This window comes from Papaver somniferum, chromosome 8 (assembly GCF_003573695.1).
Source record: "Papaver somniferum cultivar HN1 chromosome 8, ASM357369v1, whole genome shotgun sequence".
NCBI lineage: Eukaryota > Viridiplantae > Streptophyta > Magnoliopsida > Ranunculales > Papaveraceae > Papaver > Papaver somniferum.
Genome location: NC_039365.1, coordinates 89,363,475 through 89,435,563, shown reverse-complemented (window position 1 = coordinate 89,435,563; position 72,089 = coordinate 89,363,475). Strand labels below are relative to the sequence as shown.

Sequence of the window (72,089 nt, the reverse complement as noted above, 5' to 3'; positions counted from 1 at the left end):
TGCCACTCCATTCTAAACAGAAAAAAATTTCCTATCTCCTTACGCGGGAATATTTAGTTTTTGAGCTCGTTCGGGAGGTGAAAAAAGCTCGACAATAAAATTCAGGAAGAACTCAAGAGGGATGTTGCGGGCCTGAGGTGGAATAGTCGCGCCCAGTCATCCGTTTCATGGAGCAAGAAGGAATCTTTATTTTGTTCAAAATCTAGAAACTCCGTCCGCATGAAAAGAGATATTGACCTTCTTCTGTTTTTTGTTGCTCGTTCGGATCCGTGCTTTCGTCTGCAGTGTCTCTCCAGAGGATTCTAAAATTTATCAAACTCCATTTCATTCTTGGGACGGATGGATGTGGTTTCGTTTTCGGTCCATCCTTGATTTTAGATTTTTCAGTGCCTAGACCCTCTGATCGCGATGACAATATGTTGTGGATGCTTTTATTGGTCGAAATATTCCGGAGATACTGGATGAAATAGATGAGTTGGGAGACGTTTCGTTGGCGATGTGCTACTATCAAGTCTTCAAGGACTTGGTTCCAAGTGGCATCCTTCGAACCATCTTACGAATCTTGGACTATCGTGTGGAAAGGGATGTGGTGAGAAGTCCCCGGTTATTCTTCTGTTAGATCCGATGGCTTGGCCGAATATGTGAATGTATCTTTGCGACGTGCATTTGGAGTCTTCGGTGCACATGTATGGCTTCATGTTGAGAAATTCCTGCGGCTCGTAAAACTTCGACAGTGATGATATTGAAATCAGAAATAACCTGGTTGAGGGGAGTGAAAGCGTCTCATGTTAGTAGTCCCCATGTGTAGCCTACTTTCATTGCATCGCCTTGAATCCACGTCCACGGTATTTGATATAAGCTTATCGTACTCTTCTGGATGTGACACTGGGGTGATCAGAATATCACATGATGAAATATCCTGGATGGTGAAGTGGTAGGAATGAGAGAGTTATGTTGTTTATCATGGCTCCCTCTGTTTCTTTAAGAAAATGTTTCAGCCGCGTCTCTGGAGTTATCTCATGAGTCTTTGATGGTCGTCGGGATGGACTGCGATGAGCAGTCCCCAGTCGCATTTTTCTTCAGTTTCCGAAATTTTTTTCCTCTGAGCAGGCTTGGGATCTTCCGCGGCCTTGTAAAGTGTTAAAGGCGTCTTCTGGACAGATAGGATGATGATTTTCTTGCGCTGCACCCTTGAAGAGTAGATGACCTTGTTGTGGTTATGACCTTTTGGTTGAACGTGTCTTCTGAGCTTTGACAGTGAAGGAATTCCGTGTATATCCGCAGTCCCCAAGTATGGTTTACATGTTTCCATCTTGTATGGTCAGTGGGTTGACCATGATAAAGACATCACCATCGTGCGTTCGTACTGGTGATTTTGTTACTTCTTCCACATGGAACTTAAAATATGGAGGAGTACAGGTTACTTTTGTAGTGATTACTGCTGTGGTGAAGCTCTGGCTGGTATCAACAAATGAGCGGAAACAGTTCTTAGTAGAAGATGTAATCAGAAGAGACTACATTGTCGTGGTAACAAAGTAGGTTGGCTGGAATTGTATGGGAATCCATGGAAGTAAAAGGAGTGGCTGGACGCGTAAGCGAGCAAACTGTCCATGATCACGAGTTTTGGCGAGATGGATCAAAAGGTGGTCATGACTATGAAGGTTGGCTGGTTGTGATCATGATCCTTGACATGGGGAGCGTGGTGGTACGACCCTTTGCAGGAAGAAACGGCGTTGAAGCAGCTTCGGCTCTTGGAAAGGATGTTGAAACTTAAGGAGCCAAACACTGAAGCTTCGGCTTCGGATTCTGGAGCAGCTTATGGAGAGAACACTGAAGCGGACCCGCTGCTTGAGAGAGCGTTGAAGCGGAGCGGCTGTCGGAGTGAACGTTGAAGCGGAGCCGCTGCTAGAGGACGTTGAAGTGAAGCGGATTTTGGAGCGAACGTTGAAGCGGAGCGGATACGTTAATCAGTATGTTGTCAAACTGGACACCCTTCAAGCGAACAATGGTTAGGAGTCCCCAGTTCCATCTATCAATCGTGCTTTCCAGGAGAGGTTGGGGTTTGGGAACGGCTTCTCTGGTTGGAAACAGCTGCTTCCATGATGCAGTGCGGTTGAGGGCTGCGAATATGTCTTGACGCTGCGCCTACAGAATCTCACATAAGTGTTTCATCATAGACTGCACGATTTTATGGGAGAAGTCCCTGGAAATCATGCAGCTCCTGACAGGAAGAGAGCCTTTGTGAACTCAGGAGGGTTTCTGATTTTCTTTGCTTCGATTTTGGAGAAGTCGTTCCTGATCTTTACGTGTGATGAAATTATATTTCTGATTCCCTTCTACTGGGCGTTCAAAAGGCAACGCTGGAAGGATGCAAGTTGCTAGCGCTGGAAAGATGCAAGTTGTTAGCGCTGGATCGGCTTGGAATAGGCGCTGGCTTGGCGTGGACGCTGGCTTGGATTTGGTATGGTGCGGACTGTTGGATGGGCATAGCGCGGACTGTTAGCTTGGCACGGCGTTGGCTTGGCACGGCGTTGGCTTGGACGGCGTTGGCTTGGCACGGCGTTGGCTTGGCACGGCACTGGCTTGGCGTGGCGTGGACTTGTTCTTGCGGGCCCAGTTTCCTCTTTCCATACGTAGCTCAAATAGGAAATCATTTCCTTATTCAAATTCCAAAAGTGTTATGCGTATGAAAGGGGTTGGCTCTCCTTTTTATCTCGTATCTTTGTTCTCACGTCCTGGTGTTAGCGGTAGCGCGGTAGCAATAAAGTTGGCAAGCGTATTCCGACTATGTACTCCAGCGTTTCTCTTTCAATTTGTTTTCTTGTTTTGGGGAAAATCCTAGCCATAGGTATGCCTTCCATGAATTTGTAGAAATATTGTTCTTCTCTTCGAATATCATTGTAGTAGCGTCGGCTACCTTATGAATAGTGACTGGTAATTGTTATTATGCAAAGTAGGTACTACGGATAGGTGACTGATTCCACGAGGAACTGGGCGTTAGGGTTTCTCTGAGATCCAAAATTTGCAGGCCAAGGTGACCGAAGGTCCTTCTACGGACGTGGTCAAACAACAAGAAGCGGAGGTCGAAAGGATGTCCAAAGAGTTGGAGCTGAAACAGGCGGTCCACCAAATGACGAAGGACGCCTTCTTCAAGAAGAGCAAAACACCATTGAATGGCTTCCTTTGAATGCACTTCTGTCTTCTGAAATTCTTCTGTTTCATTTTTTTTTTTGAAAGGCAAATGAAACACCTGGCTTTATGGTTTTGATTTTTTGGATTTTGGGTTGATAGACAAGTGTTACCTATAAGGGTTTTGGATTATTATTCGGGATAAACCGTTTTAGGATGATGCCGTTTTTGGTTATGATTGTAAGTGATACAAACATCCCAGGGAAGATATGGAACCGTGAACGTTGCGTGTCGGTAGATGACATGGGATGAAACATAACATGGATATCGGTTTTATCATTCCCGTGAAAACTTGAAATAGTAAACCATGTATTTTTTCTAGGCAAGACTTTCTCGGTTTTTTGGATCTGCTAACGAAAAATGAGTCAGGTGCAAGTCTGAGTTTTGTGAGAAGCACCGCAGTTGTGGAAAGTCCCCAGTCGTCCCCGAGTCACTTGATAATCGAGTCATCAATCCCAGGGAGGATCGTTTGCTTTTAAAATGTGGGAAGTCCCCAGTCGCCCCTTGCCGTGTCATGACTGGTAATCGGGTCGTCTGGTAACTGAATTGTCGATCCTGAGCGAATCGTATCGGGTCGTCTGGTAGCTGAGTCGTCGATCCCTGAGCGGATCGTTTGCCTCTACCATCCTGACGTCTGGGTCGAAGTATGAGATCGAGGATCGAAAATTGACATTGTAATTGAAAGACCAACCTCCCACTGTGGTCGCCAATTGTTTGAGGGTGAAAACAGTTTCTGCTGGTTTAGGTAATTTCGTGTGATGTGGGTGAGAAACAAGTCTAAACCCTAAATAATGTACTGCAAGGGAGTACTTTAGATTCGAGAGATCGATCTGTACAAGTGCGGCCTAAACCAAGAAATGGCCGTTCCAGAATTACTTCGGTCATAAAGTGGAGGAGAAGGGTTGGTTTTGGGGAGGGAAGCGAAGAGAGTGTTGAGACCAGAATAGTTGATTCTGGAAGAGTAGTTGTTTTGACTTGTATCAGAAAGTGGAAAGCTAAAAAATGGGAAGCTAGCAAATGTTTTCTGAGTGTTGTATGCTCCTGACCAGAACTTGTTGTTTGGTGGAAATAGGTAATGCCTATTTATACAAGTCGAAGTGAAACGTACTCTGGTCTCATTAAGAAATGGAAAACGGGTGAGTAAATGGGAGGAGGTGGTAACCGGTAATGCTTGGAATTGATGTTCCATAAAAGAAAGTGTTTCACCATTACTCCCTGTATTTACTAACCGCCTCATCCTTATGACACTTTCTAATAACGAGCGTAGTGTACTCCGCACGTTGTAAACCGCCAAACCAATACCCAATGAGCATCCTCCAATTTTGTGACGTGTGTTGATGTCTCGAGTGTTTTCGTGGAAAACATGTAGCATGTTGTTGTTTTCTGGCAAGTTGAGCTTGGGAGACTTGCCAACTCGGGGGTGACCTTCAACGCTCGAGATTTTTCATCTTAAGAGGAAGGTAGCCGTTGATTATTGAAACCTTTCGTTTGGTAGCCAGTGGCATGAAAGTATGATCAGTATGGCTTTAATATGGCCCAGTTTAGGTGTGGCCAAAAGTTAGGGTTTTGGCTTTGTTTAGGCGCGACCAAACGAGGGCCAAAGGTTGCCATGCGTTAGCTGGTAGCCTTGGACGGCTAAGATCTACATCTTAGATGAAAAAGTGGCCATTGATTGTTGCAGGACTTCGTTTCGGTAGCCGCATAAGGAAGGCCGGCATGGTATGGCGCAGCAAGGTGGTTGGCATGCCATTGTCACATATGTCATGGCATGCCTTGGCGCGGTTTGGCGTGGCCAAAACTAGGGTTTTGGGCCAAAGGTTACCATGCTTTGTTTGGCGACCTTGGACGGCTAGGATTTGCATCTAGGATGGAAGGGTGGCCGTTGATCGTCGCACGTCTTCGTTTTGGTAGTCGCATGGGGAAGGCCGGCATGGTATGGTGCGAAAAGGTGGTTAGCATGCCATTGGCACATGTGACATGGCATGCCTTGGCGTGGCCAAAACTAGGGTTTTGGGCCAAAGTTTACCATGCGTTGTTTGGCGACCTTGGACGGCTGGGATTTGGATCTAGGATGGAAGGGTGGTCGTTGATCGTCGCACGCCTTCATTTTGGTAGCCGCATAGGGAAGGCCGGCATGGTGTGGCGCGGCAAGGTGGTTGGCATGCCATTGGCACATGTGGCATGGCATGCCTTCGCGCGGTTTGGCGTGGCCAAAACTAGGGTTTTGGGCCAAAGGTTACCATGCATTGTTTGGTGACCTTGGACGGCTAGGATTTGCATCCAGGATGGAAGGGTGTCCGTTGATCGTCGCACGCCTTCGTTTTGGTAGCCGCATAGGGAAGGCAGGCATAGTGTGGCGCGGCAAGGTGGTCGGCATGCCATTGGCACATATGGCATGGCATGCCTTGGCGCGGTTTGGCGTGGCCAAAACTAGGGTTTTGGGCCACAGGTTACCATGCTTGCTTGGAGACCTTGGACGGCTAGGATTTGCATCCAGAATGTAAGGGTGGTCGTTGATCGTCGCACGCCTTTTGTTTTGGTAGCCGTATAGGGAAGGTCGGCATGGTGGGGCCAAGGCCAATGGCGCGGGTGGCTTGGCATAGTGGGGCCAAGGGTTTGGTACGGACGGCTTGGCATGGTGGGTCCAAGGTAAGGTGCGGTTGTCTTGGCATGGTGGGGCCGAGGGTTTGGCATGTTATTGGCGCATGGTGCGGCTATCATGGTTGGGGCCAAGGGTTTGGCATGCCACTGGCGCATGGTGCAGATAGCATTGTTGGGGCCAAGGCAAGGCGCGGTTGGCTTGGAATGGTGGGGCCAAGGGTTTGGCATGCCATTGGCGCATGGTGCGTCTAGCATGGTTGGGGCCAATGCAAGGTGAGGTCGGCTTGGCATGCCATTGGCGCATGGTGCGGCTAGCATGGTTGGCATGCCTTGGAGCGGTAGATGTGGCTGGCATGGTTTGCCATTAACACCGTGGTGCGGATGGCATGGTTTGCCATTAGCACCGTGGTGCGGATGGCATGGTTTGCCATTAGCACCGTGGTGCGGCTGGCATGGTTGGCATGCCTTGGCACGCAGATGTGGTTGGCATGGTTGGCATGCCTTGGCGCGGAGATGTGGCTGGCATTGTTTTCCATTGGCACAGTGGTGCGGCTGGCATGCCTTGGCGCGGATATGTGGCTGGCATGGTTTGCCATTGGCAAAGTGGTGCGGCTGGCATGGTTGGCATCCCTTGGCGCGGAGATGTGGCTGGCATGGTTTGCTATTGGCACAGTGGTGCGGCTGGCATGGTTGGCATGCCTTGTCGCGGAGATGTGGCTGGCGTGGTTGGCATGCCTTGGCGCGGTAGCATGAGAATTAGGGTTTGGTATGTACGAAGATGATGTCGGTCAATACTAAGGGTTCTGCCGTGGAACATGACACATGTATAAAAAAAAAGGTATCATGGTAATTCTTACGTAGTTATGTTGAATGATTCAATAAATGCGCTAGTGGTTGTAGTGACGTCATGTCAGATGTAAGGTTTTACGATTTTAACCCTAAGCTAAAAACCACCATCAACAAATATGAAATGGGATTTCATTTTAACTTCTCTCTAATGGAAAACTTCAACCGACTATGAAAATCTTTAAACCATGATTGTGTCATTCTACTTGAACTAACACCTTTTTTTAAACTAATATAAAGATAAAGGAAGAATATAATACGAACGTTGCTGCTAGAGATGCAAAAAGAAAGAAAATGATACGAAGAGAAGAGATTAAGCAACAAATAATATTTTATATTCTCTTGTAACTTTATTATATCTTCAAAATATTTTATACAATAATAGCTGATGCGGTTCATTATTGTTATCTTGCATCATGTATTCAAACTCAGCCTCTACAGACCATCATTTTGCTCAATACTCCCATGCTTGGTCCAGATTTGGGTTTGAAGCATGTCATTGATTTATTTTCCAATGTATTCCCTAATTCCAATGTTGATTTATCTGCCTCCCATCCCATAAAGTCTTTGGCAGTTAAATACTTTGACGTTGTCATGAAGGAGATGCCAGAAAAAATTTCTATGTCTACACATGACTGTGCTCTTTAGCAGTGTAACAAGTATGAACATGCTCAGGACTTCCTCAAAGCTTTACCAATTGAGATCCTCAATCAGCGAGTGTGTGCACGACAATTTAGTGTTGTCTTGTGTTATCATTTGAGAATCCCATTATTTTTTGACGACAACCAATGTGTTTTCTGTGATCGAGACTTGGATTGTTATGGGGATCATGCCTTACGTTGTTCACGCGAGGTGGGGATCAAATTTCGGCATGATTTTGTGCATGACATCATAGTGGAAACGTGTTTTAGAGCTGGTGTTCCATCTAGGAAGGAAGTTGCCTTGGGGATTACGGCTAATGATGGTAGCGCCTTACGTCCTGCGGATATTTTTATCTATAACTGGGAAAGTTGTCGGGTTATGTGCTTAGGTGTGACTGGGGTCTCACCTTTTTCTGGTGGGGGGGTCCGGATCTTCGTCCCGGCTTAGCTTTGAGCGATGCTATTACTCGCAAAAAGAAAAAAAATACTTGGATAAGTGTTTGGATCAAGGTTATGGCTTTGGTACCCTGGCTTTCACAATGTTTGGCGAGCTTGTAAGGATACCGTTGGTTTACTTAAGAGGCTGCATAATCATCTGTCTAGGTTTGATGTTTGTGCAAAGAAATGTAAATTTTTTTTACAGATTAGGGATTGTGATTCAGAAAGGTTTTGCAGCCCAGCTCGTCGCTAGGATTCCAACTAGTTTCTTGTCGCCTGATGATGTACTTGATATTTAAATTAGTAATGATTATATTTAGAAATAAAACCCAAATTCCATAAAAGAAAAGAAAAATAAAATAAAATAAGAATTTCATAAAATAATAATATGATGATAACAAACTATCTTGAGACAATCTCATATGCATGTTTATATAAGCTTTTACTAGGTACCTAAAATACTAGGATTTTAAATAAAGAGAATATTAAAGAAGGAAATAATTATAACTTCAAAACTTAGGATAAATGTCATACATCAGTCCTCCTTTCTTGAAAAAAAATCGTCCTTGAGTTGTCATCATAGAACATTGGTCCTTTTTTTCCATGGAAAGTGTGGATTCCATGTTTAACGGTTTACCACGATCAAACACAAAACTCATAGCTTTGGAGATTATATAACAAAGTAGTCAAGAAATGTTGCTCAACACATTATAAGATAGTTGTTTAAATGTCCCCTGGTAAAACATAAATATCACATCACTAATGGTGGTAATAAAGTCAACCATGCAATTATTGACCACGAGCACAAATAATGTTTCTCCAAAATTTGGACGTAAACCTTTAAATGCAAATTCAATTGAGTCTTCCTTTTTCTATCCAAAACATGGATTAGCTTCTGATGCGTGTCGTTTGCGCAACAAATTAATTTATATTTTTCATACTAATACTAACAAATAGTATATAAATAGCAAGGATCTTTCCCACAAAGAGTTGTGTAATTATTATTTGTTGTTGACTTCTTATCTAATCAAAATGGGGTTTTTTTGAATTAGTAAACTAAATTATACTACTAAAACAAAGTAAATAATGATTGAGATCAAGAGAAGAAAATATTGTTTAGAGGTTTCATCTTCCATCACCAAACGTGCTCATCAACTGATTCGAGCTAGCATTCAATCCTTCTCATACCAATAGGCCTACAACACCCCATCGAGAGCATAATCCGGTGAGTTCCTTGTGTCATCACATACCACGATGAATATGCAAATACTACTCAGAAAACAACCTAACGCAACGTGCTATTAAGTTTAATCCTCCAAGATCGTTAGGTTCTTTGAATTAGGCTAATCAATGCAATAGAAGTACTACGAGTAATCTATTTAACATTAGTCAAGCATCTGCATGTGATCACATAAAGGTTTTGAATACAATCAATAATCACATTATGCTACTTATAATCGGGTCTATTGACTATTATGTATCTCCAAACCCTAGTTTAGCTTTAGATATCAACAACTGCTCATCTAATTTGCAACTTAAACGAACAAGTCTTTAATCATACATGGAGATATTAGCAGCAGAACATGAAATTTATCAAGATACTATTAACTTTATCAAGATTTGATAACTCGCCATTAAACACTTGCGAGTCATGTTAAACCTCGTTATGTTGTACGTCCTTGGAAACAATACATTATTCGTCTTTTTGAGAATAAAATTTCATATGTTCCTCACCAACTGATGTAGCGGGAATAACTCAAGTGTTTAGTTGATGAAGGATTTTCTTTATTCTCGTCATGAGATTGTAGTGGTCTGACTATGAAATCTACTAAACCACTAGTCTTCTCATCGTTGTGATCTTGACAAATTGCAGTAGACTTAGAAGGACACGAAATTTTCTTTCTGCCATCCTTGTAGAAGATATATATGTTCCCACAAAAATTATGAATAACACGAATATCATACTGCCAAAGTTTACCAAGAGGTAGATGTATAGTAGTCATGTTAATCACATCATACAATACTAAGTCTTCGTAACCAGTAAAAGAAAACCTAACGAGACATTGATGAGTAATTTCTTGAGAAGAAGAATTATTAATCCAACCAACTGAATAAGGATGATGATGTGGTGTAACTTTCATCCCCAATCCATGCTTCCACTATCTATAATCATATCACAAATTTTCTCTCCAATTAGACACTTTGGTTTGAAAATATTATTTCTCTGAGAATAAGAAGGTTGAATTGGTAATATAAAACGAATCATTCTCATAAAATGGTCATCATAAGCTTCATGTCATTCTCCATATTCAACATTATCCAACTCATATCTTCTTGTCATATTGTCTAAAAACAATAAAACTTTCTGATGATGAAAACTAAACTTAGTTATTCATTTATTTAGATTAGGGTTTTCATTTGCGGAAGCGTAAGGATCGAGTTTTAGATAAGAATATAAAATTCTTTGCTCTGGTACCAATTAATGTAGAATGAAGAAGAATGCGATATAGAGATTATTGGAGATGCGAAGAGAAGAAATTAAGCAAGAAAAATAATAGATGAATAGATTTCTGTTAAAAATTTGGGATATTTTGCGTTTATTCCCCTCCCAAGATTGCTAATTAGCGTTTCCTCACCAAATAGATTAAAATTAGTGTTTCCTTATATCTTCAAGTATTTCATCCATTACTCGGTTAGCCGAGTCAGCAGTTCTGTACGCGTGTCAAAGACATACAATTTTATGACTAACTACCTAAAATACCCTAATCTTCTTCCCTAAAACTTTTGAAGACTGTTCATTTTCTTTGTTATTTCTGTTCCATTTCATTTCCTGTATTCTATTACGGTAGGTACATTAGATATTGCTGTTCTAAAAACCCAATGTTGTTCGATAAAATCAACACCATCTATAACCAATCTAAAATCGATTCATGAATCCAAATTCAGAATTGTGTTTCTATTTGCTCAAATTCATTCAATAATCAATTTATTAATCCATTAAGTCTCTCTTTAATCAAATCAAACACTGTTTGCAATATCTTTAAGTGAAGCTTCTGTTATCGTTCCCAAAAAAAACACGACAACAAGCTTCTTTGAAGCCATTATTAACTTCCATGGTGATCGCTGCACCTGCGATGACAAAACTGATGATGACTTCAATATAAATACATCAATTACACAATTAAATATAAAATAAGATTCTCTATAATCGAATAAGATTTACCATACCTATAAACTTGATCATCATCATAGATCTTGTTCTTTATGTTAATAATGACTTTTTTTTCTTTTTGACGAAATGTTGACGACTTCAATTACCAGCGTATAGGAACTGTAATAGTGAGATAGGATGATATTCCGTGTTTGATTGAACTTCTAGAAACTCCCTAAACCAAACTAATTTCCCCATCGAACCTATGGATGGAACCTTTAGCAGCGACAAGTGAGAATTGGTCGTCCTGGCCTTTTTTCAGACACTTACTGTATCTTATCTTGACAATGGAGATGCAACTTTTCTCTTAATTTCTAACCCCGTCATTTCTTCTTCCCTGCACCAATTTCAAATAAAGAAAAAATCCAGTCCCCGAAAGCTCAACTGAACTCTAAAGGAACTTAGAATCTCCATCATCCATCAAGTATATTAACGGCAGTGAGCTAGTGAGTTCCATTCTTCATATTCATTTCATAGGTTGGAAATTCTGTCTAAACTTATTAAAATTAAAATCCACATCAAACCCATCCTTGATCTCATTAATCTTCACCTTTCAGCTATTATCTAATGTCTCCCGGCCAAAACTCTGCCCACACTTTTTATAACCTATATTACTTGTTCTCGGGATGTCTTGGTTCCAAAATTTTCTCAAACATCAAAACCATGCGATATTGTTCAATTAATGGAAGAAGATAAGGGTATTTGGGGTACTATGATTGCCACCTGTAAAATTTATGCCACGTGTCCATAGGTGATGACTCGGCTAACCGATTAATGGATGGAATACTTGACGATATGAGAAAACACTAATTTTAATCTGTTTGGGGAGGAAATGCTAATTAGCGATCTTGGGAGAGGAAGAAACGCAAAATATCCTTAAGAATTTAATTGAATAATAATATGCTGATAATAAGTTATCTTGAGACAATCTCGTATGTACGTTTATATAGACTTCTACTAGATATCTAAATTACTGTAATTTTAAATAAAGGGAATACTAAACAAGGAAATAATTATAACTTTTAAACTTAGGATAGATGTCCTACATCATAAACAATTTGCAATTTTATTAGATTTTCTAGGCACATAAAAGTGCGTTTTCAAGAATTATTTTTTTTAATAACTCTATACCGTTATCGATGGTGGTTTTTAGTTCAGGGCTAAAACCATAAAATTCCATATTTATGTGCCTTCATTATGTAAAGAAGTATATCCACTAAAAGCCAATGAGCGCCCATGCCTCTTTCTCTACATGTACATGATAATATTTATGAACTTCGCCCGGCTGAATTCAGAATATATATATATGCATGCGCGATTTGTATTTACTGTATGATTCAGTATCTACATCTACGATAATTATTAGAATAATATTGGCGCATGTTGCAATAATCCCAAGCGTTCTATAAATTTATTATATTAAAACTGAGCTCTTAGTTGCATTATTCAGGAATACAGAGCCTGCTGAGTATCCATTTTATGTTGTGTTCCCAACTGAACTCTTAGTACTGACATGACATGACGATTAATGCTCACTCTTAGCTGAGTAGCATGAATCTTCCGAAATATCTGAATTAAGATATGCATGAAGGTACCTGGTTATAAGCGCGCAAGCTGTGCCAACAAGGCCAGAGCTGCGCTAATCGCTGGAGTAAAAATTAGTAATTTTGTGTTGATGTACAAAATTCACTTAAATTGATCAATTTTGTGTCAATTCACAAAACTCAATTTTAACCTAATTTTGTGCCAACTCACAAAAAATTAGATTTTTTGTCCTAAAGTGGAGCATGAACGATATCTTGATTCCTATTGGCCGATACTAAATCTAGGTAAACTAGGAATTGGCCCATCATAGACCTAGTAGGAGTAAAATCCTAACAGAAGTTGAAAAAAATAAGTAAAGAGGGAACTGTGATTGATTAGGTAAGTCACATATGGAGCACGACCACACCACTTGGCCTTCCAGTTTGCCCGAACTCGCGCCCCATGGTTGTCCGGCTTTGCTCCATATTGGCCCCCACGCGCCCCTCTTTCCTATCGGGCAATCACATCACATCATATCAAGCCTACAAGTTCCGCTTTAAATTGATAGCCAAAGTAGGATGGTCGAGCTGCTTGATTTTTTAAGGAATAGATCTTGGCCACCCAAGTTAGTAGCAAATTGATCACGACCACACAACTTGGACGACTCAATTGGCTAACTTAAATCCTTACATGTTCGGTAAATAGCATGTTGTCGTGATGATCGTCCACCCACCTATTTCCTCGACTAATCATATTACTCCTAGCCTACCTTCTCCGCTCCAAATCATTGGATAAATTAGGCTAGTCGAACTGCCTCTTTATATAAAAAATTAAATCTTGGCTGTCGAAGTCGGTGATAGAATGATCACGACCACACAACTTGGACGGTTCATTTAACAATTATGGCTCCCTACTGGCATGACCGAGCAAGCTCCATGATAGCTACATGTGGCACATCTACTATTTCAGCCAATCAGATCGCTCCTAGCCAATGTAGTCGATCTCGGCTGTCTCGACCGAGATTCCGGCGATTTTCCCGGTTTCGCTCATGCAACGAGTGAATTACAAGTTTCGTCTACAAAATTTCATCGAGAAACTCGCCGGAACAGTTCTAATCTTGTTTGGATCGGTCTAATATCGACCGAGATCGTCCCAGTTTACATCACTATTATGGAACTTTTTCAAAGAGAACCGAAAATGGAAACAAGGGTTTAAAAAAATCATATCTTTTAGCTATTATAGATACCAACCAAGGATATCAAGTTCTAATTCAAAATTAGGAAAACCTACGATAATACAGATACCAAATCATTCTAAAACAAGATTAGCTTCATCTTCTTTATCTGTTTCTTCTCACTGTTTTCGACAGTAGCAAGTTGTTTCGTTGATTCAACAGCATCAACTGTTCCAACTTGAATCAAAAAAAAACCCAATTAATCTCCATCTTAGTTAACTACTTCTCAATCAACATCAATCCTTCTCTTGTTCTTTTGGATCGAACTGCTTTCCACAAACCAACCACGCTTGAACCTAGCAGACAAACCTATATCAACCACAAATCCTTAATTCTTCTAGGTAACAATCTGTATTTTTCCATTTCTCAATTTCGAACCGACCCATCACTAATTTCTTCTCCAACAATCTCATAATTTAGTGGCACCAGAAACATCATCTTCTTCTTCTCTATTTTATTGTTGTCAAAATCATCTCAAAACCCATGTACAACCACAACATCGTCCACCATCTTCCTCCACCACTCACCAGAAATAGCAATCCTTTCTTCTCTGCTCAATATTACACAGATCGAACCCAAAATCAATTTGAATTTGAATCCATAAAATACAGTAAAAACTCCATATATTGATACTCCATATATTAATAAAAAATCATGGTCCCAACTTGGGCCAGTTACAAATAGTAATAAACTCCACATTTTAATATTAATAGATTTTTCTAGTCCCACTTTAATGAATTTACCTCCATATATTAATAAAATCAACATAATAGGAAAATTATAGATCTTGTTACATCAAAATTTAAGATGAAGGAAAATATTTATCTATAGTTTGTTGAGAAATGATGTAATTTTTTGGATTGTTCTGGCATCTTTTGATTTACGTATGCGTAAGACCTTGTTGCTATGTGCACCATCTTGTTGAAGCCAAAACATTTCCAACTTGTCGAGCATGTTTAAAGCTTCTTGGCATGAAACTTTTGGTATCTCCGTACTATCATCATTGGGATTATCTGCCTCCGCTTCTTATCTAATTCCATCGATTATTTCTTCTCTGGTTGAAGCATATACGACTTGTTTCTCATTGGGATGATTAAGGAAAACGTCCATATCCACTCGATTAGTGTAGTGCAGCTGTTCAATTTGATTACTCATAAGTATCTTCTAACCATTTCGCAAGATCTTTTTGCGTCCAATTTGGATGTGATTTTTTCTTTTCACACAATTTTATATGAATTTTATCACTCATATGAGTTCTTTTCCTAACATTGGATGACATTTTGATTTGGTTGAGAAGAAGAGAATATTAAAAATAATGAATTATCTTCTAATATATCTAGTACTATTTATAGTGTAGAGAAAACTTTAAAAATTCTTAATAGGATATACTATTCAATATATTAAAGAATATTCAATATATAATAAAGGATATATTTTCAATATATTATTTATTTATCTTTTTGGTAAGGCTCAATATATATTATTCAATATACTATTCATCTTTTTTTTTTTTGGTATACCTCCTTATATTAATAAACTCCATATATTAATAATTTTTTAAAGTCCCAAGGTTATTAATATATGGATTTTTTACTGTATGCATCAAAACCTTTAAAATCCTAAGCCATGCGAGGCCATGCGTCGCGCGGTGGGAATACCTCCCTCCTCCTTCGATGATGACCCTCACCCACTCATAGAATTGCTCCGTTTCACTTTTCCTCAAAGGAGAAAAAAAAGGAATTCCCTCACAAATTTCGCACTCAAAACATAAAACCAAAAAAAAACACATAACAAACACTAAGAACCAATTTTGTGTTTCGCTCACAAAACAAAAAAAAACACAGAAAAAACCCTAAGATATGCTTTGTTCATGAGATAATGATGATACAAAGAAAAGAAAAACAACTGGCCAGGGGACAAAGGCTTTATCTTTTACTGAAGAAGGAGTTCTATGTGCAGATGAGATCGTCCAGACTTCAAACAACTAATGATATGCTTCCAATCCAGAGAACAATCCTGCAATCCAGAAGCTTAAGGCTTTACATTCTACTTACCAAGACATTTTATCTCCATTTGAGGACTATCAGGATACAACATAATAACCAACCAACAAACAATACACGCAATCATGCTTTCAATAACCAGCCAACGAAACCAGAAAACCCCACAGCTGCTGCTGGATGATTTAGGAGACAGCAAATTAGTTCTCGCAAACATCATCTCAAGCATGCTTTAAAACCTAGAATTCCTGCAAAAAAACAAACTGCAGGTAAAACAATGGACCAGAGATGCAGGACACACATGAAAAGGTTGTTGAGAAGATTAAGGAGTAAAAAAAAGCAGAAAAGTTCTAAAAAGAAGAGGAAAAGTATAAACATACATGATTTAGGTTCATATGCAGTTTTATTATTTAGGTCCAAATGTGTTTACTAACATATGCAGTTTCATGCCAGCCTCATTCCAAAACATATCTCAAAGAGCTAGGAAGCAAGTAAAAACATTCGCCGCCAATTATATGAATGGTGACATGTATCAACTAACTATATTAACATAAATTGATGTTGTCAGTTCTGTATAATTCATTAATTTAAATTAATGATGTTTGCAACATTAATTAGGTGGAAAAGAAGGCGGCAATAATGAAGAACAGCCTCTCGATTATGAATCAGAGGAAGAATTCCCATATACATGTAAGTGTATTCAATTGGATCTAAAAAACACGATCAAATGAAACAATATATACTTACCATCCTTTCTGATTGTCTATGTTAACCAGTGATGCCATCCGAGAAGCATTATATTGGAGGACCAACTGCAACATGCCCTCATTGTCAAGCAATGATGTGGGATGAGGAAAGAGTCAATAAAAGCCAAAAGAAACAACCACCAGAATTTGCCATTTGTTGTGGGAAAGGAGCTGTCAAATTACCTCTGCTTAAGGAGGCACCTGAATTTCTAAAAAATCTAATGCAATATGTAGATGGTGGGCCGCAAGCATCAAATTTCAGACTGAACATCAGGGCATATAATTCAATGTTTGCATTTACCTCACAGGGTGCCAAAGTGTCCAAAGAACAGAACAATTGTTCAACGCCATGGGTATTTACAATGTATGGGCTTAATCATCACTTCATGGGGTCTTTGTTGCCACTAGATGGTAGGCCACCTACATTTTTACAATTGTACATTATAGACACTGAAAATGAAGTCAAAAATAGGATGAATGCTATTACCAAGAAGAAAGAAGGTGAAAAACAGGATGGAAATTCAGGCGCTAAATCTTCAATGATGGGCATAGACGAATATGGAAAGAAAAGCACAAGGGAATTGAATGAAAATACTGTTGCTGGCTTAGTTACAATGCTGGACACACACAACTGTCTAAGCCAAAAATTCAGAATGTGGAGGGATAGGTACAAACAAGATGAACTAAGCGATGTTGAATTCCGTCTTATTGGTAAACGAAAAAGGGATGCGAGGCAATACAATCTTCCAACTACATCTGAAATTGCTGGGATTGTAGTTGATGATCCCGATTCAGATGGAAAAAGGGACATAGTCATTCAGCTAAAAAATGGTTTACTGATAGATATATCCGAGTTGCATCCAAGTTATATGGCATTGCAGTATCCACTGTTATTTCCTTATGGTGAAGATGGTTTTCATATTGATATTCCATATGAAAATCAAATTAAAATGGTACGCGACGACGAAATAGATGATGAAATAGGCAATGGAAAGAAGAGAAAAAACATAACTATGAGGGAATACTATGCATTCAGATTACAACAAAGAGCAGGTGAATGTCAAACCCTTCTCCGGGGAGGACGACTATACCAGCAGTATGTGGTTGATGCTTATGCTACAATTGAGCAAAGCAGATTGCAGTGGGTTAAATGCCATCAAAAAGAAATACGTTGTGACTTATACAACGGCATAAAAGAAGCCGTAAGGGCTGGAGACACTAAACCCGGTAGCGCAGGTCGAGTAATCTTACCATCATCTTTCACAGGTGGACCAAGATATATGATTCAGTATTACCAAGATGCAATAGCCTTATGCAGAGAGTTGGGTCCCCCTGAATTATTTATTACGTTCACATGTAATCCAAATTGGCCGGAAATTGCAGAAGCTATCAAAATGTTTCCTGGGAAAAAACCAAGTGAGAGACCAAACATGATCAATCGAGTATTTCACATCAAACTGAAACAGTTAATGTCGGACTTGGTTGGAAGCATACATTTCGGAGAAGTGCAAGGAGGTATATTTCAAAACTGATCATTTGATAAACAAAGAAATATATATACATGACGTTAGCTACATATATTTGGAGACATATTAACATTTTGTTTTAATTACAGCTCTCTATATTGTTGAATTTCAAAAACGAGGATTACCTCATGCTCATATATTGTTGTGGCTTCAACCTAATGATAAGCCAAGATCTGCAGCATATATTGATTCAATTATATCTGCGGAGATTCCAAACCCAAATGAAAACAAGGATGGACACGATGCAGTCTGCCAGTATATGCTCCATGGTCCATGCGGACATGCAAAACATGACTTTCCATGTATGCGCGACAAAAAGTGCACAGAAAAATTCCCAAAGAAATATAGCAACAAAACATATGTTGATGATACGGGATTCTTAATTTATAAGAGACGTCAGGCGGATTGGGGACCGGAAAAGGACGGAATCAAGTTAGATAATAAATGGGTTGTGCCATAAAATCTAGACCTGATAATGAGATATGATGCACACATCAATGTGGAAATCTGCAACTGTAGGGTTATGACAATTAAGTATTTGTTCAAGTACATCCACAAAGGGAAAGACATGATAACTGCAATTGTTGCAGTATTTCCACCTGGTAACAAAAATTCAGACAAACATGGTGCAAATAACAAAAATTCAAACAACCATGGTGTTGTGGAAGAAATACAAAAGACAAGTAAGGACGAGGTCAATACATATCTCGAGGGTCGATACCTATCAGTATGCGAATGTATATGGAGGACGCTTGGTTTCGAGATTCATTATCGAAATCCAAGTGTAGAGAGGTTACCATTACATCTCGAAGGGGAACAGTTAAGTCTACCACAACGACACCGATGATTTAAGAGATGTTCTAGACAAGGCGGATCCAGATGCATCAAAATTCATTCAATGGATGAAAGCTAATAGAGACCATGAAGATGCAAGAAAATGGACATACGTAGAGTTTCCTAAGCATTGGAGATGGGACCAAGGGAAAAAAACATGGACAGTAAGGCAGAGGGGAACCAAAATTGGACTACTATATCCATCCAACTGCAGGTGAGAAATACTACCTGCGTATTTTATTGAATGTGCAAAGAGGCTGCCAAAATTATGACGATATTAAAACAGTGGGTGAGACAATTCATCCTATATTCAAAGCCGCATGTTTGGCACTAGGATTATTGGAATAAGACAGTGAATGGCACCGATCCATTCGGGAAGCAGCAGAAACACATACAGGCAAGAGGTTAGTGAATTGTTTGTGATAATATTGTTGAATTGCAAAGTAACATAACCTAAAAAACTGTGGAATGATAATTGGGATATTTTAGCAGAAGGCATCAAGTACGAACAAATGCAGTTTTATGGAAATTCAGCACGAAACCTAAGGGATGAAGTCTTGCAAAACTATGCACTACAAGCCATTGAAAATATGTTCTGGTTAAAGGAGGATGAGTTTAAGGATATACCATACCCAGACATGTCTAAATTAAAGGTTCCTAACAACACCCTGATTCATCAAGAGCTGGAATATGACAGAAACATTCTAATGGCAGATGCAGAGGAGTTGAAGAAGGGGTTAAACACAAAACAAGCATTGGCGTTTAATGAGATTTCAAAATCAGTTGAAGACAAGGATGGACGGCTATTTTTTGTGTATGGAAGCGGCGGGACAGGTAAGACTTACCTTTGGAGAACCCTTATTTCTTCGCTACGGTCACATGGTAAGATTGTTCTAGCGGTTGCTTCTTAGGTAATAGCGCCACTGCTGCTACCAGGTGGTCGTACAGCTCATTCCAGGTTCAAAATTCCTATGAAACTCAATGAAATATCGTGCTGCAATCTATTTAAGAAAACACCCCTAGAAGAGTTATTATGCAAAGTAGATTTGATTATATGGGATGAAGCACCAATGATACACAGAAATGCACTTGAGGCAGTTCAAAGAGCTCTTGCTGATTTAATGATGGAAGCGAATTGCGAAAAGAAGTTATTATTCGGGAAAAAAAACACTGGTGCTGGGTAGTGATTTCCGACAAATTCTGCCTGTGATTGAGGAAGGAACAAGAGAAGACATAGTAAATGCTTCTATAAGAAAATCTAGATTGTGGAAACACTTTATAGTTTTTGAACTGACAGAAAATATGAGATTATCCACCGGAGATACATCACAGGACAAAAGAGATGAAATAGAGGAGTTCGCAAAATGGATTCTTGGTGTTGGAAATGGTAAAGCACCAGCAATCAGCTTGGATGGATCGGAAGACAAGGATTGGGTACAGATACCATCAGATTTACTGATTCACTGTAAAGAGAATCACATTCGGACAATAGTAGACACCATGTATCCAGATTTTTTGAAGAAAATGCAGGATAAGAATTACCTTGCTGAACGGAGTATACTGGCGCCCACAAATGAGTGTGTTCACAAGATAAATACACATGTCTTATCATCTGTACCAGGTAAGGAATGTTCCTGTTTAACTCATCAGATCAATCTATTATTCTATCTGCATTTATATATCATTATTCACATATTGTATCATGTATGTCAGGAAAAGAGCATACGTATTTAAGTGCAGATTCGATTGGACCAGAATCATCAGAATTTCACTCAAGTGTTGTTTTCTACGACAAATAATTCCTCAACAAGCATGAGGAATCTGGGATGGCAAGCCACAAATTAACTCTAAAGGTTGGAGTACCAATTATGCTTATGCGGAATCTTAGCAACATTGATGGGCTATGCAGTGGAACAAGGTTAATTGTCACCCAATTAGGAGAAACAGTCATTGAAGCTGAAATACTCACATGTCTGGGAACTGGAAATACAGTATTCATACCAAAGATACTTATGACTACACCTGAGACAAGTTTACCATTTATTCTACATAGAAGGCAATTTCCAGTAAGAATTTTCTATGCCATGACAATAAATAAGAGTCAGGGACGGAGCCTACCAAATGTAGGGGTTTACTTGGAAGAACCTATATTTTCGCATGGTCAACTTTATGTGGCGATTTCAAGAACCACTAGAAGACAAGGCTTAAAAATATTAATCAAGAAGAATGGGAAAGAACCCGACGGGTATACACAAAATATTGTGGTTGAAGAGATATTTCAAACTTTCTTAAATTAATGAGATCATTTGATCCTTATTTTTGATTTTGTTGAATATTTGGGGTTCAAATTACAAATTAACTCAGATTATTTAAGGCTTTCAGAGAGCTATCTTTCATGAAATACTACTGTTCAAATACAATTGACATATAATGCATGTTTGCTCAAATTCAAACTGCTAAACCATAGCATATGACTCCAACCAACTAATTTGAAAATTATCAGTTATAGATTTCAGCAAATCAATATATTTGCTATTATATCGATTTTAATATGATAAGTATGATTTTAAATATGATAAGTATATATTTAAGATAACTATGAATATAATAGGAATACAATTACCCTAAATCCATAAAAACAAAACCCTAAAAAAAAAAAACTATATAAACATCTCATTCAGCAGCAGTACAACATAAAAACTCGCCTCCTTAGGTAAGATCTTACAAAACCTCTCTATGAAATTTGTGTTATTCTTTTTTCCTCTATATATTGTGTTAGTTAATATAACAGTTTAGTACTTCGTGCAGGTACAATACAAATCCTGATGGAGAAGAACAAAGAAAGAAACATACCAGCAGTGTGATTTAAGGAGGCTACTCCAAATGAAAATAAAAACATACCATTGGATATGACAACGGAAGGACTGGAGGATGAGCACACCACTACATGGCACACCACTCTTGCTAGAGATGAGGCAGACCATAATATGTTACTGAGACAGTTTCGAGATTGGAAGACCTGTAAAGAAAAGAAAATAGATGATGAAGCAGACTTATTCTTTCAAGAATGGTCTAAAGCAACAAGCACTGAAGAGAAGAACAAGGTTATCATTGAAACAATGAAGCATTATGGAATTTTCGAAGAACAAATGATGCCTTGGTTGGTTGAAATCAGGGAAGCTTACAAATCACAGAAAGATGTAGATGGAGATGAACATGCGAAAGCAAGCTGTGATGCGATGGAAGATGCAGATGGAGATGAACATGTGAAAGCAAGTTGTGATGCGATGGAATCAATGGAGGAATTAGACTAGCTTTAATATATCTTGATATTATATATTTTATCTATTAGTTTCAATTATCGTTTTCTTATTGGGTTTGAGAATTAGTTTAAATTATCCAACCATATGTTAAAACTTTTTCTAGAATTTCATATCAATTAAAATAAAATTACAAAGAAAATTGTAATTGATACCTGATTATCAATTAAAGAATACCTTCGATTCTTAATTCGAAGATTCCTCATTCCAGCAACGATTCCATTGATCGATTAGTGTAAAACCACAAACTAATAAGAAAATAAAATAACGAAATTAGGTTAAAAAATCTTGCAAATTCTACAGATTTAAAAATAATCCAAAACATTCATAAGATGAATTGTAATATTGTAATGGCTATACCTGATTATACAAAAGAGTGCATTCAATTCTTCATTCAAATCATGTATTGTCGACAGATTCAATTGTTAACTCAGTTTTCATTTTCAAAAATGACATAAAGCTTATTCTAACGAAATAGGAACTTCAGAGAGGGATTATTCTACGTAAGTAGGAACCAATACCGAAAAAGGATAGTCCATTTACCAAGCCCGTTTCCATTCCCTACACGTAGACGAAGCCCGTTTCCATTCCCTGTCCGCTCGACGCATGGCCTCGCATGGCTTAGGATTTTAAAGGTTTTGATTCCATAGGCCCATCTTCAACCCATTTACAATTAAATGGGCTTTGCATGGGAATATGCTAAAACCTTAATTTTATATCACTTCCAAAAACTATATATTTTTGATGGCTTCTCAACTGAGTCGACGATATAAAAAAAGAACTCCTAACAAGTCCTTTGCGCATGTATTCCAGAGGTACGACAATAACTTCTTTATCTTTATCGAATTTTTGTTTAAGAATTTTAATCTATTTAGCATGTTAATGTGAGTTACTTTGTGATTTGAACCCAAAATATTCAACAGATGAGCGTGCTCCAATCCGTAGATTTGTTATTTAACATATCTAATCCAAGTATTGATTTCATGAATCCTCAAATAGATAAGAACGAAGAAAGTGATGCCAAAAAATTATTTGTTTGTGATGCTACAGAACTAAAGCCCCATCTTTACAACCCTAAAAAACTATACAATTTTGGACTGCCAACAATAGTTCTCAGAAAAAAATCCTGAGTTTTATCAACTATGAAATTATGCAATTACTAGATCAACAATGCCGCAAATTAGAGCGCACTGAGTATTATCTTATCCAATATTTTCCATTTATGGGATCATTAAGTCAAATCATGATCACATACAATGGGTGCACGAGCGGATTCAGGAATTAGACATGGTCCAAGAAAGAGACTTGAACAAATTAAAAAAAGAGTTAGAGGAGAAGTACAGAACCATCATTAAAAGGATATGGGGCGAAGATAGAATTACGCAGTGCAAATTCAAAAAACCAACCAGAAAAGGTTCCTGGCTTATTAATTATCAAACATTTACATGTTACTTTGTTTTCAAATCCTTACAAGAGGTACGTTTTTCTGACTAAATCTCATGCTGCTTTTAAGAATACTATTTTATTTAAAAATAATTAATTCATGTTGTTGTATCTAATGTGTAGCTTCCTTGCCTACCAAATCTGACACCCACAGTAAAAGATTTAATGCAAACTTGGGAATCAACAGTGCTTCATTGGGAATACAACTACAGAAGGAACTCTTACGTAAAATTTAAGGAACAAACATATTACAGCGAAGACATACTGAAGCTAAAACCTCTCTATAAATTACATGAGGTAGGATTTCCAGTCAAATTCCTTGACAGCCAGCAATTTGAAGGTGTGCCTAAGCGGAAACTTGAATTACGCATTGGATCCAGGGTAGAGATAATACAGGCCAAAGAGTCATATTTAGGTATACCGGATGAACCAGTAGCCAAATTCGGTGATGTACTTACAGTTGTGGAACTGAATAATGTATATCTCGGTGCTAAGAAATTACGTCAAGGTGGTGACTGTTTTTACATAGACAGACAAACATCCTATGCATATTGCGAATAATTGCAATTCGTCTTACACAGGAGGCAGTTTCCTATAAAAGTACATGAACAATGGGAGAAACAGAGGAAAGGAATAAAAAAACTCAAGAGAAGTGCACGTCGCCTAATGGCCAAGATGAGACCTAGTTTACAATCCATTAAAAATGGGAGCAACAGAAACATACTTTCTTTTCTTTTTTAAGCAGTATCAACTATTTTGGAAATGTTTTACTTTCATATTGTTTAGGAATGAAATTTGCCAGTTTATAATGCCAATAAATTTGGTTATGAAATTTCTGAATTGTGAATGTTTGCTATGGGTCTTATTCATTATGAATCAACACGCAAGAGGCTGGTGGAAGCTCAATATGCATATGTCCATTATGAATGTAAAGGGATTATTCTATCGAAAGTTCACCACGCATATGTCCATTATGAATAAGTACATTTCCGAAAATCTGAGTCCATGGGCACAAACCTAAGTCCGTTTCCAAAAATGTATTCAGATTAAAACTATATATACCTCTAATAAACTAAAAGACTGGAACCCTAATCTCATATTACAAAGGTAATAGCATAGCTTCTCTGCTGTTTTTTGTTTTTTTCCTTTTTTTCTTATAGTCGTGGGTAACACCTGCATTAATACTTTATTTTGATACTGATATGCAGAAGGAAGCATAAAATATGGCTGAAGAACAAGAATATGCGAGCATAAACACAATCGATGTAGCTTCTTTTCCGTATGCTACAGAGTTTTTGAACACTTTGGAGTTTGACAATGTCCCATAACATCTTATTAGACTCCAAACAGGCATGATAATAGTTAATATTCGAAGTTTGTCGAACAAAGTGCCCAACAGAAGCACACTTCTGGTGACTCGATTGTCTTCAAAAGTTATTGAAGCTAGGATACTAACCGAAGAAGATGCCGGTGAAATTATTTTCATACGGATAATTGTATTCAAGATATACTATTATGTAATGGGTTGGATGAATATTATTTATCGAAGGCAGTTTCCAATACTTTTATCCTAATAGGGAGGAAATTGTTTTTTACAATTTCGTCAGTTATTATGAAATAAATTTATCCATTTTTACATTTTCTTAAAAATCTTGAAATTGCTCAATATTTCATTACCAATAATTCTTCCATCAAAGTCCTTCCACTCAAATGGGTTGAAATACCATGCGTTTTCTACAATTTTTTGTTAGGGTTTTCTACAAGTTTACCATTTTTATCGAATCCACCAAAAAGTAAAAAAAAGAATCTATATTAACACCTAATTAAACGATTTTTCTACCATACTTATCCGGTTGCGGCAAAATCTTACATACTCTTAGAGTTTTCTACAAGTTTTTAACATAGTTATCAAATATGCCGGCATAAATCTTATACAAATCTTGACTTCCACGTTAGGGTTAAGTCACAAACCAATATTATATATAGATAAATCGAATGTGATTCTCAAACCAAACGCAGACATGGCGGTGAAAAAACTTCAAGAGTATGTTGATGAGGAGATTCTAAGAAGGAATGTTGTTCATAGTGAAAAGGTTGGTGATTACAATGAAATGGATTTGATCATATCAACTGAGGATGAATTACTGAATATGGTTAATGCCATCTCATATGTGAATCTTTTGGAAAACAAATTCCAAAACAAATATTTGGCTCGGACAAGCATCTTGACACTTCAACCTGAAAAAGTCATGGAAATAAACACAAAGATGGTATCATTGTTTAAGGGGCAAGAATATGTATATCTGAGCACGGATTACATATCACTTGCTTCTGAAAATTACAATGCCAGTGTAGAAATGTATCCTCGAGTACTGCTGAATCAACTGGAGCATACACATATGCCAAGTCATAGACTGTTGGTTAAACTTCAACATAGAAGTCACTAACAAGCTGGTTAGGACAAGATTAGGAAATTGATGTAATCCTAAGGGAATTAGAAGTCATCTAGTTCTAAGAAAATGAAAGACATGTAATAAGGTAATAGGACTAGGAAAAGGAATTCGTAGTTCTATATATATATATATGATCACCAAAGTTGTGGTTGATCATATGAGCAAGATTAGAGCTTGTGTTTAGTTTTGAGAGATTTTCTAAACATCAATAAAGAGAGTTGTCTTTATATAAGCTAAGTTTCATCTTGCAGTTGTCATTAATTGGTATCAGAGCTTGTTTCTGAGCCATGGCAAACGAAACCACCATTGTGGGTGCAAAACAGTTCACGCCACCATCAATACAAGTTCCAATCCTCAACGCCACAAGCTACACAGTATGGGCCATGAGAATGAAGGTACTGATGAAAATCTACAAAGTTTGGGAAAAAATTGATCCTGGTACATTGGACCCAGACAAAAACAATGTTGCCATTGGATTACTCTTTCAAGCAATACCAGAATGTCTTGTTCTACAAGTTGGTGAACAGGAAACTTCAAAGAAAATTTGGGATGCAATAAAGGCACGTAATCTCGGAGCTGATCGAGTTAAAGAAGCCCGTCTGCAAACCTTAATGTCTGAATTTGAAAGAGTGAAGATGAAAGACACTGATACTATTGATAGCTTTGCAGGAAATCTATCAGAGATAGCCTCAAAAGCTGCGTCACTTGGACAATCCATTAATGAAGATAAACTGGTAAATAAGTTTCTCAATAGTTTACCAAGATCCAAGTATATTCATATCATAGCTTCTCTAGAACAAGTCTTAGATTTAAAAAAGACTAGCTATGAAGATATAATGGAAGATTGAAAGCATATGAAGAGAGAATCCTTGATGAAGAAAACAATGGAGAAACTCAAGGAAAACTCTTGTACACAAACTCTTACCAACAAAACTCTGCGACAAGAGGAAGAGGTCGTTGAAGAGGTGGTAGAGTAAACAGAGGCCGAGGAAGGGGAGGAAGGTTTAACTCACAAGATAGAACAACAAGTCAGAATGATCAAAACCAAGGGAAAGAAAAGAAGGATAGATCAAACATTATTTGTTACAGATGTGATAAACCAGGACACTTCTCCTCTGTATGCCCTGAAAGAATACAAAAGATGGAAGAAGCAAACAAGAATGAAACAAGGGAAGCAGATACAACTCTTTTCATGCACGAAGTTGTATTCTTAAACGAATGGAACCTAATACCAAAGAACTACGAATCAAAGGATGGAGAAGAAGGAATCTGGTATTTAGATAATGGAGCCAGCAATCACATGACTGGTAAGAGACACTACTTTTCTGAACTCAATGAGAAAATCAAAGGACAAGTGAAGTTTGGGGATGGATCTTATGTAGAAATTGAAGGGAAAGGATCAATTCTATTTCAGAGCAAGACCGGTGAACAAAAGCTTGTCACAAACATCTACTTCATCCCAAACTTACAAAGCAACATTCTAAGTTTAGGACAAGATACAAAAGTTGGATGTGATGTTAGAATGCGACAAGATTATCTAACAGTTCATGACCCAAGTGGAAGACTTTTAGTTAGAGTCTCACGTTCACAGAATAGACTATACAAGATAAGTCGCATGATTGGAAGGCCATTGTGTCTGAATATGAGACTGGAAGATCAGACATGGAAGTGGCATGCAAGATTAGGACACATAAGCTTTAGAACTTTAAAGGCAATGTCTCAGAACAAGATGGTTCGAGGGCTACGACAGATAAACGATGAATCAAGGATCTGTGAATCATGTTTAGTTGGGAAACAAACGCGTCAAGGTTTTCCAAAAGCAACAACATTCAGAGCCTCAAAGCCTTTAGAGCTTCTTCAAGCTGATTTATATGGTCCTATTACACCACAAACCCTTGCAAATAACAAATACATATTTGTTATTATAGATGACCTCTCAAGATATATGTGGTATATTCTTATGAAAGAAAAGAGTGAAGCATTTGACAGATTCAAAGCTTTCAGAAATCTGATAGAAAAAGAGTTAAAAGAGGAAGTCAAAATGCTTAGAACTGATAGAGGAGGAGAGTTCACTTCCTTAGAGTTCAACAAGTTCTGTGAGTCAAATGGAATCAAAAGGCAACTCACAGCACCATATACACCACAACAAAACAGAGTAGTGGAGAGGAGAAACATGACTCTAATGGAGATGACAAGAAGTTCTTTAAAGGATATGCAGGTACCTAATTATCTATGGGGAGAAGTTGTACGACACTCCACATACCTAATAAACAGGATACCTACGAAAGCTCTGAAAGACATGACTTCATATGAAAGTTTGCGAAAGAGAAAACCAAACATAGATCATTTAAGAGTGTTTGGTTGCAAAGCATACGCAAAAGTTGATTCTGCAACTCTTAAGAAACTGGATGATCGATCTCAGACTCTTGTGAATCAAGGAATTGAGCCTGGATCCAAAGCTTACAGATTATTCAATCTAACAACGAAAAGAGTGATAGTGAGTCGAGATGTGGTATTAGATGAAAAAGCAAACTGGAACTGGAAAAAAACTAATGATGGACCAAGTAGGGATCCAGGAATGTTTCACATGAGATAGGGTCAAGTAATTGATGAAGGCAAAGGACCCATAATCATCAATACCAATGGGATTCAGATTAAACAAGAAGCTTATGCAAGAAGAATTCTGAAAGAAGCAGGACTTGAAACTTGTAATCCAACTAAGATACCAATGGAGTTTGGACTTAAAGTTTCAAAGGCACAAGAAGAAACAGAGATTGATTCAACGAGTTATAGAAGAAATGTTGGATGCCTAAGGTACTTATTACACACAAGACCAAATTTGGCTTTCTCTGTGGGAGTAGCAAGCCGTTATATGCAGAGTCCACGCAAGTCTCATGGTGATGTAATGAAGCAGATACTGAGATATCTAAGAGGAACAATCATCTATGGATTGAAGTATGGTCGAGGAGGATCAAAAGGAATTGTTGGGTATAGTGACAGCAGTCATAATATTGACCAAGATGATGGAAAAGGTACAACTGGTCATATATTTTATCTAGGTGAAGCACCTATTACATGGTGTTCACAGAAGCAAGACACTGTAGCTCTCTCATCCTGTGAAGCTGAGTTTATGGCTGCAACAGAAGCAGCTAAACAATCAATATGGCTTCAAGAACTGTTGGGTGAAATCAGAGGAAGAGAACCTGAAAAAGTTCTCATCAAGATTGATAATAAGTCTGCAGTTGCACTTACTAAAAATCCAGTGTTTCATGGGAAGACGAAACACATTCACAAAAGGTATCATTTCATACGAGAATGTATCGAGAAGGAGATCATCAACGTTGAACACATACCAGAAACTGAGCAGAAAGCAGATATATTGACAAAGACATTAGCTCGGATCAAGTTTGAAGAAATGAGACAATTGATTGGAGTACAAGATATGTCACGGGTAAGGTTGAAGCTTAACGGGGAGAATGTTGGTTAAACTTCAACATAGAAGTCACTAACAAGCTGGTTAGGACAAGATTAGGAAATTGATGTAATCCTAAGGGAATTAGAAGTCATCTAGTTCTAAGAAAAGGAAATACATGTAATAAGGTAATAGGACTAGGACTAGGAAAAGGAATTCGTAGTTCTATATATATATGATCACCAAAGTTGTGGTTGATCATATGAGCAAGATTAGAGCTTGTGTTTAGTTTTGAGAGATTTTCTAAACATCAATAAAGAGAGTTGTCTTTATATAAGCTAAGTTTCATCTTGCAGTTGCCATTATAGACTACAATTGAAAGTTGGAGTACCAATTTTTATTCTCAAAAAAATCAACAGGAGAGAAGACGTTGTTGAAGGTACACGTTTGGTTATAACAGAATTAGGGCCAGAGAAAATTATAGAAGAAGTCCTAACTGGTTCTGCTGCTGGTAACATGACAATAATACAACGAAAGCCAATGATATTGGACAAAACACTGCAAATTATCAGGTATCAATTTCCTATTAAAGTTTGCTTCGCAATGACAATCGACTCTGGCAGGGACCAAAACCTGCGAAACGCTGGGTTCTACTTAAACATTGGATCTTATAGTCAGCATCCGAAGTACATGGGTGTTTCGACAAAGGAGGTAATGTACGGGACTTCAAAGTTGGAGGTTACAATTATAAAAAAGGAACATCCAGCAAATCACTACACGATATCCACTGTATACAAGCAAAACTATGAGAATTTACAGTTCATAGATGATGCTATCGACCAGACCATGACTCATGCCAAGACAATGGATGGTTAGGAGACTGGAGGTCAAATAAGATTTAATATTTTGAGCATACTTAGGTTTGATTTTTTTTATTTTTTTTTTATTTTGAGGTCAAATCTTCTATATTAATTTTTAGTGTATTTTCCTTTGAATAATTGTGTAAATTTGTGTGACAATACTGGGTGCTCATAAAGATACTGTCTACAGCTAAACCCTAAATCCTAATAACGTTTCTTGCTCGTAAAGATACGTGGTATGTGGTATAAAATTCCATGCACAATCTGAGATCTTTCGATAGAAAATTGATTTACCTAATTCAGAAAGCTTTCCATGGAGGATCAAAAAAAAAACATACACAAAGATTCCTTGGAAAAGCAATAATAGCATTACATGCGTACTCGAATATATAGGCCAATTTTTCACAAACGTCGATGCCATTAAAGAACAAGGTGAAGTTCATCAAACATGTGAAAAGGAATCTTTAGAAGTTGTTGTCAACACCGCCTATCCAAACATACAAGAACATACAAAAGATCCTGAATATCTAAAAAATATAATTATCGTTGCACATACTGCTGAAAACGTAGACAAAATCAATACCCATGTAATGTCTCTTTTGCCATTAGACGAGCACATATATGTAAGTGAAGATTTACAGGTCTACAAAAGCAAACAAAATTACAACAGAATGGAATATTATAACCACCAGAACATCCTGAACAAATTGGAGTACCCAGGATTCCCATCTCATGTGATCCGATTAAAAGTTGGGGTACCAATAATGCTGTTAGAAGACATGCACGATGAAGAACTTCAAAGAGGTACCAGACTATGTGTGACCTTATTACAAAGTGCAGTAATTCAAGCTCGAGTGCTAACTGGTGGACAATCAGGAAAAATAGTCGACTTATTAAGGGTTCAGACTGCTAAGATGGATGATGCATCTCAAACGAATTTCAGTAGAAGGCAATTCCTAATTCAAATTTGCTTTGCATGTCACATAGAAGATAGCAAAGCACAGGCCCTGCAAAATGTAGAAGACAAGAGCGACATGAAAATGATAATTATAGAAGACAACAACGACAAAGACAAATACAAAAAGGTCATATACACACTTAATGTTCGGAATGCAAAACCGAAAATCAATGGATGATTTTTTTTTGTTACTTTCATATATGTTCTTTATAGATTTTATTTGTTTACTTTGGTTTGATTTTGGCCATAATGAATAATGCTCTTTATATATTTTAATAATTGTCATCATTTAGAGAGTTTACATGTTTGTTCTATATACTCAGCTAATAAGCGCAGATAGTAAACAATTACCATTAAATCCCACAGTGGAAAAGACAATGGCCAACAATGCCATATAATACCCGTCTTAAAGACTCGGCTAGGTGAAGTTTTGTAAAATGATAATTATACAAAACAACCACTTTCATGGACTTACGAATCTAACTAAATTAGTTAAATGAATCTAAGCAAATCTAAATATAGTTATACTATATTAAACAGATTTTATGACCATGATTATCCAATTGTATCCAATCTAAAGAAATTTAAATCGAAATCCAAAATATTTTGTCGTGGTTGAAAAGAAAAAATCTAAATTAACACGGAAAGTTGAAAGCTATATAAACTGGAAACTATGAGATTAAAAAAACACGAAATACAAATTCCGTGAAGAGAAAAAAAGATGTCAAAGCTAATCAATCTTGGGGAAAAAAACATACTTCAAGCCTCTAGGCTTCTAGAGGAAAAAAATCTCCAAAACAAAAAAAAAACGTAAGTTCAGCAGATATTTAATTATTGTATATGTATAAGTAAATATATCTCATAGACTGATGTTTTTTGCTTTTTGTTTTCTAAACAACGTTACTCAATCGCATGCAAAGCTACGATCAAGGGCATCAATAAATCATCAGAGTGGTACTATTCGGCTTGCCAGAAATGCAAAGGAAGGCATCCAATACTGGACAACACACCGTGGTGCTACAACTGCGAAGAGGAAGTCAAGTCCCAGAGACCAGGTAAGTAAATATTAAAGCACAAAGAACTGATTAATACAATATGGCTTAGGGTAAACTAAAAAAAAAACTTTGTATGGTTTGGAAAAATAAAATAAAACAAAATATACTTGCAGGTTGTTATTAAAGCTAAGGGTAGAAGATGAAAATGATGTAGCAATATTTGTTGTGGATGGAGAAACAGCTGAACAACTAACTGCTATCCAGCTGAATGAGATCAAAGCATGCATAGACGAAAAAAATAAAATAAAAACAACGCGACTTAAGACGCGGAATAGCTGAGAAGATTAGAGGATACAAATGTATCTTTGAGCTAGAGGTGACTAAGCTAACATGGGGGGATAAATGTTTCGGTATGGAAAAAATTGTCAAGGTGAATACCCCAAACCATACATCACATCAGATACTAATGCCAATACAAACAGTTCCTTCAAAGGTTACTAACAAGTTGTATTTACAGGTTACTCTTCCTAAGATATCACAGCGAAGACAGGTCTTATCTGATACCGATAGTGACTCGAATGAAATCTCTACCGACTCCAATGTAATTTCTCCGGAGACACTTTCAAAGAAAAAATATCGCAGGAAGCTAATCATGATATCTGACAGTGAATCAGAATAAACCAAACATCCCGAAGTGGTGATCATATCAGACGACGATAGTTAGGATTTTTTTTTACATCATTCTTAGTATGTTCTTTAGTATTTTCTCTCAAGGACCTTGATTGTTTTCTTTGTTTAGCATCCTGAGTTGTGCTACGTTATTTTTTAGTATGTTCTTTAAAGAAGTTTAATTAGGTTCATTAATTTTTGTCTACATTCAAAGTATAAGCATGCAAACCCTAATATCATATACCATATACCAGCTGGCGCCGACAAGCAAACCCTAACCCTCACCCTACTTACGCAGAATACACAATCTTATTCTCTACTTGAAGTTGAAATAATAATTACATCAAATCAAAGGACTAAATTGCAATTGAAGCGAAACAAAATCAAAAAACTTCAAATGACGTAAAACAGCAAGTCTTAATTCATTTCTTGCAATCAAATGCATTTGGAAATAAGTTTAAAAAATCAGTTTTTTGTTCCTTGGCAAACCAAGGAAAAAAGAACTGCCAAACCGAACACAATTACGTACAGATGATTCTGGTGACTTGGCACAAACATATGATGCATTATTCATGGCTCGAATGCTCAGCCATGATGGCCATGCATGATGAAGCTTCATTTGGGTTTGGCATTAGCAAGATTCGGCCAAGGGACATACCGAACACAATTGATGAAAACTACTGACAAACATATCTAACTGATCATATATGAATCTAACTATTTTAGTTACATTCATCCTAAGAAATTAAGAATAGATTTTGTTTAACAAAAATAGATGTACAACTCTAACTGATCATATACGAATCTAACTATTTTAGTTAGATTCATCCTAAGCAATTAAGAATAGATTTTGTTTAACAAAAATAGATGACATTAGTCTACAAATCATTTAGATTATATTCCAAGAAATCTAAGCAAACAATTTATAGATTTTCCTGGCAAAAATAGATTTTCCTAACTAATTTTAGTTAAAATAAAAATCTACCTATTTTAGTTGGATTAATCACCAAGAAAACTAAAAGAGATAAAACCCTAAATCAATAAATGTATATATACATCAAGCACTAAAAGATACATGACATCTAGAACTTCCTAGAACTTGATACAGCAGCGATGGGAAGAAACAAGAGATTGGGTGGTTCAAAGAGAAAAACCAAAGGTATGATATCTCAAACATATTTACTCTCATTTTTTCATAAAAACTTTTTCAGATAAATTAAAAAAATAACAAGACAAAAAAAATATGTATGTGCAGAGATGACTAATGAAACAAGTGACGATTTATCCATGGCTGAAGAAGAAAACTCAATCGTCATCGATCAGATAGTGAGAAATACTATCTGAGTTCAAATACAAATTAAAACTACAAAAATATTTTGATATAGTGCTATGAATCTGTTTGTACCTATTACCTTTCTTTTATTTATCATCATGTTTGTATCCAAGTTTTAGATAATTCCTGTGGTATTTATCCATAAGCTAGATAACTAATGTGTTATACTTATTACATACAGAATCGCCAATGGTTGATGAAACAAGTGAATCATCAAAGCTCATGCCAATCACACCGTCAAAACAGGAAAACAACAAAAAAAAGTAAGTTCATAACATTATTATGTTAATGTTCCGAATATTCCCATACTTGACACTGTTGTTTTTGTTTTATGAAGGAGATGTCAGTTCAAATGAAGACTGAACTATATCAAAAAAACCAAAGAAACAAAAACCGAGTAATATCTATTCATATGAATAAACTTCCAGTCCATTTATTATCAAATATACTAATATATTAATGTCATTATACAGGAAACTTATTTCCAATTAGCCGGCACCTTCCGGATTTATGTCAATGGCCCCATGAGAAATTAAAATCTCCGGAAAACTGAGGATCATGCGTACATGGGAAGAAAAGGATATAAATACTGGAAAGCTTTACCATCATTACATGATTTTAATGGATCCAACTGTAAGTTTTTTGAATGTATTTTCATGGTCATAATCTGCCTGTCACATTTACATAAATGATTTATTTGATAGCAATTACAACAATCAAAATATACACTTTATTAATATATATATATATATATATATATATATATATATGCATAATGATATGTTAATACTTTGTTCCTTTTGGCAATGTACTTTGTTTCAGTACTTCTTTGTTGGATGAGAATATCATATTAACATATCAATATTTATCAGGGAGATCAAATCCTATGCGAGCTCACACCGACCCAGTTTGACATGCACAGAGACAAACTAATAGACCAGGACGTGATATCACTACAGTTTTTCAATCTCATGGCATCATAAAAAGGTTATAGACCACTGCCTTCGGATATAAGGTTGTACTTCAACGCTTTCACAAAAGTGAAACTGGAAACTGAAGAGACTGAGGATATCCCAACCTACAGATTCATCTTCACTGAACTAGATGACATGGATCAATTAAAGAAAATATGTGGGAAAACAACCTACACTACAGGTAACATTATATACACAGATAAAATTACAACATGTATATTAATTAGTCATGGAAGGGGACCAGATCCTTTACCTCTATGGAAGGTAACATGTATATTAATTAGTCATGTATTGTTTTTTTGGCAGATGCCATTGGAAAACTGAGGAGTGTAAAAGCACCAGAGATAATTCGAAAAAGGTCAGATGTATATGCCCTCAAAACTGACATCAAAATAGAAAATGAAAGGGGAGCACGAACAACAATAGCTTTGTGGGGAGACACGGCAAACCCAATTCATAATTCAAAGACAATAACTGAAGGTCATAATATGATGGTGATTGTAACCGGTCTAATAGTGGATAAGTTTTCAGGTAACCAAAACCAAAACATGTAAAAAAATATTTATAATTATTTCAGGATACCTCCTATACTAACGTATAAATTTCCTTAGATAACTATTACTTCAAGACAACAAAGTCGACCTCCGTATATGTGGATGTGGACATACAACAAGTTCATGAAATGAGATCAAAGTAAGTATACGTGAATATAGATACAATTATAAAAACAATGTTAAACCTAATATCATTACTAACCCAATGACAAAACAGATTTGCATATTCAAATCAAGTGGATGTTATTCATAACAACAAAAAGGAAATGGAGTCCATTGATGCATTACTTTTCAGAAACAGAATCACTGTAATGGAAGGGCTTCAACTGCTACAGGATTCAGCCAACAATGTAACATATGTATACATAATTGCAAAAACAATTAGTTATCTATTTAAAACAATATCCCAACCATTAATATATATTCATGACAGGGAACAACTTTCACGATCAAGGTAACAGTGATCGGTATCGTAGAGCGATCGACTTGGTTCTACATGGCGTGTCCAAGATGTACCAAGGTACACCTCATGAAAGATGGATATCCATAGTGCAAAGGTTGCGAGAAAAATGTTAGAAATCCAGTTCTAAGATACAAACTGCAGCTCATAGTGACAGAAAATGCCACACAAGCTGTCATAATAGTTTCTGGACCAGTGGTAGAACCACTACTCGATAATGTAAGAGTATCAAAACTAATGGAAATCAGCAGCATTGACATAAAGGTGTGCAATGCATTCTATCTTAGGTTCTAAGTAAATCGCATATACTAAATTAATCTAACAGTTACATTGTAAAAACAGGAAAATATGGAAGAGTTTGTTCCCGAAATAGTGGATACGCTGGGAAGGTCATTCATATTCGAAGTGCACCTGAATGAGAAATCCTTTGGCTGCAGTAATTTTTCGGTCAGGAAACTGTATTCGATAAATCATGATATGGAAGTTAAATATGAACTCCCCAATATGTGGCAGGTAAAAAAAAAACGAACACAAAATATAATTCTAATCAGATATAAGGGAAAAAAAATAACGGATTAAATTTGGTTGCAGGCATTACCAACCAACAGAACTGCTAATATGGACGGAGATGAAAATATGAAAGAAATCATAGCATTGGCGGACTTGGCAGAAAAGGGATTACAAAACAACGATTCCACAGAGACTGGAAATCATGTTGATACTGAAAAGGGTGAATATATGCCGCAGAGACTGGAAAGGGAGAACTTGCTGGAAACTGCCCAGCATGGTGACAATGAAAACTTGGAGGATGAGGCGGCATTGGCCGAATTGGAATCCGCGGAAAAATCATGCCAGAATGGTCCAAAGGGTGAATATATGCCGCAGAGACTGGAAAGGGATAACTTGCCGGGAACTGCGCACCATGGTGACAGTAAAAACTTGGAGGATGAGGCGGCATTGGCAGAATTAGAAGCCGCGGGAAAAACAGGCCAGAATGGTGCTTGAAATCAAACACACCTTATTATGGTTTGGGTACTTTTTTGGTTTTTGTTAAGTTATGCAACAATGGATTTATTATGGTTTTGGTACTTTATTAGTTTTTTTTAAGTTATGCAACAATGGTTTTTATTATGGTTTTATGAGTTTTTAAAAACAGCTACACTATTTGTTCTATTAAGTGTGCATAATTTGTGATTCTTTGCATAGTTTTATTATCTACAACATGTACTTAGTATGCGGAGCTTCCCGGGCGTAGCACGGGCATAAAATCTAGTATAATCAATTAGCATTTATTCCATCAAAACAAAAATAGCTACCTTATATATATTGATTTAACAATTTTGGCTCCCTCCTGACATGACCGAGCAAGCTCCATGATAGCTACCTGTGGACCATCTACTATTTCAGCCAATCAGATCGCTCCATATATTGATTTAACAATTTTGGCTCCCTCCTGGCATGACCGAGCAAGCTCCATGATAGCTCCATGTGGCCCATCTACTATTTCAGCCAATCAGATCGCTCCTAGACAATGTAGTCGATCTCGGCTGTCTCGACCGAGATTCCAGCGATTTTCCCGGTTTCGCTCATGCAACGAGTGAATTACAAGTTTCGGCTAAAAAATTTCATCGAGAAACTCGCCGGAACAGTTATAATCTTGCTTGGCTCGGTCTAATATCGGCCGAGATCGTCCCCAGTTTTCATTAATATTATGGAACTTTTTCAAAGAGAACCGAAAATGGAAACAAGGGTTTAAATAAATCATATCTTTTAGCTATTATATATACCAACCAAGGGTATCAAATTCTAAAAAATTCAAAATTAGGAAAACCTACGGTAATACATATACCAAATCATTCTAAAACAATACTAGCTTCATCTTCTTTATCTGTTTCTTCTCACTGTGTTCGACAGTAGCAAGCTGTTTCATTGATTCAACAACATCAACTGTTCCAACTCGAATCAAAAGAAACCCCAATTAATCTCCATCTTAGTTAAATACTTCTAAATCAATATCAATCCTTCTCTTGTTCTTTTGGATCGAACTGCTTTCCACAAACCAACCATGCTCGAACCTAGCAGACAAACCTATATCAACCACAAATCCTTAATTCTTATAGGTAACAATCTGCATTTTTCCATTTCTCAATTTCGAACCGACCCATCACTAATTTCTTCTCCAACAATCTCATAATTTAACGGCACCAGAATCATCATCTTCTTCTTCTCTATTTTATTGTTTCCAAAATCATCTCAAAACCCATGTACAACCACAACATCGGCCACCATCTTCCTCCACCACTCACCAGAAGCAGAAATCCTTTCTTCTCTGCTCAATATTACACAGATCGAACCCAAAATCAATTTAAATTTGAATCCATTAAATACAGTAAAAACTCCATATATTGATACTCCATATATTAATAAACTATATATATTAATAAACTCTATATATTAATAAAAAATCATGGTCGCAACTTGGGCCAGTTACAAATAGTAATAAACTCCATATTTTAATATTAATAGATTTTTCTAGTCCCGCCTTAATGAATTTACCTCCACATATTAATGAAATTTACATAATAGGAAAATTATAGATCTTGTTATATCAAAATTTAAGATGAAGGAAAATATTTATCTATAGTTGGTTGAGAAAATGATGTAATTTTTTGGATTATTACGGCATCTTTTGATTTGCGTATGCGTAAGACCTCGTTGCTATGTGCACCATCTTGTTGAAGCCAAAACATTTCCAACTTGTCGAGCATGTTTAAAGCTTATTGGCATAAAACTTTTGGTATCTCCGTACTATCATCATCGGGATTACCTTCCTCTGCTTCTTGTCTAATTTCATCGATTATTTCTTCTTCGGTTGAAGCATATACGACTTGTTGCTCATTGGGATGATTAAGGAAGATGTCCATATCCATTCGATTAGTGTAGTGCAACTGTTCTATTTGATTACTCATAAGTATCTTTTAACCATTTCACAAGATCTTTTTGCGTCCAATTTGGATGTGATTTTTTCTTTTCATACAATTTTATACGAATTTTATCACTCATATGAGTTCTTTTCCTAACATTGGATGACATTTTGATTTGGTTGAGAAGAAGAGAATATTAAAAATAATGAATTATCTTCTAATATATCTACAGTAAAAACTCCATATATTAATAACCTTGGGACTTTACAAAATTATTAATATATGGAGTTTATTAATATAAGGAGGTATAAAAAAAAGATGAATAATATATTGAAAATATATATCTTATTGAATAATATATCCTTTATGTGAAGGATATATATCCTTTATGAATAATATATTGAGACTTACCAAAAATAAATAAATAATATATTGAAAATATATCTCATTGAATAATATATCCTTTATTATCCTTTAATATATTGAATAGTATATCCTATTAAGAATTTTTTAAGTTTTCTCTACACTATCAATAGTACTAGATATATTAGAAGATAATTCATTATTTTTAATATTCTCTTCTTCTCAACCAAATCAAAATGTCATCCAATGTTAGGAAAAGAACTCCTATGAGTGATAAAATTTGTATAAAATTGTGTGAAAAGAAAATATCACATCCAAATTGGACGCAAAAAGATCTTGTGAAATGGTTAAAAGATACTTATGAGCAATCAAATTGAACAGTTGCACTACACTAATCGAATGTATATGGACGTCTTCCTTAATCATCCCAATGAGCAACAAGTCGTATATGCTTCAACCGAAGAAGAAATAATCGATGGAATTAAACAAGAAGCAGAGGCAGATAATCCCGATGATGATAGTACGGAGATACCAAAAGTTTCATGCCAAGAAGCTTTAAACATGCTCGACAAGTTGGAAATGTTTTGGATTCAACAAGATCGTGCATATAGCAACGAGGTCTTACGCATACGCAAATCAAAAGATGCCAGAACAATTCAAAAAATTACATCATTTTCTCAACCAACTATAGATAAATATTTTCCTTCATCTTAAATTTTGATGTAACAAGATCTATAATTTTCCTATTATGTTGATTTTATTAATATATGGAGGTAAATTCATTAAGGTGGGACTGGAAAAATCTATTAATATTAAAATGTTGAGTTTATTACTACTTGTAACTGGCCCAAGTTGGGAACATGATTTTTTATTAATATATAGAGTTTATTAATGTATGGAGTATCGATATATGGAGTTTTTACTGTAGAACTATTTATAGTGTAGAGAAAACTTAAAAAATTCTTAATATGATATACTATTCAATATATTAAAGGATATTCAATATATAATAAAGGATATATTATTCAATGGAATATATTTTCAATATATTATTTATTTATTTTTGGTAAGGCTCAATATATTATTCATAAAGGATATATATCCTTCACATAAAGAATATATTATTCAATAGGATATATTTTCGATATATTATTCATATTTTTTTTTTTGTATATCTCCTTATATTAATAAACTCCATATATTAACAATTTTATAAAGTCCAAATATTATTAATATATGAAGTATTTATTGTATGCATATAATCAATTAGCATTTCTTCCATCAAAACAAAAATAGATCGAGAAGAGTAAACCCTGCTGGTTTTTCTGGTTTTTATTTCATTTATCAGACTCTCTGTTTCGGTAAAGGCAGAATAGTGACATAGGATGATGGTAGGGAAGAAACATCAATCAAGACACCTAGTTTCCTATTATTTGCATGAAACCCACGTGTCTGATAAATACTAACTCGTATATACACCTGTTACATGATGATATAGTTGTTCATATATATATATATATATATTTAACATATATAAATCTTATACCGGTATATATATATATATATATATATATATATGTATAAATTTTAAGCAGCATCGACTCCGGAAAGTAAGCCGGAAAGTTCAACGAGAATCTCGGCGAGATGAACTTGTCTTGGTGTCTCGGTCCCAGCCGAGACAAGCCGAAATCCGATATTGTCTACATTGGTCCTATCCTACCTTCTCCACTCCAAATCATCGACCAAAGTAGGCTAGCCGAGCTGCCTGTAAGGGTCTTAATTAGGTCAACGACGACCAATAATTGCTGCAATTCTCCCCAACCGTCCAACTTGGCTAGCTGGTTTGGCCGGCCTAGATTCAATCTCAGGTAACCAATGATATACCGTGATTTCCACCTGTTATCATTCTTCTTAACGAACCAATCACGTGGTTTGTAGCCTACATGTGCAACCATCAATGGACGGCCAAAGAAGGGTGGTCACGCCACTTTTTAACCGATGAAAACTACGACTAATTCAAACAGGCTCTATACGACGATGCTTTACATGCATCGAATATTTTGAGTTGCTTGCTTGAAAATGATGCTTCATATGCATCGCTTACAAACAATATTTTTAACATAATTTAATTATTTAACCTAAAGCACCATGTGCTATTTTTTAAACACTACTCAAGGAAAGTCCCATTCTTACGACTTGACTAGTTACTTATGACCACCTGCTGCCTAGCTTGCGCGTGACTGGTCAAAATATTTCTTTACATGTAGGTTTTACATACAAGACCCACGATACATATTAGTCTCTAGAATAATCATGTATTCATTCTTCCACTCTTCATGACCACTTCTCACATGTCATAGTGGTGGGCCCACTCAGCAGCTACCACGCTTCGCATTACTAGTGGTGATACGACTTGCTCCATATCATGTGGACTTTACCATACAAGTATGCCTAAGTTGTGCAAGTAGGCTTTAGACTTATATGCACACCTTAGTCATGCAAATCACGACTAAGAGCCACTTTCTACAAAGATACTCGAGACATCAAACATATCACAATTGGGGGATGTTCATCAGGGTATTGGTCTGGCGGTTTACATCATGCAGTGTGCAACACACCCATTACAAGAAAGTGTCAGAAAAGGCGGGCGGTTGGAAAAAGTAGAGGAGTAGTAGATGTAAAACCGACTACTCTTCCCTTCATAATCGGGACATGGTTCTCATCACTTTCACAGGATCTCCACTTATTCGCTACTCAACTACCTCCACTTCCTACGAGATCAGGGTGTTCATTATGACTTACTATAAAATATATTTCCATCCATTTATTTTATTTTTTGAAGGAAAAAGGAAGTGCCTGATAATTTCATTGATATGAAATTTTTGTTACATGATCAATTACATCAGAAACAAATGGAAAGAAACAACTAGTACAAACATTACATATTTCAAAATTTAACAATAAAACCCATTATTTTACTATTCTCCAATACATCGACGAAATTGATATCTTTCTAATGGTTATGATTTTAAACCATTTTGATTTTTGATCTTCAGAACCTTGATCTTCAGATTCTTGATCATCAACGTCATATATGTTATATGCTTCCATAGTGAAGAAATAATAAGCCCAAATCGACATCATCACAATCAACATCGATATTAACTTCCGAAGTGGATCGTCGTCTTTCATAACGTACTTGATAACGATGCAACAACACCACCAGAAAAAGCCATTATGGCTATCATATAAGAAATCTGAATGGAATTGAGACACCATCATATCTATGAAAACAGAGAGAATCCCTAAAAATTGTTGTAACAATAATTATTTTTATTAGATGTTTACATAAAACTAAGAGAAATAACCTTGATTTGCCCGGAAGATTTGAAAAATCAAATCAAATCCGAGAAAATCAAGGAGATTGAACGATGAAATAGGTAGTTTTTTTTCTTTTCTTCCTGAGAGTTTTGGGAGAGAAGAAAGAGGTATCTAGATTTCCATCTATGGAATAAGAATAACTAACACAAGTATGCAGAGAAACCAGAAAACTTACAACTTACCATCTTTTGCAACAAGTTCCATGTTCTGATACAAGTCATAAAACAACCACACCTTATAGAGCTTGTCTCTCTAATCTCAACACTTTCCCCCCCCCCCCCCCCCCCCCCCCAAATATCAACCCTTATCATTTATTTTGTGACTGAAGCAAGACTAGAACAACCATTTCTTGGTTTAGGCCAGAATTGTACAAATTAATCTCTCGAATCTAAAGTACTCATGTGCAGTACATTTGTTTAGGGTGTAGACTCGTTTCTCATCAACCTACTCACTTTTACTCTTTTCTCGAGAATCAGTTTTTACCCTACTACAACAGTCTGTGTGATATTATTATTTATCCATCTAACAGGCCCAACACTACCATTTATTGCCTTTACTACATTTACCCAATCTCCTTCCAAATGCAGGTTTCCAATGACAACTCTTCTGGCCATCTGATTGCTTTTAGTGCTGTTATAGCCTCATCCTACCCCTCATTTTCAGTATCAATGCCTAGGGTAACTTAAATTTCCTTTCTAGCCTATCCTAGATTGTTTAAGACTAAATGCTTAGAAAGAAAAAAAAGATTATTTTTAGTACGACAAATTTAATCAGTAACTATTTTTAACACTAGAGAATGAAAATCAAAGAACATAAAGGAAGAACAATTGTTCATAGACGTGTGGTCATTATCTGCATATTTGTGAAACCAATGTATTCGTTTGAATATACAGTCATTATCATACTAATGAAAATTCAAAATACATTGAAATAACATAAATAATTTAATGACTTTGCACCATTAATAATAAATTTTTATTGATTAATCCTTGTTATGCTTAAAAAAAGTAAATGATTGGTAGTAGTCTATGTTTTAGCAACGAAAATTCTATAGAGTGGAAATGAAAGAACTTTACACCGTTCATGTTTTTCAGTTACCCGCAAAGTTAGACACTTATGGATCCTTAAGGAACATGAAACAGAAAGTCAACAAGAGCATAAAATGATCAATCTAATATCTCGCCTCTAAGAAGAAAGTAAAACAACGACCCATCAGTCACCAAATTTTAGCAGGTTATCATTGAAAGCAGATTCTAATTACTTGAACATCGTCTTGACTATTGCGCTGATGTATGATGATCCGCTTTTCACTTTGGGATAAACGAAGTCCACAAGTAAAGTGGCAACTGGAATTACCGCCCGTACTCTTATGGCCACTCATGGAATTCTTTGAGATGCCTTCTGCAACAGACACACTTGGCAGTATAAATTTTAGAGCATTGCTCTGTCGAACTCGCAAGTTTTGGTATCTCAAGCTAGTTGTCAATGTTAGATTCACAAAACTATATCTTGATTTCTAGTTTGCTAAAGTCAAGTCTCGGAGAAGAGGCCAACCGGGAGATCTACCAGAAATAACGCGTGCATGATAGATTTGTTGGGATCAACAGGGGTACGGTGGTGATGGAAATAACCTCACCAATCGGAGTAACTACGACACCTGAAAACATGCGCTTTTTTGCTTGCCACCAACATGACGATTGCACAAGGATGAAGGCAAATCTGTTTTGAAACAGACTCTGCTGCTTTGCAGCAGTTAATAAAGAATGACAACACCCAAGCACCATGGATCATTCATAACATGATAAAATAGATACACCACCATCTACAGCAAATTGAAGAATCAACGTTCACACACACATACAAAGAAAGAATCAAGTTGCAACTCGACTGAAAAATTATGCAATAGAGAAACAACTACAAATAGGAGGAGATGTAAACACATTTGTCGAGGATAACTCATGTCCAACTTTCCTTGATGTAATTGTAATGAATGATTTGATGGGCGATCTATTCTAGAGAAATTTCTTACTAATAAAAGTAACTACTCTTTCCAAAAAAGGAAAAAAAAAGGGTACCTAGTTCAGCTGGTCATCCCCGTTTCCCAAAGTTTCATGCGCTCCAGAAGGTCCCAGGTTCGAGCCCCCAATGGCATAATATTGCAGAAATTAACATGGAAGATAGAGTTAGTTTGCCCCCCTTGTGACACAATTTCAGCCCCCATCCGCTTCGGCTCTCTTGGCTAGGATATTCGTGAGATTCGTTGATAGACTAGCACGACAACCTGTTCGATTAATGTAGTAGTACGTTGTTGGACCTTACCTTGTCGGCGTTTAAATTTGTTAGTGTAACACTCTTTAAAAATAAATAAATAAAAGTGGTTAGATAAGTTGCGGCCCCTGTTTTTTTCTTTTTATATTTCAGCCCTACCTTGAATACTAAATAAACCCCCCTGCGAAAGTGAAGTGAAATAGAACTCAACTTGTCTGCACTTGAAAAACTGAAAAACTGATACAGAAGAGTGAAGGAGGTGAACGAAGGAAAAGAAACCTTAACCCTAAAAATCTCAATCGAAATTCTCTCCTCCAGATTCAATCGACCATGGAGGAGGTGAACGAAGGAAAAGATTTCTCATTCCCAAAACAAGAAGAAAAGATTCTAAAGTATTGGTCAGATATCCAAGCATTTGAAAATCAATTGAAACGAACAGAAAATCTACCAGAATTCGTCTTCTACGATGGTCCACCATTTGCAACTGGGTTACCTCATTATGGTCATTTACTTGCTGGTACAATCAAAGATATTGTTACTCGTTATCAAACTATGATTGGTCATCATGTAACTAGAAGATTTGGTTGGGATTGTCATGGTTTACCAGTTGAATACGAAATTGATCAGAAACTGGGTATCAAAACAAGACAAGATGTTTCGAATTTGGATATCGGTAATTATAATGAAGAATGTAGAAGTATTGTTACTAGATATGTTAGTGAGTGGGAAAATACTGTTACAAGAATGGGTAGATGGATTGATGATTATAAAACGATGGATATCAATTTCATGGAGAGCGTTTGGCGGGTTTTTTCTCAGTTGTATGAAAAGGGTTTGGTTTACAGAGGCTTTAAGGTATCAGACTTCTACCTGTTGTATTAATAGCTTTGTTTTCGTTATGTATTATTGTAGAAAGTTAATTCATTGGAACCGGTGCTAATTATCACTTGTTAACCTGTAGGTGATGCCATACAGTACTGGCTGCAAAACTCCACTTTCAAACTTTGAAGCTAATTCCAATTACAAGGTACTAATCATAATGTCATGTAGCTGCAATGAGTAGTTTATTGTCCTATATAGATTTTATTTTAATAAAAGAAACATGCTAATTCCAATTACAAGTGCCATACAGCGGTGGGTTTCTCACTTTCTTATGTAATGTAGGATGTTCCCGATCCTGAGATCATGGTGTCTTTTCCCATAATTGGTGATCCTCATAATGCTGCTCTTGTAGCATGTACAACAACGCCATGGACTCTTCCTAGTAATCTTTGCTTATGTGTCAATGCAAAGTTCGACTATGTAAAGGTCAGTGTAATGCAGTTTTAATTGTAATGGATAATAGTTCCATTTTTAGTGCTTAGATGAAGATTCAGCTGCGTATTTAGTTTCTTCCTGTACCATTCACATTTATCTTACATCTACGTATCTATTAGAATTTTTGATAATGTCTGAACTGATTTGTCTAACACTAACTGTTGAGAAGAGAAGATCTCCATAAAGCAACATAGAAAATGTCTTTTAAATTCGAAAAGAAGTAGGAGCATCTTAAGCATACACACTTGTTCACAATAAATACTTTACATAGAGAGAGAAATGTTATATTTTTAGTGCATAACAAGAGATTTAGTGTATGGCATTTATTTCTGTTGTTTTATCGTTTGTGGATTATCTCACTGGGTGTGCAATAACAAACAGGTACGCAACAAAACGTCTGGGTCAGTCTATGTTGTTGCTAAATGTCGGTTATCCCAGCTACCTAGCGACATGAAGAAGTCTAAAGCAGATGGGCCTAATGCACCTAGTCAAGATCCAAAGAATGCTAAGTCTAAGAACAAGAGCTCATCCAATGGGAAAGTCGAGAAGGAAGCTGACTCTGGACCATATGAGTTGTTGGAGACAATGACTGGTGCTTCGCTAGTGGGGTTGAAGTGAGCTTTTTACCTCCTAACCATCTTTCTTCCTTTTCCCCTTGTTATAAACCCTTGATCGCTAACATTATGAAGGATTTGTTCAATGTAGGTACATTCCTTTGTTTGATTATTTCGCCGACTTCTCTGGTTCAGCATTCAGAGTAGTAGCGGACAACTATGTCACTGATGACAGTGGTACTGGTGTTGTCCACTGTGCTCCTGCATTTGGAGAGGAGGATTATCGAGTCTGTATTGCAAATCAGATAATCCAAAAGGTTTAACTTCTCTTATGTTCTACTTAATCTTTCTTTACTTTACTCGGTATCTGTATTTGATCTGGCAAATCCGAATCGCGTATGAGCCTATACTTTCTGTATAGTCCTACTAAGCCAAAGGGATAAACCATATGCATTGCTTTTCTGCTCTTGGTAGATTATGTTTACTCATTGTCTTTGGTTCGACTCATGTAGGGAGAAAACTTAGTTGTAGCAGTTGATGATGATGGGTGCTTTACAGACAGGGTGTCTGATTTTTGTGGGCGATACGTCAAGGATGCAGATAAAGACATTGTCATTGCTGTGAAGGCAAGCATGAGAAAAATCAACTCTATGAACTTTTGATTTAATAGTCATGCCAGCGATATCTTTTTCCTTAATATGCTGTATTTTAACTTTTCTGATATAAAAGAAAGTAATACTTATGTATGAAAAGCCATTTATGTAAATCTAGGGAATCTGTAGATAATGAACAGACTCAATGGACAAGAATCTGAACATGGCCATGTTCAGTGGTGGCATTGCTTACCAAGCATGACCTTGACAAGAATCTGAATTTTTACTTTTACTAACTTAAATGATTAGCGGTGCTACATGCATAATCAGCTAGTATAATGGAGCTAAGCTTATCTTTTACTATTTGTTTAGATCAATTATATTATAAAATTTCTCACTAGAAATATCCCAGCAAAATGTTGTATATGGATATCATTTGTATATAGGGAATCTTTGTCCCAAATTGTTTTAATTCAATACTTCATCTTACTAAGACAAAATCATAGATCCAGTTCCGATGCTTATGTATCAGTTCACCTTGCACCTTATAGTTTACTTTGGCAATTCGAGCAGTATTGTTTGAGTTGGAACTTTGGATTGGTCACACCTCCATATGTTTACCTATTTTAATACTTCTCAATTTCTGTACAGGCAAAGGGAAGGCTTGTCAAATCTCAGACATTTACCCATTCTTATCCTTTCTGTTGGAGATCTGATACTCCTCTTATTTATAGAGCAGTTCCAAGCTGGTAAATTCGTGTTCGTTAAATTGTCTTTTATCTTCATTTTGCGATGATAAAGTCTAGAATTCAGTTTTAATAGTATCTCTCTTATATTAAAAGTGTTGCAAGGAATGGCCCATCCTTAATTATTTTACTTTTTTTTTGTTTTGGTTTTGTTTGCATTCTGGTCTTTTTGTTGAATCCGCAATTGTATTGCTTTAGTTCAGTATGCTGTAGTTCTCTATTTATGATATTAATGCATATAGAATTTATTGTATACATACTAAGCTAAAGTCGAACTGTTCTTATTGTAGGTTTGTTGCAGTGGAGAAGCTGAAGGACCGATTGCTTGAAAATAACAAACAGACCTACTGGGTTCCTGATTTTGTCAAGGTCTTTATCTTTCTAGAGTAGCTTATTGCTTTTTCCTATTATCACAGAGTTGACCTAAACATGCCATTTGTTTGTTTTGAGAATGGATCATTCTTTCATCATTATTGGAATATTCTTCCAATTCAAAGCCCCTCTCTTTTTTGTGATTACATGTCAAGTATTTGAATTTGCCATTGGAATTCAGTAAATCAGATCAAAGACTATCAGATGCTTTACATAAGCAAGAGATGGTTTTCAGCTTGAAGACATGACCAAATATGGTTGGTGCATTCTACATTCATATTGTTAATGTATATGTAACTGAAACATATACAAGAATGAAATAAACCCAACCTTTTGGAGCCTATAATAGTGACCTTGATTGAAAGTCAGTTGCTAGATCAAATATTTCCATGTGAAATTGTCGGTAGATCTCTTTTCCGTTGGTGAGACAATTCTATTAGAAGTCAAAACCTTTATATGTTCATAAGCATCTCTATTTGTGTTTGCTTATTGTTTTGTTATTTACCTTATCCATGTCATATTGCAGGAAAAACGTTTCCACAATTGGCTGGAAAATGCTAGAGACTGGGCTGTAAGCTGAAGTAGATTCTGGGGTACTCCTCTTCCTATCTGGATTAGTGACGATGGCGAGGAAAGAGTAGTCATGAACTCCATTGAGAAGCTAGAAAAACTCTCTGGTGTTAAGGTTTGTCTTTGTCCTTTCCAATTCAGTAATCCTGCTTTACACCTCCTTCTTAGTGTTTCTTGTATTGGTTGGAGATAGAGGATAACCTGATGCTCTAGCATGATCTACAAATTGTTGAATATAGTCACAATGCATATATATAACTCCAGTTCAATTACAACGTCCAAATTGCTAGAAAATATGTTTGTGATCAAAGAACGAATTTATAGTGTTAATTGTTAAGCCTAACTAGAAATCTCTTTTTGACCAAAGAACAAATTTATGGTGTTAAGCCTAACTAGAAATGCAACATAGAAGACATCGCTTTTATTTATTCACATGCCTATATAGTAAAATGAATGCCTTTTTTACTTGTAACTAACATCTTTGTTTACTGTTCCTAGTGAGTTGAGTTTTTTTCCTCATTAGTTCCTCGTTTAGGATTCAAGAAATGCCAACTATGCTGTTCATATGGACTTCCTTCGACTTCTTTGTTCGTTGGTACGTGAAGCTTGCATTGTAGATTGTTTATTCTTCTTTTCTTTTGTGGAAGAGGTTTTTGATATTTTTTCCATTTCTCAGGACGCACTGCGGTTATACTTGATTAATTCTCCAGTTGTGCGCGCGGAACCGTTACGGTTCAAAGGGGAGGGAGTTTATAGTGTTGTGAGTATAAGTTTATTTGTGAACATTATCTTGTTTTCCGGAATTTGCTTCTTGTAGTTTGTTGTAAATTGGTGTGGTCGTTCTCCTTTTACTGATTCCACTAATCTTGAATCTTTCGACTTTGACCTTCGCAGGTAAAAATGTATTTCTTCCTTGGTATAATGCATATAGGTTCCTTGTTCAGAATGCCAAAAGAATTGAGCTTGAGGGCCTTGCACCATTCGTTCCTATTGATCAACTCACGATCCAAAAGTCATCGAACGTGTTGGATCAGTGGATTAACTCAGCAACTGAAAGTCTGGTTCATTTTGTTCGACAAGAGATGGATGCATATAGGCTATACACGGTATCCTTTAAAAATTCTTATAACGTGAATGTCTCGTAATTGTTTGAAGTTTGAAACTATTAGAAGTATGCGATGTCTTTGGATTTTGAAACTTGAAACTTGAAAGTGTAGGAGCTTTTGAATTCAGTGGGATCCTAAAGGGTCTTACTTCAGGATCCTGACATGCTGCAGCTTCTTGGGCATGGACTCAGTTTTAGGGATAGGGCTTGGTAGTAGTGCCCTTATGAAAAATTTCTTACATAATCACATATATGTGTGCATGAGGTCTAAAAGTAGGTGATTAATGTGTCTTGTGGTTTTGTTGATAGGTGGTACCTTATCTCTTGAAGTTCATCGACAATCTCACAAATATCTATGTACGGTTCAATCGTAAGAGGCTAAAAGGTTGTACTGGAGAAGAAGACTGCAGGACAGCTCTGTCAACACTATACCATGTATGAAGGATATATCTTTTGTCACTTAGTTTTCCGATTATGTACCAATTAAAGCATGTCTTTCTTATATCTTAAGCTTTAAATGATGTCAGGTGCTGCTAACTACATGTAAGGTGATGTCCCCTTTCACCCCATTCTTCACGGAAGTTTTGTATCAGAACATGCGCAAGGTTTCTGAAGGATCCGAGGAGAGCATTCATTATTGTAGCTTTCCTCAGGCAGTCGGAAAGGTATTTTCCTACATGGAAATGTTAATTACTTAAGCTATCAATGATTTTATTGCCAAAACACATTTGCACTTTTTTTTTCTCTCACAAACTGCTCTGACAGCTGGTATTGTTATTGTACTTCAGAGAGAGGAACGCATTGAGCGCAGTGTTGCAAGGATGATGACAGTCATTGATCTGGGTCGTAACATACGAGAGCGCCACAACAAACCATTGAAAGCTCCTCTTAGGTCAAACTGAAGCTCATTGTCTTGTTAGATCATTTGTTTGCACACCTTTTATATGTCTCATTTGTTCCTTTCTTTTGTCTTCTTTTTCTCTAAATCTTTATTTGGGCATCTACAGAGAGATGGTGGTTGTTCATCCTGATCCAGACTTTCTTGAAGATATTGCTGGAAAGCTAAGAGAGGTAACTTATAAAAATCATAGTCAGTATTGTATATGCAAATGTTCAAAAGTTTTTTGCTTCTTTTTGAGCCAGTATACAAATACGTAAAACTTAGGCTGCAGTTTGTTAGGTTTTTTCAACATCCATTTTAACTCATTGGTTCCATTCTGGGGGTGCTCTTTTGGATGGTTTCCATTCTACAATTTGAGTATTTTTGTTTGTGCAACTCGTGTAATCGCTATTTGCCTCACAGTATGTGCTTGAGGAGCTAAATGTACGATCTGTTGTTCCATGCAATGATCCTCTAAAATATGCTTCTTTGCATGCAGAACCCGACTTCAGGTACTTATGAATGGTATTATTTCAATTTTAGTTGGTTTCAGTGTTTCAATTTTACTTATGAATGTACTAATTCAAACATCCGGATGTGTAATTTAGTGTTTTAGGTAAACGACTAGGAAAATCCATGAGAATCGCTAAAGACAAGGTTCAGGCAATGACTCAGGCAGACATCTTAAGCTTTGAGAGTGTTGGTGAGGTTACTATTGATGGGCACTGCCTAAAGCTCACTGATATTAAGGTATCAGATCTTATCGTCCTGCACATACTTTTGGTTTTTACTCTCTTGTGATCGGGGAACATCTCAGCTTTGCCGGACTTCTTACTACAAGGGCTTATTTTGTTCCCAAGACACTGAGATATTTGAATACTTTGTTGTGTTTCAGGTTATCCGGGTCTTCAAGCGTCCAGAGAACATGGGCGAGAAGGAAATGGATGCCGCTGGAGACGGTATATATATTTTTAAAAAGATACATGTGCCCTTATCTTACAGAAATCATATCACGAGTTGTAATGGTTGCACGTGAGGTAACCACCGAATTCTCCATTAGGAATTAATCATATTACTTTTTAGCTATATTCACTAAATTTCTGTTACCTCTCAATAAGAGGTTCTTTATCCATAACTTATTCTTTATCAATAATTATTTTTGAATATATTGTTTGTGAACTTCACTGCAGATTGTAAACAGAATCCAAAAGTTATGAAAAAAAGCAGGTCTGGAACCGACAGATATGGTGGAGGTGTACTATGAATCATTGAATGATGATAAATCTATCCAGAATGTTGTTAACTCACAGGTAAGCATGTGATGGCAGTTAAGGGTTCCTCACAATTGTCTATCTATTATTTATATCACTAGTGATCTTATTTTTTGCATTGCAGGAATCCTATATCAAGGGTGCACTAGGTTCTCCTTTGCTTCCTTGGGATATTGCCCCGCCCCATACTGTAAGTTTGCAAAGTTCCAATGGGAAATTTGTATTCTGTCTTAAGTTTAGGCAGGCATTTTGGGGCTGTATTTAATTCATGAATATCTTTGGGGTGTATTGTTTCTTCTACAGGTCAAAATTAGTGAAGAAAGTTTTCATGATATTTCTGAGTTGTCATTTGTTATTCGCTTGGCGAAGCAAACCCTGGTGTTCAAATCAGATGCCATTGCTACTTTATGCTCTGGTAAAAATTTATTTATACACCCTTCTTGGATGTTTGTCTTTATTTTATGCTGATTGAAAATGTTCCCTCTTGAAACGATCAGGAAATGCGAAGCATGCTGAAAGCTTGCATACTTACATGTTGTCTCGGGACCACGGAAATCTTAAATCCGAGTTTCAGCTCGGAAATGGCAAGGTTCTCTATTCCTTGTGACCTTTTTTGTCTAATTTTTTTCTTCCCTTCTATGAAATCCTTAGTGTTTATGGTGTTCTTACTATTTGATAATTTTGTAGATCAAGGTAGACTGCATCCAGGATCAACCTGGAGTTGAAGTGGTCCTGGGAGAGCATGACTTCGCTACAGTTGGAGATTATTATATGCAAACCAAAGCTGATTGATCAAATGCGGTTAAATTGAGGCCTTCACAATTGATTTTTTCAATTACTCATTTTTTTTAACCCATACTACAAAAAGGCTTCAAATGTCAACGTGTCATTTATTGTAAGAATTTCAGCGTAGTAATTTCTAAACTGAAAATTGTTCGTTCAATGCTATTTTTCTACACTAAATCACTAATGATTTGATTTATTGGGCTCGAAACTCTCTCACACAAAAACACTTCCTCCCACCTAAAGAACTCAACACTCCAGCCGCCTGAATTTCTCTTCGCTTCAACCCGCTTAGAAGCTTTGCATCCTTGCTAATATTTGCTTTGTCTTTAAATTTTCCCTTCAGTGTTGTTTCTGAATCTTATTTTTGGGTTAACCCCAACTTTCCTGTTTCTTTTAGATCTTTGTTCTTAGAGTTTGATCTATCATTCTCTACTTTTGATTTTTGTTTTAGTTTACTTGTTTCGACTGGTTTGTACTACAGTTCATCTCCTTTGTTGTTTGATTTACTTTTTGGGGGTATTTTCTAATTCTTATGGGTTTCAATCATGGTGATGAAACTCAAAAATCGGATTTCGATAACAAAATCAAAATCTCTAGCAACAACTTCAACCTCAAGAACAATGGAAGCAGTAGGAATAGACATCAAGACACATACAACAACAACAGACACCAAAACACCGATAACAGCCAGCGAGACTCCGATACAGATGCAGATTCAGATTGATTCTTACTTCTTCACACCAATCCCGACCGAACCAGGATACCTGTGTTACTTTAGTTTAGTTAATTTAGATAGTTACTTTTGGATTGAAAACCCTGAGATCTTTTAATGATCGATATACACTTCTACAATTTGTGGTTACGTGTAGTTTGTTTTTGTTTGATCTTTTAAGAACAGACAAAACAAGTAACGTCATTTAACCTGTCCCCGATACAATATTATTAAATTCCCCGAATGGTAGTAGAATTGGTAGAAAAGGTAGATTCCTTTGATTTGTATCTGTGGAACAAACCTTGTGAATTGTGATCATGTTGGTACCTTGATTTTTGATGTTTTATTAGCTAAGATGATTTGTGATCTTACAATTATCCCACACAGATCAAATGTAGTGTATTAGAAAGAAAAAATAACAAATGTGACACTCTACCTTTTGAAGTTTCAATCTTGTCTCAAAAGTAATACAAAGACACCAAATTTCTTAAAAAGAGTAAATCAAATAATTTTCATTTTCTAGAAATACCCTCCTATCTTTTTGTGCTTCTTCTTTGAATTAAGTATATTTAAAAATCATCCGTATTTTTATTTCGACGAAGACAATCGTAATATTTGATTTCAAAATAGAGATTCTGTCTCGATTAATATTTGAGAGAAGGAAGAAAATAATTGAGGGTTCTTACTTGAAGAAACTTCGCCACAGAGGAAGAAACACCCAATTCTCGAGTTCCTCACCTAATCAAACAAAAGAAAACTTCATGACAACTATACCTAGTCACATCTCGAAAAATTCGCCATGCATTTATCCCTACTCACTCCGCTTTGTTCATCGTTGCTGCCCACCTCTGTTGGATTTCCCAATAGTCTGAATAAACTTTATGCAAACATTGATGATAATCAACAATTGATTAGTTTATTCATTAAAGATAAATCAAAAGATTACTTATTGAGTTGAATATACTTTGACTGTCTTGTAGTATGCCTGATCTTTATTATCAAATATCAACCAGCCGATGAAGAGTTTCTGGATCTTTTCGAGAAGCAAAAGCTATCTGTTTTTTAATACAGTTTAACTGTTTTACAAGACGACCAATAAGAAATGAAAGATCATTGTTTCCTTCGAAAAAAAGACCGAGAAGAAGAAATGTTAATCTGTTGCTTATTTTTGTCTTTCAAGCATTTGTTTGATTGTTCCTTCAAAGACGACTTTAGTACTTATTTGATCAACAAACAGTTCTGCTTTCATTCGGTTGTAGAGTTCAATAATGAGACAAGGATAACCAAGAATTCTATAAGAACCCAAGACATTGAGGAACTCAGAGATCTTAATCATCTGACTTACAATTATCCCACACAGATCAATCTTCTTATCACCTTCCAAGAGAAAGTAAACAAATTCAGCAAATTCCTTGTCCCAATGAGACTCGTCTCTTGCACTAGCAAATAAGGTGGCATTGGCAAGCTTCCTAAAAACCCTCAATTCAAAAGGTAACTCACTCGTTGGTAATCGATATACTCCCAAACAATCGTTTTTCCAATAAGGGGAGTTAAAATAGTAGATGTTTCAACTTTTTTACCAGTAATCAGATGATTACATCCAAATTGTACTTGATGATATCGAAAATCACACTACGATTGACATGAATAAGATAGCAATCGACAAGACTTTCAAAAGTAAGATCTCCGTGATTAATATTATGGATATTAGCATAGAAAACTCTTACCACATCATGTGATATCCGCTAACATCGAAAAATATTCCCCATTCTCGATCCTGAACAAACTTCACATAGCTTGCAGCCGAAACTTCTGAATCAAAACTCTTTTCAGCAATAAAACCCATTTCTTTGAGAACTTGATACTTTTCAAAACATGAATTATCTATAAAGAAGGTGGATTCATGTTTATCTTTTATCATATTGGGAAAACGGATCTTCTCAATGTCAAGATCATCAGTGAAAGGATTAAAGAGAAGTTTATTAGCAAGATCGGAAGGTTTTCCACCCCTAGTTTTTCTCTTATCCATCATCGGCACAAGCAAGCAAACAAGTTTCAAAAACATCAAAGAACCCTAATCCCAATTCCGAACACTAATACAAAATTGTTTATAAGATACAATATCGTTAGCTCCATTTCATAAAGAGTAAAAGCCCATTTTCATAAATCAATGGGATTTGGAAATTGTTCTAAAATCGAAAATACTAGTTTTCTAGGAAATAACTCCAATATTGGATATCGATTTAAAACTAGAAAAGTTAATTTTTATTTTCGGGTTGAGCCTTTACAAAGGATTGATTCTATACTCATAATCGAAAATATGATTACTCTAATATCACCATAGGAGAATGCTGGCTTCTCATAATACTCTTTTGGACACATGAGGTGTTTTTTACGAAGAAATTTTTAGAGCCACATATTGTAAGAGTGGTTATAAGGGAAATTATACAGAAAAATCTCACAATATATCTAGGATCATTCTTTAGAAAATCCTTTAAAAGAACAAATGCTTCAAGGAAGCAGAAGTGAGGAGCATGCATCCACCTTTTATCAACGTGAACGTTGACAGAAATAATTCCTTTTTTATTTCCAATTAGCATGAAATTTCGCCAGGAAAATTTATTTTTTTCGAAGTGTGTTCACAGAGCAAGCTCCGTTTATGTACCAATAAACGCTTGTAAAAAAGTTATAACAAACATGTTGAAGAGAAAAACTTTGAGATCTTTCTATAAGATTTTTGGATGCAAAGAGGTGGTAGTCTTGGGAGTTCCTTATGATAGCATAACAGAGAAACTTGTAATGATCAATATTTAGCATACCAAATGCCACTGCTGTCGATGATGTTTTTTCTGACAAGAGTCAGTTAGATTTCTCATCCTGTAAAGACAAAAGGTTGGCAGAGATCCTTTTTATGGATTTGTAATACTCATGGCATTTATCAATTTTCCGAAAGAGTTCTGGAAATAGAGTTTCAACATCTTCATTCGTGTCTTCCACCACGAAAAATTGATGCCACCACATCTTGATGGTATGTTAAATGGATCAGTTATAAATATCTTCAAAACCATATTTAGATTCAAGTCTTATAGGTTGGATCGCACCAAACACATATTGTTAGATCTTATCGTGTTTGCCTGCTCTGGTACCAATTGAAATGACGAGGGTACCAAGTATACCATAATCTTTCCGATATCAAATATGTAAGACACACATTGTGTAATCTAATACATACACGAACTATCAAGGAGATTGCTTAAAAAAGATGTACACTTGGTATGTAACGTAAATTTGAATCTGAACCAATTTATAGTATCAAACCAAGTGTTGATTAACGTACAATGCTATTAATTTAATTATAACTGTAACAATAATTATAATGCGGAAAGTAAAATAAAGGCACACGATAAACATTTTTTTATCAAGGAAAACTTCAAGGTAGAAAAACCCCGGGACCCAGTCTAGTATTGGATACTATCAGTATTAAGTCGTTGTAAAAATTAACTACAACAACTTCATATAGTTGAGACCAAGTAAACTAACTCTGAATTACCCAGTTCCTTCAGCATCCATATGCGTACAACCAATCTGGTCCATGCATGTGAATCCCAAGATAGAGTCCGCTATCTCAAGTTGATTCACATGTTGTGGAGACTCCAACAACTCAACTCCTTTGGATCTAGTCTGAAAAAATAAATGACTAATATGTTTTAATACCTTCTCTACCAATATCATAGATCAACAATTTAATCAGAGATAAGTTGAGCACAAAGGTTCTTCCATTATAATAATATGAATTCCTTTGTCAGTCAAATCAACTAAAATAAATACTATCGAAACAATCAAACTTATTTTGCAAACTATCAGAATAAATCTCAAAGAGAAACACCTAAATAGATTGCATATCTATACAATAAGCTTTAAAATCTATCGAGATAGACAACTTGTCATATCCCATTTAATCAAGTATGCAAGAAGTTTATCAAAAAGATCATAATACCCAAAATAAAATATTCTAGTCCTCAATCTTGAAAGTACATGTAAAAACAACTTCATTTCCGGTAATGATCAACCACGTACATAACGCAGTCTATTAACAATAGATGATCAATAATTTCACTTTCAGATCTTGAATCAATAAGGCAGATCCGAAATCGTCAATACTTAAACTAGTTCGACTAAATTTATATTAGAAAATAAGAATCACAAAATAAACAAACTAGATCTATGAAGGTTCAACTTCACCGTTAGACCATCAAATCAATAATCGAAAACTAAAATAATAATATGATTCTTAGTTTCCCACCACCACTAAAGCTTCTTGAAAAACGTGGGGGTACCAAAATACACCACCAACTTTTTCTTAGGCAATATGTATGGACAAAACTCAATACGACTCTGAGAGTTCAACTCAATCAAGGAATATTATCTAGAGTTATCTCCCTCTCTTTTGCGATTATAACGTCTACAAAATCAAATCTGTGAACCTAATCATAAAGAGATTACTTGCACGGTACCAAAGACCAATGTCCGAGAATCAATCAAGTCGTATCCAACAAACTAGGTCGGATGTATCTACTGTGATTGATTAACGGAAAACCTGTGATATTTCAATTATAAAGATAAACAATATAATGCGAAAAAAGAAATAACATAGACACCAAAAGTTTTGTTAACGAGGAAACCGCAAATACAGAAAACCCTCGGGACGTAGTTCAGATTGAATACCAAACTGTATTAAGCCGCTACAGACACTATCCTACTACCAATTAACTTCGGACTGGAATGTAGTTGAGACCTAAAAGGTATCCCACCGATTAAAGTACAAATGTGCTCCTTCCGCCTCTTGAATCGCAGCAGAACTCCGCATTATTGATTCCCTTAGATGACGTCACACCAACTAAGAGTTGATTCAACTCAATTGAAGACTTTGAACTAATATTCCTCCCACAAATTAATCATACATATATATATATTATTTCCTTCACAATCAAAAATATTTCGATCAAGGTGATATGGAAATCGATAGCAATAGATAAAGTCTATCTAACCTCAAAATCCATACTTATGCAACTCGAAGTGCAGTCTAGATTATTATTTACCTCACAAGTATAAAACTTGTGGAATCAACAAAGTTTGAGACGAAGAGAACTTTGATGATTTCTGTTTATCTTGATCGAGTGAGCAACTCAACAATCGATCAAGATCAGGATACGCGAGTTATCAAGAAAGCATAACTGGACCTGGCTTCACGAATACCTATGAAGACTTTGTAGTCGCTAAACCCTAAAAGGGTTCGGAAGAGGACTATTCTAGTTCTGTAGTCGATTTGTAAGCTAACAAAAACCAAGTTACGGAGTTAACAGAACTATTCAGGTATGCATACGGGTTTGGATACCTTAAGACTATGACCGATTCCGGAGTCCATAGATGTATTTTGGTACGTGTACATGTTTGTAACACATAGCTATTTTGGTACGTGTACCGGTTTGGATACTAACCCAGTTCCATGACCATATTTCCTAAATAGTTTGCATACGAGTATGGTACCGATCTGGTTCACGAGTCGAACAAATATTTATATGATGTGCATGAGTGTTAGAGTACTGCTCGGTCGAACTCGCAAGCGTTGCTATCTCAATCTTGTTTGTCAAGTTTAGTTTCCAAAACTATAAGTCTTGATTTCTAGTCTACTTATATCTAAGTCTCGGATTAGGATAGAATGTGTAATTGAGATTTAGAATTCACGTCGTTCATCGATTGAAGAAGAAGAAATACTAAGGGGAGATTGTGGAACTTCATCAACAAAAGGTATGTGGAGACTTGAACTCATCTATCACTCAAAAGACTATCTACTCTATCTCCTATTTGAGACAAAAGTCGTATTGCTATATAAACTTCGATTATACACATTTGATATTTCGAGCTGAGTTTAACTCGCTTACATATTTCTCGAAATATGTGTTGGTGAGCTTCCGCTTTAACCAAGTTCATCTTATATTCTTGACGAAAGTCAAAAGATGATCATGTGAAAATCTCCTGGTAACATCTTACATGATTTGTGTGAGACAGTCATTTGATGTAGACTCAGAATGTTTCGTATTGATCTATCGATCGCTTGAAAATTGCTTTGAAGCTAATAGTTTGCGTGAGACAGCTATTGTCGTCTTCTAAGAATATTTCAATGATTGAAATGAGAGTTTAGAAAAATTAACCATGATCGGATATAGAACAGTATGCATACTTGTATGCTAACTGTTGCAAGTTATTCCAAGTCCGGGAACAATAGTATGCATACTCGTATGCGTACTGGTTGGTTAGTTGAAGTCCGGGAACTTAGTAAGCATACCCATATGCATATTGGCGTATGTTCAAGTCCGGGAATTCAACTGAGTTTGGTGGTGTACGACAGTATGCGTACCCGCTCGCATACTGGCGAACCCAGACCAAGTACGGCTACTTAGGTATGCGTACCCGTTTGCATACATGAGTGGGTTATATTATAAAATCGGTTTGTTCATGAACTAATCCATTTATAAAATAAGGAATGCAATCTTTTGCGAACCGTGGATATAATGTTCATGAATTGATTCGAGTGAATCAAAAATCGATTTTGCTTCAATTATGTCTTGTATACTTCTATGAGAATATAAAAAATTGAACAACTCTATAACTAGTTTCATTTGAGTCAATTGAACTAGATGTGTTAAGGTGAACAAGGTTGATATGAAAGTGTTCATATGGCTAAGTTCGGTTAACTATTGTTGAGCCAACAAGGTGTACACGTTTAGGTACGGTTACCCATATCTAAATAAAGTCACTTTTCATTTGTGTGTAACAAGATAAGTTCGATCTAACAGTTGAAAGATATTAGCTTGAGTCTAATCAGGTTTCATCTAACGATGAATATTGAATGCTTTGTTACCAAGGTAGCATTGATTGCAAACCCTGATTTGAAGACTATATAAGGGAGAACTCTAGCAACTGGGAAACCTAATCCCCAAACCTATTGTTTGATACTAGTTGCGACTAGAGTTTTACTTTAACCTAGGTTTTTCCTAAAACCATTATAGGTTAACGACTTAAAGACTTCGTTGGGATTGTGAAGCCAGACCCAACTATTTTCTTTGTAGTTGTGCGTTCTGATCTTGCTGTATTCTATCGTATTGAGTATTGTCTTCTCTAAGATTTGCTCGAGATTTAATCTCCGATAGGCAAGATGAGAAGTAGTCACAAACATCTTTGTCTCATCGTTTGTGATTCCACAATATCTTGTTTCTCTACCATACGATTAAGATTATTGTGAGTTGATTGATATTACTAGGCTTTTCTTTGGGAATATAAGTTCGGTGTATCAACTGGTCCCTGTTCACCTTGATTTATCAAAAGACAAAACAAAACTCATAGGTATTTTGTGGGAGAGATATTTATCTATTCAATAGACTTTTCTGTATGAGACAGATTTTTTTATCAAGTCTTCGACTTTGGGTCGTAGCAACTCTTAGTTGTGGGTGAGATCAGCTAAGGGAATCAAGCGCGTAGAGTCCTGCTGGGATTCAGAAGCGTAAGGAATGCCACTGTACTTTAATCAGTGTGAGATTGGTTAGGGCTCAACTACATTCCAGTACGAAGTTAACTTGTAGTAGGCTAGTGTCTGTAGCGGATTAATACAGTGTGGTGTTCAAATCTGGACTAGGTCCCGGGGTTTTTCTGCATTTGCGGTTTCCTTGTTAACAAAATTTCTGGTGTCTGTGTTATTTCTTTTCCGCATTATATTTTCTATATCATTGAAAAATCAAAGGTTGTGCGTAGTTCAATTAATTAGATAATCCAACCTTTGGTTGTTGATATAAATTGATTGCCACTTGAATATTGGTCTTTGGTACCGTTCAAGTTGTTTTACATGATTATCAGGCTCGCGGATTTCTATCTGTGTGATATGATGATTACATTGTGAAACAGAGATATAACCCTTGGATATATTTTCATTGATTGAGTCTGACTATCTAGTTGATTCTCTTGGAATTATATTGGAGTTTGTCCATACAGATTTCCTAAACGAAATATTGGGTGTGGATGTTAGACCCCCGCTTTTTCAATAAGGATATGCGTTCCACAAATCTGCAAGTCGATGATACTCCGCTACGTGTTCGAGTACATACAATATAACTTCAGACTTATAACAGTTTTCCCAGTTTGTAAGACTGATAACACTGTCTTGTATGTGAATCTATAATAGTTCTCTATTTCTCTCTAAATCGATTCAAAACATTCCCGCATAACATCAATGACACGTTTCACTGTTCCAGGCTATTTTCGAATGATAAAGCTTAAATCATGATTTTGGTTCTGAACAATAAATTGTTCTTAACCAAAATTTATCAAGTATGAAAAAATATTCACTAAGCTTAGTCATTATATTTCGAGATCTAATTATCAAGATAAACTTGACTCAAAATTATTGTATATGCATAATAGTGTAATTAGTTATGTGACATCGTCTCAATGATAGAAAAGTGAATATAACTTGAGAAATAGATGGTTCAGTCTTCACTTACCTTTTGTTGATGAAGTTCTCCAAAAGCTTCGGTTGGTCGTCGCCTTCAAACGTTAGAACACAATGATGACTGACGTGATCCACTGTTTCTCAACTACATTTCTATCCTAGTCCGAGTCTTAACTAATTGTAGACTAGAAATCAAGATATAGTTTAGACAACTAAATTTGATAACAAGCTTGAAGTAGAAACACTTGTTAGTTCGACCGAGAAATGCTCTAACACTTCTTAATCCCACATAAGACTTTAAACGAAGGCCGCGTAAGATGTTTTACCTAATCAGGATACTCTCAACTCCGACAAGTATTACAAAAATATTATTAATGGGCTTCCGACACAAACGGTTAGTCCAGTATGTCCAAGGGATGAGTTTGTAAAAATACAAGCTCTACTATTTGTATTGTAATGACCAAGGATTGTTTGGACAACAAGGAATTACCAAATCCGAAAATTCTATAGATATGCAATAAATGTATATTTTCGGTTTTGTTCTCTTCCAATTGTAATCCAAATTTAATACCTAAATCCCTCTTGGATGACAACCAATAATCTAATATATAACATTTATTTTATTATTGTAACTACGAGAAATATGCTTATCCATTGAGATATGGAAAGCATATAAATTCGAATATTATGTTGACATTTTGTGAACTTTCCTTTTTAATCAAATACATTTTCGGTACCTATGCAAACCCTAAAGTAATAGACAAACCAATAACGCAAAATTTGTTATAACTAAGGATCGATTTTACTAGAGATGCATAAGATCGGTCCTAGTAGAGATCCTTAGTAAGGAGCCAGTCCTACTATAGATCCTTAGTAAGGAACCAGTCCTACTAGATATCCTTAGGATCGGTCCTAGTAAAAATTCTTGTTTAATGGATAAGTCATGGAATAAATCATTTGAATTATTTTCAACTACGAAACAAGTTTCACAAGTCTTAGTTTCTTAAACTATTTAAACATAGTTTTCTAGTATGGAATCAACTCGAAAGTTCAACAGTAAATAATAATGAATTACCAAATAGTGTTTTTTCGAATCTACGAAGTCTAATAGGTAAATAGTACTTCGTAACTCCGTATTCCAAAGTTATAAAAAACAACTAGTATATCATTCCTTGATACTTTGGTAATTTCACCAGTACTAGAGACACTAAACAAAGTTCGTATGTTATGTCTTCAATATAAATGACTTGAAAGAAACATAGATGGAAATGGAACAAGTCAAGGTCTGTGTTACTAACCTTGAATGAAAGGATGATGTATTCGTTGATGCTGATACGTCTTTAGGTTCTTCGAAGTAACAAAAGCAAGTCTCAACATTTCTATTGTTCATAGTATCAAATAAACCAGCTTCGAGTTTTGGAACTAAAATTTTACAACCAAACTTGGCATACCAACGCTTTGTGGTTTCAACCGAGCAATGCTCTAACCGAAGTATTTTTTTTATTTTTCTCTAGTACCGATGACTTGGTCATTAAATTATGATCAAAGTGTCAAGGAAATATGTATTAGTTGATTTATACAACTTTGGTATATGGAATCAGGAAGTATAGTTTATTTATGGACTTCGTAAAATTGATATAACACTAATTGGTAATTTATTATTATTTGGTGTGTTGAAATTCTGGTCGAATTCGTACCTTGTAATTGTGTTTAATTACCTAGTTTAAGGGAGTAGAATTACGACACTTGTTTCGTATTTGAATAGGTGATTCAAAGGATCTACACTATAACCGATCCCCTTAAAAAATCTCTACTAGGAACGATTCTAAGGATCTTTAGTAGGAATGATCCATATATAACCAAAAGTGCATTTTAGATTTGTCTACTATTTTAGGGTTTATGTAGATATAGAAATGTAGTTTGGTTAGAAAGGAAAGTTCACAAAACATCGACATAGTATTTGAACATGTGTTAAACTCGTATTACTTAATGTTCAAGTATCTCCTTGATACTCAAGGCGAGATCCCAAAATTGAAACATTCTGATATCATTTAAATATGTGGATTTGTATTCCTTACATATCCCATAAGATTGCATATTTCTTGTTGCTATATTAGTAAAGTACAAGACGATATGGTAGCTAGTATTAGTTGTCAACTAAGAGTGATTTCAGTATATGAGTTGGATTACAGATGGAATTTGTTAAAACCTTTGTTGCGTATCTTAAGGATTTCCGGATTTGATAATTCCTAGTTGTCCAAACAATCCTTACTCATTATATTATAAATATCGGAGCTTGTATTCTTACATACTTATCCCAAATCATATTACTTAATTGCGTGTGTGGGAATCCAACTCGTTGATAAATGAGAATAGTCTAATTAGGTGAAATCTATTGCTTGTCCTTCGATTAAAGTCTTCTTTGGGATCAAAAATCTTTAGTAGTATCATTGGTTGGAAGCTAAATTGTATTGATTTTATTGACTAATGGTATAATTATCCTTGATCAATCAAAATTGATTATTCTATGAACCTTTTCTTATGATATAAGACCACTCAAGTTTGTTTGAGGATTGACTATTTTAGATCTATTTGATTCTATATCTGAAGATAAGACAAGTGATCATCCAACGTTAACATTCTACATTCTGTTTGTGATCGATCATTAGTAGGAATCAAGTTATTTGCGCATGTACTTTGAAGATTGAAGACTAGAAGATTTTTCTTTTTGGTATTACGATCTTTGTGATGCTTCTTGCATAATTCTCTAGGAACTCACAAGCAAATTATTTCATAAACATCAGACATGTTGAAAAGATCAGGCAAATTGGTTAGTGGCTTTTCCTCGCGAATTTCTTGACTAGAGCTTGTCGACTGAGATAGATTATTTATATAATCTTTGTCTTGGTATTGACATTTTGACTAAAAGAATTTAGATTGATTAATCTGAAAATCTTGTATACTCAACTATATCTCTGATATACCAAGGTTTGGACGATATGTAGTAAGGTGGTTACTGAAGCAAGTTAGTATGTATACTATTTTCGGTTATGATCTAAAAGAGTTGAGATAAAGAAGTATTCGCTCCAGGTGGAGAAACATGAGATAGTCGACTCTATCTTGGGATTCACTTGTGTAGACCAGATTAGTTGTAGGCTTAGGAATATTGAAGAAACTAAGTAACTTTAAGTAATTTACTTGTTCTCAACTATACGAAGTTGCGGTAGTCAATCCGTATAGCGAATTGATTCTAAGTGTATCCAGAACTGGAATAGGTCCCGAGATTTTCTGCCTTGCAATTTTCGTCGTTAACAAAACCTTGTGTGTTTTGTGATTTACCTTACTTCCCTGTTATTTTTATTTTATTTATAAATAAAGTAAATAAACTCATGCGAAATCAAATTGGTACGATCCTATAGATTAGTTCGGTCACGAACTTAAGCTATATACCAAGTTACATCTTGTTAAAATAATCTTTTGACAATTATTGTCTCTTTAAGTATATATAAGGTGTGTCTATAGTAGGTTGATATGAAAATATTTTGGTGTACTTGGTACCCTCATCATTTCAGTGAAAAATAAATTAATTTTGGCGGATAAGACATTGGTCAACTCTTTCCTACTTTTCTTTATTTTAGGATCCTATCTCCGTAATAAAGCAACTTGAGAAGAAAATGAGGAATTTTCTTTGGGAGCACAATGATGGTTTTAAAAGTTCTCATCTTGTTAATTGGAATTTGGTTTGTGCATAAAGAAAAAGGTGGAATAGTTATTTTGAACCTAAAGTAGATGAACATGGCAATCTTAGCCAAATTAAGATGGAGATTTGGAGTGGAGAAAAACCACTTATGGTATAAAATCATCATCGTGGAAAAGTAAGGAGTTGATCAATCTTGTTGAGTGCCAAGCAGCGTTTCTTCCGCTTATGGTATTTCTTGCTAGAAGGTTATTGTTCAGGATAATACTTTTGTCACCTCTAATGTAACCATTACTATGCACTTCGGAGACCAAATCTCGTTTTTGTTTGATAGATGGATTTGTCAAGTCCTTCTGGATGAAACTTTGCGTAATTTTATTAAACTTGTTAATAACAAGCATTCAAAGGTAGCAAATATTGTAACTTCAAAAGAGAACTAGAAATTTAGTGTTAGGAGACTCCGAACTGAGTTGGAAGATGATATTCTAGATGAGTTTTTTTATGGTGATAGGCTCTTCTCCTGCTCCACTTGGTAACTCTCCTAACATCAGAATATGGCATTGGACAGTTCTGGGGTTTTTCTTTAAAGTCTATTATGCTAAACTGGTGGCGGATGAGGGGATAGAGAATTTTCCAAGCTCTTTTATTTGGAAAGCAGTTGTTCCTCCAAAAATTAATTTCTTAATGTGGTGTCTGATACTCTTGTATTCTATTTGAAAATGACTTAGACTTACAAGATCATCGTTTTTACACTGCAAGATTGCTTGCTAGGTAGGGTCTTCGATTACCCCTTATACCAATCGGATATGGGTATTTTCTATGACTAGGACAAAATTATCTTATTGTTGGACATATCTTCTGAACATGGAAAAGTAATCTGGGATCTGCAGATGTAGTTTGGACTTTGTGGAGGGAATGTAACTATCGGACTTTTGAAAAAAATATGCCTTCAGAACATATGACAATTTTTGGCAGTGACTCCGTAGCTTTGGTGTTATCTGAGCCGCAATAAAGGGTCATAAAACTCATATTAATTTTTCTAGTGATGTAGCTAATTGAGATTTTTTTTTACTACGTAGTTTTTTCTGTTCTTTTTTTACTTCTGGTAGAGCCTATGTGGAAAGGAGAGGGTAACTAGTACACCACCAAATTTTTTGCTCGGGAACCTATATTGAAAATCCTTGTAGAATCTATACATTCGGTTACAAAAATTTGTTTGAGATTGTTTTAACAAGGTAAACCTAGTAGATACCTGAACTGTTCACGAACCGAATTCCAACAAGAACAAGTCTTGTAATCTATATTTCAAGGTACAAATTCAACAAGAACGAGTCTTGTAGGTTCTCTACAGTTGAGTTAATATTATCTAGGTTTAGATACGTACAACCTGTGATATTTCAATTATACAGATAAAACAATATAATGCGAAAAAGAAATAACACAAACACCAGAGATTTTGTTAATAACAAAAACTACAGTCTTGTAGGAAAACCCTAGGATATAGTCCTGATTGAACACACACTAATTATAAGTTGTTACAACATTTACCTACTACCTGTTCAGACTAGATGTAATACCTGGTTCAGTTGTATTCGTGCACCTATAGAACTCCTAGCAGGACACCAATTCTCTTTAGGAATCCTCTTGTAAACCTTCTAGCAGAACCCCAATTCTCTTTAGAAGATGCGCTTGAAAATCCTCTAGAAGAACGTTAATTCTCTTTAGAAGATACTCCTCAAAAATTAGGTTTTACACGTTCGGTAACCTAATATAGAGATATCTTGATCTATCAAATCTACGTTTTATAAAAATCACTTAGAAACAGGTTCTTAACTATCAAAGAAGATAGCTTCCTTGTGCTTTACGATCCCGAAGTAAAGTATTTTGAAATCTCAATTTTATTCTTGAAGAACAAAGATATAGAATTCAACCGGATGCAACATACAAAGAATTTTCAAGGGATAGATTGTGTGGTTACATGAAACTCTTATTTATAGTGAATGATCAAGGCTATGTTCTACGTTGTCTAAGAAAGGAAACACCCAAATACTTGACAAAAAACAAGGCCTTTAGTCACGATTTTGGTTCGCGAATTGTTTCCAAAAGTTCATATACAATTTCATATTCACGAAATCAACCTGAACCACACTTATAAGTGTTGGTTTAACAAATCACTCATAACTTCTTCGTTTTAACTCAGAATTGAGTGATTCTTGGCTTGTTGCATGCATATTCTCATTCACTACAACATGAGGACCTTTATAGTGATAAAGGTCATTCTCACGAAAGTCATGGGCTCAAATATCCTCGAGTGTATATATAAATATATATTTACCGTCATAGGTGTTGTTCCATAGAGTGAGCACTTGTTTCGATAGATAGAGAGGTAGAGTAAATAAGAGAATCAGGTGTTTGCTACTAAAATAAATTAATAATATATTAATTTATAGAATATTTCCTGTTGATAACGTTAATAAATTGAATTTAATTCATTTAATTTGAATAATTTGGAATTTGAAGTATTCTAACATTGACTACATAAAATCAGATATTACTCCATTGGAAATTGTTGGTCAATAACCGTAATTAAACCATTTAAATTGTTGGTCGGCCAACTCCGGGTCTTATGAGTGCATTACGAAGTATTTGGGATGAAGTACAATTAGATTTGTACTTCAAAGAAAAACAAAAAAATATATTAATTCATATTTTCTTAAAGTTTGATATGTATAAAAAACTTACCAATTTTCTTATTAGTAATTATTAATTTATATAATATTTGAGACCTATAAAGACTTAAGGAAGATTTTCGAAACGTATTAAATTATTATATTATCGAAATTATTATTTTAACACTATAGACCTAAGAAGGCCGGATTAAGAAATTTTATTATTTTAGGTAGATTATTATATTAACGAGTATTAATTTATAGTGGTTATACTATAATTTTTAAATTTGACCAAATAATCAACATTTTATTTTATTTTTGGGTACACTATCAATACCAATATGCCAATTCAGTTCCAAGAAAAAGATATGCTGATTTCTTGGGTTACCTTGATGCGAAACCAAGTTGATAAGGTATAACCCCAGCTATGCAAGCCATGAAATGCTTGGTCTTCTCTGGTTTCTAGATAGATAATCTTTGGAATGTAATTTTCGAAGACTCAAAGTAGTAGTAGTCGTCTTTGAAATAGTCAACCAATCAGATACTCAAGAAGTGGTCAAGATAGTTTTAATAATATTCCGTCTTTTAACTTTTAGGGGTATCCTAAAGTGATATTTGTATATTTTTGGGAAAACCTATATTAATCGTGTGGTTGGATTAGAAATAGTTAAAAATGGTACTTCAATTCAATTTTATTGTGTTTTTTTTGATGCAATCTTTTTTTTGTTTTTTGTGATGCAAAGTCAATTTTATTGTGAAAATGACATGAATGTTCCGATTATGTGGCTACTGCCACAGCTCCACCCAAGTTCTCGATGCATCTATTACTTTTCTCACCCAAAGAGTGATGCCAGACTTTCAATAATTCAAACGTAATATGCAAACGAAGAATGCACCGGGAGCGAGTGAGGAATTGCTCCTTCCTTTCCATTTATGTTATCGACTATTAATCTGCACCGATATTGGAAGAAATATTTCTTAACATTAATAATATTTCGATAAATTAATAGTTTTGGGACTGGTACATTTTATATCAGCGAATTGCTGATAAATTAATAAATTATTGATATATCAAAGCATACTAAATCTAAATTTAAATTTTAAAATAATTGTGTAGATTTATTTGTTAGATTACCAACCAAATTTTTGTACGAATCATAATAATTTTTTATTTTTTCATAATAGCAAATAGCAAATATTTAGAGATTTTATTTTTAATCAAAACATTTTGTGACATAATATGAGATAATTAGATATACTGCACATCATGTGTTTAAATGGATATAGTTTGATGTTAAAATTAGAAAATAAGAACAACAACAAAACAAAATCATTCCACATTTTCTTAAGTGACTATAAAATGTTGAAAATGAAGTCCTATCTTATATAGATGTAAACAAGAATCGGAGAATTATGGATTCCTATTTTAATAAGATACCACAATACAGTTCGAATGCACTAGTTATTAATTTATATTTCCTCCGTCCCACTATTAGATGACCTAGTTAACGTTTGCACAATTCTTAAAGAAATGAAGGGAAAAGAGTATTTTTAAGTTTTTTACAATATAACTGGTGAAATTTTGAAATGATTTACTCTCTCAAACTACCACCGATGTTCGCAAATTTCATACCATTGAAAAGCATTTTAAAATACCTACGTAACGAATATAAACATGCCAAATTATGCATATTTCTTATACTAACAATAATCAATTAAAAGGATAATTTCAGAAATATCTCCTTATTTAGTGATATAGGTCATCTATTATGGGACAAAATCTAAAAGTAAATAGGTCAATTAATAGTGGGACGGAGGGGTATATTAGTTGGATCCTACTGAAAACTTCAAATTTTTATTATCTTATAAATTTAGCAGGGTTATTAATCTAGTACACTAGTCCAGGTCGAGACCGACAAAAGATATTATTTTAACAAATTTATTAATTTAACGAATTTCTAATGTATTACACCGAAAGAAGTAGGATTTGAAGATATGGTTATATTGACATTTGAAGTAACATTTTTATTGCGATGTGTCGCTATTCTTAAAATAAATGAGCACAAACTGAGAATCGAGATACACAATACCACAATCTTCCAATTTTAAATTTATGCCTTACGAACTAATAATTAATATTCAAATCTATAATGATAAGGTTTCTAGATGATGAAAAATGGGGTAGAGATAGAACGATAAAAGATAATATGAGTGCGGAAGGTTTATTACGAACATACCTTTCCTAACCAATAAAAGATGGCCTTACAAAGTCTGCTTCAGTCGTAAATGGAGAGTCAGGTTTGGGCGAGGAGAAAATCTGAGAGAGACGAGACTAGAGTTCTTAGTTGCTGAGAGTTGCAGATGAAGAAACTCTAAGAGAAGTGAAAAGGAGAGGCTACCAAGTACACCACCAATTTTTTTGTTCGGCAACCCGTATGATCAAAACCTAATACAGTTGCAAGTAGATCAACTTAATGATGCTTGAAAATATGTATATAGAGTTTATATTTCTATATCTTCTCAATCAGAACTTATAGACTATGAACTCCGTAAACCTGATTGTTAAGAAGAGTACTTAGACGATCTAAAAAATCAATATCCAAGATCAATATAATCGTATCCAAATAATCCAATCCGAATTCTGCTAAGTAATAAACTTGTTATCTATCTTTCAAGATACAAATTATACAAGAAACAAGTCTCATAATCGATCATAATTATATAGACGTATATACTAAGATTGAATATGTATTACTTATGTAAATCCTATTATAAAGATAAACAATATAGTCGGAGAGGGAAAAACATAGGACACCAGAAGTTTTGTTAACGAGGAAACGCAATAGCAGAAAAACCCCGGGACCTCGTCCAGATTTGAACATAAAATTGTATTAAGCCGCACACTAACCTACTATTAGACTTCGGACTGGAATGTGGTTGAGACCGAATTCACCCTCCAAGCGATTCAGTTGCAGTCGCGCTCCTTACGTCTCTTGAACCTCGCAAGGGTCTACGCAATTGATTCCCTTAGCTGACGTCCTTTATAGCCTAAGAGTTGCTTCAACCCCAGTGAAGACTTTTGAAACTAATCTGCCTATAACAGATAAACCTATTTTATTTCATTTTAGATCAAAGATCAAGGCTTGGAAATATGCTT

General features: G+C 35.8%; 1 long non-coding RNA gene and 1 pseudogene across 15 annotated transcripts; one reads left to right on the top strand and one right to left on the bottom strand.

The window, feature by feature from the left end:
* Positions 1-15,452: 15,452 nt before the first annotated feature.
* Positions 15,453-22,581, bottom strand: LOC113301973. Of its 15 annotated transcripts, none has more exons than XR_003336597.1 (7): positions 22,471-22,581; positions 22,266-22,358; positions 20,333-21,809; positions 18,082-18,156; positions 16,432-17,831; positions 15,792-15,932; positions 15,453-15,700 (listed from the first exon to the last, which is right to left on the bottom strand). It is a non-coding gene; the product is annotated as an uncharacterized LOC113301973 (long non-coding RNA). The 15 variants fall into 15 exon arrangements; XR_003336591.1 differs by having other exon boundaries at positions 15,453-15,932; positions 16,432-16,496; positions 16,614-17,831; XR_003336595.1 differs by having other exon boundaries at positions 15,453-15,932; positions 16,432-16,496; positions 16,732-17,831.
* A 22,798-nt stretch (positions 22,582-45,379) lies between these two features.
* LOC113305764 lies at positions 45,380-53,545 on the top strand (annotated as a pseudogene).
* Positions 53,546-72,089: the final 18,544 nt, after the last annotated feature.